A 64,842-nucleotide genomic window follows, 5' to 3' on the forward strand; every position below is an offset into this window, starting at 1 on the left:
CTCCGGGAAAGAGCCCCCGCCGCCGGTACCCTCCGAGCAACGCCGAGAGCCGAGGGTTCAGCAACCGGCCGCCCCCCCCCCCAAAGCAGTAAACGCGACCGCAACTGGTGCCCCGTGTGAGGCCGGTCCTCTCCACGCAGCGGTCCAGTAAACCGCCCGCTCGCCCGGACGCCTCTCCAACTCCCCTTCTCCTCGCCTGCAAGGTAAGGGCCGCCTCTCCCTCGCCGCCCCGCGGAGCCGCCTCTCCCTCGCCGTTCCACGTCCGGAGCCGCCTCTCCCTCGCCGCTCCGCGCCCGGGCCGCTCCTCCTTTCCCGTATTAACCCGGCTATTGCCCCCAACTACCTTTCGTCCTCTCTTCCTATGTCCCCCCCATTCCTCCTAACACTCTTCCTCCAGTAGCTCTCCCTCTTCCCCTCCATTACTTTGCTGTAGTCCTTTGTGTCTTTGTTTCTTTGTTTGGCGCCGTGTGCCTCTTTGCAACCGCCCCCCCAGACTGCTCCAAAATGGCGAACTTCCTCCTCCTTCTTCTACTGAGGGGAGGAAGTGCTCTAGTGATGACGTCAGCCCTAAGCCGGGCAGAAACCGCATGCGCTTTACCCCGCCCTTTCACAGGGCGGAGCTAGTCCGCCATCTTATGCCTTAGGCCCCGCCCTTTCACAGGGCGGAGCTAGTCCGCCATCTTATGCCTTCGGCCCTGCCCTTTCACAGGGCGGAGCTAGTCCGCCATCTTATGCCTTCAGCCCCGCCCTTTCACAGGGCGGAGCTAGTCCGCCATCTTATGCCTTCGGCCCCGCCCTTTCACAGGGCGGAGCTAGTCCGCCATCTTATGCCTTCGGCCCTGCCCTTTCACAGGGCGGAGCTAGTCCACCATCTTATGCCTTCGGCCCCGCCCTTTCACAGGGCGGAGCTAGTCCGCCATCTTGTGTCTTAGCCACGCCCATCACGCCGCCATCTTGCGACGCTTGGGGCCTCCCACTTCCGCCTCCCCCTTCGACAAGCTCCCCCTCGGAGCCGCTACCGGCAGTTGCCGCTGCTCCTCCCACCCTGCCGACTAACAACCCCTGGCTGCCTTCTACACCTCAAGGCAACCCTTGGGGCAACGCTCCCCCTACCCCCACTCCCGTGCCAGGCCCTCTGCTTTGGGTGCACCCTGCTAAGAGCCGGCTTAGGAAAATTTGCCCCGCAGTGTGGCTCTGGATCAGCCTAGCTTCAGATCTAGTCACCCTGGCTGTTCATGTATTTGGAGAGCCGCCGTAAAAAATTGTTTAGCCCCTGGACACAGGCCAAACCCGCCTGCTCATACGTGATAACCTGGACATGCAAATCCTCTTGGAAGGATTTCAGGGGGAATTCAGCTGCCACTATCCTAGCCATCGACTGTTACAGGGGCTCGCCAAGCTTCCCTTCCGCAGCCCCTTCCATCCTTTCCCCTCCTCTGCACCCATCCCGGGTGCCACCACCGTCTTCACTGACGCCTCCAAAACCCGTTTCGCCTTCCTCTCTTATTCTCAGGACCACCCAAAACCCCGCCTATTCAGCTATGTCAACCTTCATTCAGTCCAAGTGGGGGAAATTCTGGCGGTGTCATACGCGCTAAACACCCACTGCAACCACCCAGTAAACATTTTCACTGACAGCCTCTACACGTATCAGGTCTGCCGAGTCCTCGCGTTTTCCACCTTTTTCCCGGGAGACTCGGCCATTGATAAAGCACTTTCTGACCTCAGGAGCATCCTGGAGCATCGACAGGATCCTTGGTTCATTAGCCACATTCGTACTCACTCAGGCCTTCCGGGGCCCCTGGCTAATGGCAATAGTATAGTAGACCAAGCAGTCTCAGCTCAGAATACCCAAGCTATGCTAACCCACACGGCAGCCCCTCTGGGGGACGCTGTTAACCAGGCCAAGTTATTGCATTCCAGGTTTCACTTTTCGGCTACGTCGTTACATCATCTATGTGGCCTCCCCCTAGATACCTGTAAACATCTTGTCCGCAATTGTGCAACTTGTGCGCCCTTTGCGCCGCTTGGCCCCCTGCAACCTCAGGGAGTCAACCCACGAGGCCTAAAACCCAATTCTAGATGGCAAATGGATGTAACTCACGTTCCGTCCTTTGGGCGCCTCAAGTATGTACATGTAATAATTGACACCTTCTCGGCCATGTGTTATGCAGTCCCCCTCGCCGGGGAAACGGCCAAACACTGTATCAAGGCCCTGAGACAAGGAATTCTCTTCATGGGAGTCCCCTGGGACCTAAAAACGGACAATGGGCCTGCCTATCGCAGTGCCTCCTGTGCGGCCTTTCTTCAGTTATATAACATCACCCATCATTTCGGCATCCCCTATAATCCACAGGGGCAAGCCATTGTGGAAGCAGTCCATCGCCGCTTAAAAACACAAATTGAATAAGAAAGGGCAATGCTCCCCCAGGCAACTCCAGGGGACCTTATCATAGCAGCCCTTATTCACCTTAACCTATTAACATTCAATAAGGAAGGGCTTTCGCCCCTACATAAACATTGGGGGCCCTCATATAGGCCCACCCAGGCCCCGATGGTTTACTGGAAGGACCCAGAGAATAATGCCTGGAAGGGTCCCTCCCCACTCCTCGCCCAGGGGCGTGGGTTTGCTTGTGTTTTCCCAGATGATGCAGCGCAACCAATCTGGATCCCAGGAAGGGCAATCCGGCCCGCCACCAGCAACCACGCGTCTAACGAGACGAGAACGCCGTCGTCTCTGCAACCTGGTGCACCAGATGACAACAGTACACCTCGGCCTGGACCCCAGTCCGAGTGAACCCCCTTTTTCCACAGCCCTCCAGCCGCACCTCAGCTCCAACCAGCCGCACCTCAGCTGCAAACAACGCATCGCCAACCCCACCACCCCAACCTTTCCTACCTCCCTCTCGTTACTCCTCTCCCCTCCTCGGCCTTATCCAAGCGGCCTTCGCCTCAGTGAATTCCTCCAACCCCAATCTTACCTCCTCTTGTTGGCTTTGCCTCTCCACTTCCTCCCCCCTGTATGAGCCAGTTGCCTCCAACCTTTCCTTTTCAGAAAATACAGAAAACAGCCCCTTGGAATGCAATTGGAATACCTCTGCCATCCCCCTAACCTTTCATTCGGTCTCCTTTACAGGAAAGTGCATCCGCCCTCGCTCAAGTAACTCTCCCAACCTCACAGCTTGTGCCAACTACTCCTCTCCCAGCAGCTCTGCCAAGTTTCTTATTCCCCACAACTCCTCCCAATGGCTCTGCTCCTCTACAGGACTTACCCCCTGCCTTAATGTGCAAACCCTCAATACAACTAATGAAACTTGCCTCCTAATTGTCCTTATCCCTAGGGTCCTATACCACAGCGAGGAAGACTTCTTCCTCCGCCTGGAAAGAACTGCAGCTCCTGCCCCTCTGCAAAAGCGAGAGCCCATCACCGCCCTCACGATTGCCTCCCTCCTAGGTCTTGCAGGCGCTGGCACCGGAATCGCTGCATTAGCCAGTCAAGGTTCCGCCCTAACTCACCTCCGGGCGGCTGTTGACGAGGACATTCGTCACCTACAAAACGCTATTTCCCATCTTAAAAATTCTGTTAACTCCCTTTCTGAGGTAGTGCTCCAAAACCGCCGAGGTCTCGACCTTCTTCTCCTCAAAGAAGGAGGCCTTTGCACCGCCCTAGGAGAAGAGTGCTGTGTATATGCCAATTCCACAGGTCTCGCCGAAGACAGCCTAAAGAAAGTCCGAGAAGGACTAGAACAGCGCAAAAGGGACCGTGAAGCTGCCAACTATTGGTCCCACATCTTTACCTCCCTCCTCCCTTACCTCCTCCCCCTCATAGGCCCCCTACTAATAATTATTCTAGCTCTCACCCTAGGACCCTGGGTTATCCGCAGACTTCGCCAACTTGCTAAAAGCCAGGCCAATACCAATGCTGTCCTCTCATCATTTGTGCAAGTCCAGTATCAACAACTTGCCTCCACTGAAGAAGCTAACCCTCCGCAGCGTCGCCACCCTCGTCCATCCCGCAAGCAGCGAGGCCCCTGTCAAGTGCCCGGGCGCCACACCAACGTCAAGCTCCAACCTCGCTGAGCCACCGTCAACCCCTTTTCCCCTCCCCAGCCTCCCCCTTCCCTCATCCCTTAGCGGATCTCTCCGGTAAGCTTCTTCCTGTAATTAGAAAAGAAGGGGGAAATGCGGGATACTGATTACGTGCTTCAACTTGGCGGGCCTGGGCCAGGGGACCGGATCCGCCCCTGGGGAGGGTGGTGGGCACGGGTGACAGCGCCCTCCACAGCCCCCCAGGCCTGGGAAAGTGAGGCCGGAGGCAGGCCCCATTTCCTCACCCAAAATACCACTGTTAGGGGAGGCTTGCCGGAGGGAACCGCCTTTTCCCCACCCCCTTATCTTGCCCGGACACTCCCCGTTGCCAGTGCAACTCCCGCCACCACCAGTGCGCATACATTGTTGCCAGACACCGTTGCCAGAGCAACTCCCGCCCCTTTTCAAACAACCTCCGTGCCCTCTTAGAACCAATCCTAACCTCCGCACCCTCTCAGAACCAATCCTAGCCTTTGTCCCCTCAGCATTGGCTTGTAACAACCCCCGCCCTCTATGCCAGCCTATATAACCTGTGCTCACCCCTGAATAAAGGTCCTTTTGTCCTTTTGTTCTACCCCTACTGGAGGAAGAGTGTCTTGTCTTTCCCTTCTCGCCGCCCTCCACACCTTGCACGCCACCGCCGGGGACCTGGCCAAGTCCCCCGCCTCGCCCTCGCCTCCGGGAAAGAGCCCCCGCCGCCGGTACCCTCCGAGCAACGCCGAGAGCCGAGGGTTCAGCAACCGGCCGCCCCCCCCCCCGAAGCAGTAAACGCGACCGCATGCTGCCAGTTGTTAGGGGCTGGACTCTGGCTCTTACGTTCTCTCTGGTTTCGCAGGACCAGATGACGAATGGGTTTAAATGAGCAGGCAGCAAGATGTAGGGAAGGCCGTGGTGTGGGATGGGCAGAGTCCGATCATGCCCAGGCCAAACAAGCCACCTGCTGCTTTGGAAATCGGGGTTCAAGGTGAGAGATGGAAATCAAGAGCTGTCCTGCTCTTCCCCAGAGACCACCACTCTCTAAAATGCCCGTGTCCAAGTCCAGCGTCCACACGGGAACAATTGACTCCTCCCCGAGCCCCGAGCCCCAGAATACAAGAGCTGAGACTCCCCCCAGTCACCTGGGAGCCTTCGCCTGGGACAGGTGAGCTCGTGGTCCGTGGGAGCACACCTGAGTCGGAGCCAGGCCTGTCCGTTGGAAACGCACAGAGATCTTAGACTGTCTCCTGAGAGGCGTGCGTGTACCACAGCCCCCAGACCCCTCTCGATCTTCTCCGCTCAACGGCCCAGCAGACCAGTCCCGCTCCTTCTCAAGAACTCTGGCTACAACGTGTTGGAGGAAAGTTTTGTCAAACAAGGAACCACAAGAAACATTGTATAACTGAGGCTGCTGTGTGGCAGCACTCGGTTCCCAGAGCCCTCAGCTCCCCACAAGGAGGATTATCCAGTGTCACGTAACGTCCTAGGGAACACTGCTGGCAGAAGCCTCGGCTTTTCTCCTTTATGGCCCTCAATTACGGCCCTGTCTGCAGAGGCCACAGTTCTAGGGAACTGGCAGCAGCACCGGGTCCCTTCAGTAGAGCCTGTTGCCTCTTCACAGGGAGGGATTTGGGCAGGAGCAGGGCCACTGTAAGACCAACTCCTTCCACACAGGGAGCTCGGGGTGCAAGCTACCCCCAGCAGGCCACGGACTAGGGAACCCCTCCACATGGGTTATCTGGGGTTTCGGTTTGTCAGGCTGCTTGGACAAATACCACCTACTGTGATGTCCCACACAACAGGAGTGCATTGTCTCGCGGATTCGGAGGCCCTGGTTTGTTTCCTCCCAGGGATGGTTGCCTTCTGGCACTGGGCAGCCGCAGTCCTCGGGGTTCCTCAGCTTGTAGCTCTGCCTCACACCACGTGGCCTTGTCCTCTTCTTTCCTGCTCCTTCTGGAGACTTTCTCCAGCTCTAGCTCCAGTTAAGGCCTCCAGGAATCTGTAAGAAGGCACACCATGTTCTAACTAAAATTAGAATCCTCCCAAGTTCTGTCTGCAGGGAGTTCACACCCACAGGGACACACAGTGAGATTCAGAACCCGTCTGAATCGGGGCCAGACATCAGCTGCCTTCCTCCTGGACCTTAAAGTTCTCTCCTGCTAAGAGGAAAGGGGACGTGAGAGCAACCAAGAAAGAAAGAGCTGTGCCATTAGTTTTCTCACCCTTTTAGCAATTTAAAATTAAGGTTCTCGGCACAGCCTGTCATTGCCACAATTACAGCCCTCAGAAGAGCTACTGATTTTTAAAGTAAATTAAAAATCTAATTTTTAGATTTGAGCTAAGGCTCTCCTTCAAACAACTGCTCTGCCCCAGTAGGGAGAACCTAAAAACGGCACTCTTTCTAGCAGTTTAATTCACACCTGAACTGTTGTTATAAATTCGTGCCTCAAGTTTCTCCCACTCTCCCTTGAGCTTTCCTTAGTCTCACTCCGCTCTCCACCAAGAGCATGTGGAGGGATAGTCTGTGCTTCTGTTATCATTCTGGTAAGATGGACCCATGCGCTTCCCGAAGTCTTTTGCAAGCAAAAAGTTGTTTGGAGAGACGCAGTGCATGATACAGCAGACTGGATTCCAAACCTCACTGACAATCACATCACTTGAGAAGATTTTAAAGGTGAAGATTCCTGGCCTCTATCCTGTAAAATCCTAATAAGTAGGTAGAAGAAGGGGGTCAATGAATCAAGTACCCCAAAGAATGCTGAACACCAGCTGGGTTTGGGATCCACCATGTCACAGTCCGAGGGGGCTTTGCCAGTCAAAAGCCCAAAGAAGCTGAGCATTTTCTGAAACAAACTTTTTTTGGGGCTTACTCATGGGGAGGCAGGAATCAAATGGCTTTTTTCTCACCAGGCAGGTAACACTTTTGCAGGCAAGTTGGCCGTGTGATTGAAAGAGGACAGCAAGCCAGTTATAAGGGTTTAAGACAAAGACATTCCTAATGGTGGGAGAGCATCCTGTGACATGGGGGTGGTGCAGGGAGGAAAGAATCATAGGATGGGGCTTTGTAAACAACCACAAGAGTGACAGCACTTTGGGGCCAGAAGGAGGTAGACTAGATGAACATTCTAGCTCTGTGGTGGGATGGAGAGTTTCTCACCTCCTGCTCACTTCCCGTTTGAAGTTACCGTGTACCCTTTTTCTCTTTACTGGCTGACAAAGATGAAAAGTTAAACAGCTGCCAAAGTCACGCAGACTGCTGTGCAATGAGGTCCACAGGCTGCTCTGTTCAGGCCACAGGTGGCCACACACCACCCTAAAGGATCACATTTCTACAATAATAATGTGCCTTTTTGTTTTGCTTTGTTTTTATAATTTTTTATTTTGAGTAATTGCAGATTAACTTGCAGTTGGAAGAAATAACACCAGAGATCTCATGTATACTCTACCAGTTTCACTCAATCATAACATCTTACAAATCTATAGAACGATATCACAACCAGAATATCGGCACGGACACAACCCCCCGAGCTTGCTGAAATGTCCCCGGTTTGAGTTGAGTTCGTGTGTGTGTGTGTGTGTGTGTGTGTATTTTATGCAGTTCCTCTGTGTGCAGGTTTGTGTCTCCACCACCACAACCAAGGCACAGCTCAGCTCTGTCGCCACGAGCTCTCTCCGTGTGGGCTTTGGCAGCCATGCCTCACCCACCTTGCCCGGCACCCACTCACCAGTTCTCCATCTCCGCACATCTGTCATTTTGAGAGTCGTATAAATGGAATTGATCAATGCGTGCAGCAAACCAAGTCAGGGCCCCCGAACCCTAGGCCTGCAAACAGGACAGGGGCTGCGGGGTTAAGCCAGGGGTCTCGGGAGGGGACGGCAATCCTGGATTATGGGGTGTCCTTGAGCAGGGAGTGAGGTCAGTGATGTGACAAGGGCAGGCTTGAGGGACGCCAGGCAGCCGCCGCCAGCCAAGGAGCTGGAAAAGGCTGGAAAACGGATTGTCCTCGGAGCCCAGAGGATCCAGCCCTGCAGACACCTGGTTATGCACTCCTGACCTCCAGAACGTTGGACACCAATTCTGTGTCATTTTAAGCCATCAAGTTGGGGTGATTTCTTACAACAGTGACAGGAAGCTAACAGTGTGTGAGCTGTGGGGTCGACTTTTCGACTCAGCGGCTTGCCCTCAAAACACATCCAGCCATGTGCGTTGGCGGCTCGTTTCCCGTTATTGCCGTGCGGCCCCGTCGGGAAGACGAGTCAGCGTGTAACCGCTCTCCCCCGAAGGACCCTGTGCGCGTCCCCCTGAGGCGAGTACAAGCAGAGCAGCTGTGAACATCCGTGCACGGGGGCCTGAGTGGACGTAAACGTGCATTCCCGAGGCGCGTGCCCGGGAGCGCACTGTGGGGCCAGACGGTGATGAGACGTTTGCTTCGAACATCCCGGATCTCTGCGCCGTTTTACGCTCGCACCAGCAGCTGCTGCACCTGATCCCGGGTCCCTGGGTTTGGCAGAGTCACCGTTTGTTATCTCAGCCTGGGTGTGTGGCGAGAGTGCAGCTGGGTTCTGGCCTGCATTTCCCTAATGGCCTTGAAGTTGAGCACCTTCTCACGTGCTTATTTGCCTGCACATCCTCTTCCCTGAAACGTCTGGTCAGGCCGTGTGCCTCTTTTCTAGGTGGAGCCTCCCCTAACACCGGCATCCCAGGGACCTTTCTCTATTGGACCAAAAACTGAGGCCAGGAGAGTGGAATCATATTTACAAAAAGCCTCTGAGGGACTATTAAAGGGTAAGAAACTCAAGGTCAGCAGAGACTGAAGAGCTGGATCTTAGCACTTCTTTCCATTATAAATTTGGAAATAGGCATTTCCAGACTCGCTCTCAAGTCTGTTTGTTTATAGGGCAGCAAGGTCAAGGCTGAGTTTTGCTGTCAAAGGTTCACATCTACGCCCACAACCCAACAGACTGCCCACAGCCTTATTTCTGCACTAAAATTGCAGAAAATTAGAATACTAAGATCTTTTCCAACTTGGCTCAGGGAGTACAAATTTAATGATCTAATAAAAGTGGCCCCTAAGAGGAGTGGACTATTGACAGTTATCATAAATCACAGATTTTCATTCTCTTTCCAGGACTATGTAACCTAAAATAAATCATTCAACCATTTACATTTTCTGGCCCTTCTTTTCTTTATGAAATGGGGAAATGATGCCACCTGCTCTGTCTTCTAATACTTACACAGATAGCAAATGAATGAGTATATGTAAAAAGGGCTTTATAAACTAGAGAATACAATAGAAATTCAAAGATACTACTAGGCTTATCTTGGGATTTATGTTATTGGAAATAAAAATAGTAATACTGTAAAGTATCTTTATTTTAACATGAGAAAAAAATTAATTCATATAACTGCCATAATTATTTTTACAAGACCCTTGAGGTTATTTGGGACAGAAAATATTGTTATCACTTTGTTGGAGACAAAATGAGGGCCAAATAAATAATCTGCCAAATGTCCCATGGACAGCAGTGGGGAGTGGAGAAGGAAGAAGGCCTTTTGCCCGGATATGATATTAAAGAAGCGGCTGGAAATCCCGGCCCAGGTCACCACCCTATTTGCATTAGAGGAGAAGGGGCTTGATGGCCTGGCAGTGAGAATCCCAGGAAACAACCTCCCAACAGGGCTTCCGGGAAGTGGGAGCACAGAGCTGAAGACTAGCTCCCTGGGGACCTCGGGAACACGGTCCGGTCGGCACCTGAGAAATGGGAAGCACCACGAGACCAAGCATTCCGGCACCCCCACCCCGATCCCAGGACCCCCGCTGCTCCCCAGCCTCTGGGAGCCACAGGGAGACGGTGCGGCTCCGAGGATGCCGCTTGCAGGGTGTGGCTCCCAGGATGTGGCCGAGCGCATGGCGGTCCAAGAGCCCCTTTGGCGCATTCGTGTCCCCCCAACCAGTGCAAAGGGCCCCGAGAGGCGGGAGACAAAGTGCACCTGCCTGATGCCTGCATTTTATGGGAAATGCAGAAAAGCATCCTTTCGGTAAGATGGTTTCGTCCATCGTCTCTTTAAAAAGATGGGCGGACTCCTATGGCAATTGTACTAACCCCCTCACAGGCCCAGGAATCCCCGTGACTCCAGCACACCCGAGGAGTGAGGCCAGTGCCCCCGCCCTGCTCACACGGCCGACCAGAAGGGCTTTCCAGAGTCGGCGCCCTGCGGCTTGTCCCCAGCCACGGTGAGCTGCCCTTGTTGTTTGTCTCCTTCTTAAACACTGAAACAGCTCAGAGAAGGACTGAGCCCGGAAAAACCTAGAGCCATCTCATGACAATGCCCCTGTTAAAAGCATCTGCTGTTGTGTGTTTATTAGGGTGCATTCTACCAGGAAGATGCCCCAGCCCGTGTCCGTGGATTATCAATACAGGGAGCCCTGCTTTATCCTACTCTATCCGTTTAATTGGAACATTATTGAGAAGTACAGCTTCCCAAGGCTACAGGAAGGAAATTCTAGATGAAGCACCCAAAATAACATATGCCCTTTTCCTGGGACGATCGTAAGCAATTTGTATGTCATTTGTTTTCCAAGGACAGAAGGTTTTTTTTTTCCCCCCGCATTAAACTGAAATCTAAAGTAAGGTACATTGATTTACAGGAAATTGTACCTTTACACACAAATTCATCATTTACAAATACTATTTCAGGGTCCAGTTGCAGGAAGGCTAATTATTTTTTGAGCCAAGAATGTCAACTGTGTCAGTATCTATTTATAAACAGTTTCTCCCAATTTAGGGATTCAAAGTTCACAAAAACAGTTGTTTTAAGTAATTTCAAATGAGCATCATAAAATTCAGCCTTAGGGCTCATTTCCTGGGAGCGGAGCGTTCACTGGCACCGCGTCGAGAGGCCGTCGAGCAGGTGGGGTGGGCAGGGGGCACGGGGGGCCAATTAGGCCTGCCCCATTTTCTTGGGAAACGGCATCGGTTCCTTTTTTTCTTTCTCTAACCAGAAAGAGATGACCGTGTCCTCATCTCCTTTGAAGTGAGGACTCTGAAAGTTCCCCAGAATTTTCCATCTGCTGCTCCAAGCTTACAGGGGGTTCTTGTACTACCTGGCATGTTTAATTGCAGGTGTTAAAACATTCACATCACGGACAAAACGAGCTTTATGACGGGACCGAGAAGCATCCAAATGTGCTTTTCCAGGGCTGGGGCACAAGTTCTTGGTCTAAGGATGACACATGCCCAAGGGGATTTAAGGCCGAGGGCAGCTGCTTGCCCAGGGCTCCACTCTCCTTTTATTTTTATTTTTTATTTTTATTGAGATTGTTCAGATACCATACAATTATCCAAAGATCCAAAGTGTACAATCACTTGCCCCTGGGTACCCTCATACAGCTGTGCATCCATCACACTTAATTTTTGTTCAATTTTTAGAAACTTTTCATTACTCCAGACAAGAAATAAAGTGAAAGATGAAAAAAGAAAAAAAGAAAAGGAAACTCTAATCCTCCCCTATCCCTAACCAACCCCATCAATTGTTGACTCATAGTGTTGGTATAGAACATTTGTTATTGTTTATGAAAGAATGTTGAAATACTACTAACTGTAGTATATAGTTTGTAGTAGGTATATAGTTCTCCCCTATATGCCCCTCTATTATTAACTTCTAATTGTATTGTCATACATTTGTTCTGGTTCATGGAAGCGATTTCTAGTATTTGTACAGTTGATCATGGACATTGCCCACCATAGGATTCAGTTTTATACATTCCCATCTTTTGACCTCCAACTTTCCTTCTGGTGACATATATGACTCTGAGCTTCCCCTTTCCACCTCATTCACACACCATTCGGCGCTGTTAGTTATTCTCACATCTTGCTACCAACACCCCTGTTCATTTCCAAACATTTAAGTTCATCCTAATTGAACATTCTGCTCGTACTAAGCAACCACTCCCCATTCTTAAGCTTCGTCCTATATCTTGGTACCTTATATTTCATGTCTATGAGTTTACATATTATAATTAATTCCTATCAGTGAGACCCTGCAATAATTGTCCGTAAGTGTCTGGCTTATTTCACTCAGTATATTACCATCGAGGTTTTGTCATCAACCCATTTTTTTTTTTAATATGGTTTTGTTCACTCACCATACATTCCATCCCAAGTAAATAATCAATGGTTCTCTGCATGGTCATACATTTATGTGTTCACCACCTTCACCACTATCTATATAACGGCATCTACATTTCTTCCACAAGGCAGGAGGGAGAGTTAAAGAAGATAGAGAGGCAAAAGAAAGAGGAAAAAAAATGACAGCTAGGAAGCAGCAAAAGGCAAAATAACCTTAAATCAAAGTAAAGAGTCAGACAACACCACCAATGTCGAGTGTCTAACATGCCTCCCCTATCCCCCTCTCTTATCTGCATTCACCTTGGTGTATTGCCTTTGTTACATTAAAGGAAGCATAATACAATGATTCTATTAGTTACAGTCTCTAGTTTATGCCGATTACATCCCTCCCCCAATGCCTCCCCATTTTTAACACCTTGCAAGGTTGACATTTGCTTGTTCTCCCTTGTAAAAGAACATATTTGTACATTTTATCACAATTGTTGAATACTCTAAATTACACCAAGTTACACAGTCCCAGTCGTTACCTTTCCTCCTTTCTTGTGGTGTCTCACGTGCTCCCCACCTTCCTCTCTCAACCGTATTCATAGTTACCTTTGTTCAGTGTACTTACATTGTTGTGCTACCGTCTCCCAAAATTGTGTTCCAAACCACACACTCCTGTCTTCTATCACCCTGTAGTGCTCCCTTTAGTATTTCCTGTAGGGCAGGTGTCTTGTTCACAAAGTCTCTCATTGTCTGTTTGTCAGAAAATATTTTGAGCTCTCCCTCATATTTGAAGGACAGCTTTGCTGGATACAGGATTCTTGGTTGGTGGTTTTTCTCTTTCAGTATCTTAAATATATCACACCACTTCCTTCTGGCCTCCATGGTTTCTGCTGAGAGATCCGCACATAGTCTTATGAAGTTTCCTTTGTATGTAATGGATCGCTTTTCTCTTGCTGCTTTCAGGATTCTCTCTTTGTCTTTGACATTTGATAATCTGATTATTAAGTGTCTTGGCATAGGCCTATTCATATCTCTTCTGTTTGGAGTACGATTCGCTTCTTGGATCTGTAATTTTATGTCTTTCATAAGAGATGGGAAATTTTCATTAATTATTTCCTCTATTATTGCTTCTGCCCTCTTTCCCTTCTCTTCTCCTTCTGGGACACCAATGATACATACATTATTGTACTTTGTTTCATCCTTGAGTTCCTGGAGACATTGCTCATAGTTTTTCATTGTTTTCTCCATCTGCTCCTTTGCATGTAGGCTTTCAGGTGTTTTGTTCTCCAGTTCCTGAGTGTTTTCTTCTGCCTCTTGAGATCTGCTGTTGTATGTTTCCATTGTGTCTTTCATCTCTTGTGTTGTGCCTTTCATTTCCATAGATTCTACTAGTTGTTTTTTTGAAGTTTTGATTTCTGCCATATATATGCCCAGTGTTTCCTTTACAGCCTCTATCTCTTTTGCAATATCTTCTCTAAACTTTTTGAATTGATTTAGCATTAGTTGTTTAAATTCCTGTATCTCAGTTGAAGTGTACGTTTGTTCCTTTGACGGGGCCATAACTTTGTTTTTCTTAGTGTAGGTTGTAATTTTCTGTTGTCTAGGCATGGTTTCCTTGGTTATCCAAAGCAGGTTTTCCCAGACCAGAACAGGCTCAGGTCCCAGAGGGAAGAAATATTCAGTATCTGGTTTCCCTGCAGGTGTGTCTTAGAAAATTGCTCCACCCTTTGATGCCTCGGATCACTGTGCTTTTCTGCCCAGCAGGTGATGCCTGTTAGCCTATAATTCTTGACTGGTGTGAGGAGGTATGGCCGTGTTCCCCCAGGCTCTGGGGTCTGGTTCTGAATGGAAAGGGCCCCACCCCTTTCCTCCTAGAGAAGACAGACCCCTCAGGTGGAGGTCATTAGCATTTCAATGGTCTCGCTCTCTGCTTGTGCTGTCTCCACCCTTCCCCGAGTCACAGCCCTGGAAACTGAAAATGACTGGGGCTTTCTCCACTGAGCCGAAAAAGAAACAGATAGTCCCCTTCAGACCCAGTCCAAGGTGACCCTCCGGCTCTCCCAGGTCAGTCATCATCCAAAGCCTCTGTCTGTTTTTTGGGGATGCGTACCTGTAGTGAGCAGTCCACACTCGCTACTTAAAACCCCAGTTGGAGCTCAGCTGAGCTATATTCGCTTGCTGGGAGAGAGCTTCTCTCTGGCACCACGAGGCTCCGCAGCTCGGGCTATGGGGTGAGGGGGTCTCCTGACCTGGTTCCGCAGGCTTTACTTACAGATTTTATGCTGTGTTCTCAGGCATTCCTTCCAATTCAGGTTGGTGTATGATGAGTGGATGGTCTCGTTTGTTCCCCTGCAGTTATTCTGGATTATTTACTAGTTGTTTCTGGTTTTTTGTAGTTGTTCCAGGGGGACTGCTTAGCTTCCACTCCTCTCTATGCCGCCATCTTGCCCCCTGTCCGCTCTCCTTTCAGCGCCCACCGCGGTGAGCTGCATTCGAGCCAGGACATTTTCCATCCCGAATCTTTCCAACCCTGGGCCCTATGGTTGAGAAAGTTTCCTTCTTTTTGGAGAAGGGCTCAGAGAAGAAAGCTGTGTTGAGAACCCAGCAACATGGGAGCCCCCGCCCGTCGGGACAGGCCGTGCCTCACGGGGAACGGGGTCTCTCCGTGGGAAGGCGGCGAGGCAGGAAGCAGACAGGCTAGTTTACTTTCTGCTGTGTCTTTCTTTTTGACTTCAAAGAAAAATATTCCATAGCCAACACATGTGCAGTTCAAACAAGCCTGATGCCTTCCCGGAGATCGCGGGTTGTTCAAGAGCGACTGAGAAGCAGCGATTCTGAATTCCACGAGGACGGTGTGGTAGGGGAGGGTTTCCCGACGGAAGACCCCGACTTGGTTCCTCTGCCTTTGCCTCGGCCTTCGAATCGTGCACTGAAGAGGACAGGACGAGGCGTCAGTCACCTCGATTCCAGAAACTCATTTTCCGTTCACATTGCCTTGAAAATAAGGGTTGATCTGGGTTTGTCTCCAAATTGGTAATTTCTGATGCTTTTCTCCCTGTGCCACATCTCAGCGTTGGAGAACGAAGGGGCTTTCACAGACAGAGGCTCAGCATTGGTACATTTGAACACAAAGAACTCTCTTCCCCCGTGTCCTGCAAGCTCACAGAAGGACCGAGCAGGGCAGGCACCTGCCGCTGTCCACAGACCCAGCCTGGGGCCAGCCAGTGCCTCCGCTGCCCGGGGCTGCTGTGCGCCAAGGACAAATCCGGAGGTTCAGCCCACGGCTCACTTCGCTTTACTTGCCCCCCCCCCCCCGCCCCATCCTGTGCATTCTTAGGACCACGTGAAAAAGTGCTAATAAAGACCCTGTCTGCAAGAGGCACCCAGATACCCACTTTGGCTTAACTGTCTGTGTAATTCAAATACTCCATTTTGGTGGAGAAGGCAGGAGAAGGGCTTTTTGTTTTTGTTTTTTCTTTACTAGGTGTTGCTTTTTTAACTGAATTTGCGTAGATTCCATAGATTCCACTTAATCTTGATTTGCTCTTCTTCTCCCTTTCTGATAATGCAGCCTCCTGTTCACAGACAAAATTTTCTTTTGCTTCTCACCACCCCCTATGAAGGCTTGTTCCTGATTTTGCAATTTTTGTAGTTTCCAAATTTCTTGCACCCTCAAGGTCCTCAGTACATGGCTGAAAGGCTGAAATTCATCTGTAGAGACATTTTCAGATGCCTCCTTTGAACGTGTCAGACCCCAAGGCACATTATGCCCCCTGAGCTCTTTTTTTCACAGTTTCAATTTTCGCTGTTTGTTGCATTTTCTTTTTTCCTTTGCAGTGGGACATCAGAGGTCTGGGGTTTGTGTTGCCTCATTTCAAGCCCCGTGTGCTTTGCTCCCCCCGAGGCCCGGATGTCCCGGGTTGGCTCCAGCTCCGGGCCTGCCCCGTGCAAACCCTTCCTCGTGTCATTGTAAGACGCCTCCTGGGAGGTAAACGCATTCCTGTTTCTTCCGTTTCACAGGTGGGGGCTGTGCAGGCTGAGGAAGAAGAGTGTGGAGCACCAGGCTGGGGGGGGGGTGATTCCAGCTCCGTCCCCAGTTCTCGGAGCTCACCCTGTTGAGCCATTCCAGAGTCTCCATCCAGCACCAGGGAAAAGGAAAAGCTGCTAATCATGGGCTGACTGTGTTTCCTGAAGGCAACTGCCCCTTTCCTCCCCCTTGCTCGCCTGAGGTGCTGATTGCAAAGCCCTGGAACCAGCAACCTCTGCTTTGGTCACTCGGAACCGACCGGTGTCGGATGAGGTTGTTCCTTACCCGGTCCTGGGCAGTGGCTGTTTCACCATCCCTGGTCCCCAAGAGAGAAAACGGCCGCTTCTGTAAGCAAGTTCATCATTAACCTCCCCATCGAGCACGACCGTCCACTGCAGGTACTGACAGAAAACGTTAACTGTGACATTAGCGACAGCTCAGCAACAGCTGCAAGAAGCTGCTGGAACTTCCATCAGAATCCAGGGCACTCCCCTGTGACAGTGAGCGCAAGATGAAAATTAAGGGATAATAAGATGGATTTCCCTGTTTCTCACGTCCGCTAAGAGAAAGAAGAGCAAAAAGAGAAAGAGAAGGAGAAGGAAGCTGGGGACTGAAGTCTGTTTTCTAGCACACCCCTCACGTTCTTCCTCCCACCTGAAGCTGCTCGTGTGCACGGCTGTCTGAGGCTGCTGCAAGTCCCCCCGTTTGTGGCTTCCAGGCTGAAGAGGACACTTCTGGAGGAATGTAACTTAGTGTGACTTTAGTCACTTGAGTCTGAAAATCTGCAGTCCCAACAGGAGCTTTCCTCCAAATCCCTGTCCTTTCACCCGTCTGCTTCCAAAGGACCAGCTGGAACCTGGCTTTGTCGGCACAGGCCCTGGATTGGGTTTGCATCTTCAGTCTCTGGCAAGCAGACCCCAGCCCTGGTGCCCATTTGCCATTGTTCACCCCGGACCCAAGGAGACATCCGTGCCATTGCGGCCCCTCCCACGGGAACCGCCAGATGGAGGCAGAGTCCCACAGCCCCCAGGCAGGATGGAGCCGGACCGAGGGGCTTCTCCGGAGGAGCAGCCACCTCTGAGGGCCACGAAAACAGAGTCTTCTCTTCATGATGTTGCAGTCACACAATGAGCTTCAGTTATGAGGTGGTGTGATGAGAATGGAGGTTTAGGAAGGCGGGGTGTGTGTGTGCCTGTGTGTGCCTGTGTGCACCTGTGTTTGTGTGTGCACTTTCGAGTGTCTGTGTGTGCCTGTGCCTGGGTATTTGTGTGAGTCTGTGTGTGTGCCTGTGTATGTGTGTGCATGCAATCCTGTGTGCACCTGTGTTCATGTGTGCCTGCTGTGTGTACCTATGTGTGCACCTGTGTTTGTGTGTGTGCATGTGTGCCTGTGCATATGCACTTGTGTGTGCGTGTGTGTTCCTGTGCCTGTGTGTTTGTGTGAATGTCTGTGTGCCTGTGTATATGTGCACGTGTGTGTGTGCAAGCCTTGTGTGCCTGAGCATGAGCCTGAGTGTGCCTCTGTGTGTGTGTGTGTGAATGCTCATGTTCAAGACCCTTCAAGCACCGAGATGACAACACTTGCCTGCTTGTGACTGACCCATGGCTTATTTACTGACTCACATTTCATCTTAAAAGACAAAATGTGCACATGGGTCACACTAATGTTTTCTGATGTTTATTGCACAAAGATGACTACACCACTCACCCCAGAGATGACATGAATAACACGTGTGCATGCATACATAAATCAACAGCTTGAAATGAGAGAGATATATATATAATATCAGCAACAGCTTGAAACCAGTTAAAAATGAGGCATAAAATTGATTAAACTTCACACACAAAAATATTGCTTCCAAAATACCATTTAAAATACTTACCAATGGTAAAGGAAAACATTGACATTTGTGAGCACCTTCCCCCTTTCCTCGCCGTTTTCTGTCATTTTCTTCCCTCCTTGTGCGGGGCCTTCTCCTCCCAGTGGGGGACCCCGGACGCCACAAGGCAGCGAGCACAGGCCCCCTGCAGCCCCACACCGAGAGGGTCGTGGCAAACCCGCACCCTCGGGTGCCTCGGTCCGGGGACTCGGCCCCTTTGTTAGTGTGCAAGGCACCGTGGCCCACCCAGCCGCTAGAGGACTTTAGGGCCCGAGTGCATCACGTTTCTTCACCTCACAACACCTCTGATTTGGGGGTCACCCTACAGCTGAGGCCGTGTTGTTTTCGATTGGCAGCATCTTTTCTTTCCTAGAGTATATAAAACAGTGGTGTTTCTTACAACCGAGGGTGTTTGTTTAATAAAATACGGTTTGTATTAAAAAGTGTTTTGCAGGCTTGAGGTACCATTCGGAAGTCAGACGCTGCCTTGTTGGTTCAGGATGAACGGTGGGAAATGTCTCCTGGGCCCGACCCGGACAATTGAAGACCCTCGGTGCATCACCCAGCCCCCGGCTGCAGGAAGCAGGAGGAGGAAACGCCCTTCTCCCCGCTCCTGCCTTGGTCGGGTGCCCCAGCCTGAGAGCTCCCCCAGAAGCCCCTCCCCAGCCTCGACCCCTTGCTCTGCGGCCCCCTGCCCTCGCCACCTGAGGCTCTGCCGGGAGCCCTGCCTCGTGCCCACCGCGACCTCCGAGCCCCTCGGATCTGCCCCCTTGGGCTCTGGAGGGTGTCGGCAGTGCGGGCGCATGTCCCTGCGCTACGCCGACCCTCCCACCCCCGAGGCCCGAGCTTCTGCTCACGCTAGCTCCTGCAGCCTGGAAACCCTGCCTTTCATTATAGCCAAACATCTGTCTTTATAGGTCCCTACATCCAGGATGAAAACTTCCCTCTGCTTCTCAGCTCTGACTTTATAATTACCATTGAATAGTCCATTTCTGACGCATCTGTGCTCTGTGTATGTTTTCCATCGTTATATATTTGTTAGTCTTACCTTTCCAAGTAGATGTTAAACCTTTAGACATCTTCTTTAGGGCTCACATTTTCCCTCCTACAAACCCAAAAGTCTAGCAAAATTCTGAGGACACGGCAAGCTCAAAGAATTATACTTTTTATGTTAAAAGTAATCCAGGCCATTCCCCAAATAGGCAGTAATCAGGGGAAGGAAAGTCTGCTCCAGGAAGCAGGGCCTGCAAGGCAAATTAAGGGGGCCAAGAAGACAGGAGACCCGGTTTACTAATGCTGCCGTTGTGCAAAATACCAGAAATGGGTTGCCTTTTATAAAGGGGGTTTATTTGATTACAAATTTACAGTCTGAAGGCCATGAAAATGTCCAAATTAAGGCATCTGCATGAGTATACCTTCACCAAAGGAAGGCCAATGGCATCTGGAAAACCTCTGTTAGCTGGGAAGGCACGTGGCTGGCATCTGCTGATCGTGTTCTAGCTCCTCTCTCAGCTCCTGTGCTTTCTTCAAATGTTGCTCTTGGGGTGTTTTGTCCTCTCTTATCTTCTTGGGGCAAACTCTGCGCTAGCATCTCCAAAGTGTCAGCAAAAGTCTGCTATCAATGGCCATCTCTAAAATGTCTCTCATAGCTGCTCTGAGGTCCTTCTGTTTGTGCGATCTTTTATAGGACTCCAGGGATCAAATCAAGACCCACCCTGAATAATCCACTCAAATGGTTCACCCACAGTTGATTGGGTCACATCTCCATGGAAACAATCAAAGGATTCCAACCTAATCAACACTAATACGTCTGCTCCCACAAGGCTGCATTAAAGAACATGGCATTTTAGGGGACATAACACATCCAAACTGATACAGACACATTTCCAAAATCTCCAGGGCCTTGTCCGTGCTACGGAAACTGCGAAGCAGCTGGAATCCAGCCCTGGCATCGGTGGACCTGGTGTGTGTCACCTGGCGTGTGATCCTGTGGAATCCCCACCGGGATGCGGAGACCAGACTTGCGAGTTCACCTCTGTGGCTGCAGACGGGGCCCCCACCCAGGCCACACCGAGAGGGCCCCGCGCTGGGCTGGACGCTCTGCTGCCACCGTCTCAAAATTCTTAATCTTTGAACAAAGGGCCTGTGTTTTCATTTTGCACTGTGCTCCAAAAATTATACAGCCAGTCCTCGTGGGAAATTTACTCCATTAAATTAAAGGCTGTTTGGTTCTTCCTACACTCGCCTTCTGGCCCCTGATATGGAGACTTACAGTTTCCCCGAAAGAGCTGTGACCACCCGAGAATCAAATCTGGGCATTTCAAGCATGTGTTTCCAGAGTTTCTGTTGTCTCCAGCTCATCAGGATTTTGAAGGTTAAAACAGGATAAAGCATTTCAAAACCTTTATCTTGTAAAATAAAAGACCTTAAGAAAAGTCCACGTACTTCATTATAATTTGGAGAAGAAATCCCCTGAATACACCAAACCTTTTCAAAGATCCATATTATAAAGGGCATAGATGAAGACTTTTTAAAAGTATATCACCAAAGATGGAGACACTATGACAATCTTCCCTGGTTATATTTTTCATCTTCAGCTCACAGCTCCACTTTTTTTGTTTTTATTAAATTCAGTTTTATTGAAATACATTCACACACCATACAATCATCCATGGTATACAATCCACTGTCCACAATATGATAACGTAGTTATGCATTCATCACCACAATCTATCTCTGAACATTTTCCTTACATCAGAAAGAACCAGAACAAGAATAAAATATAAAAGTGAAAAAAGAACACCCAAATCATCCCCCCATCCCACCCCATTGTCCTTTAGTTTTTATCCCCATTTTTCTACTCATCCATACACTAGATAAAGGGGGTGTGATCCACAAGGTCTTCACAATCACACTGTCACCCCTTGTAATCTACATTATTATATAATTGTCTTCAGGAGTCCAGACTGCTGGGTTGGAGTTTGGTAGTTCCAGGTATTTACTTCTAGCTATTCCAATACATTAAAGCCTAAGAGGTGTTATCTATATAGTGCATAAGAATGTCCACCAGAGTGACCTCTCGACTCCATTTGAAATCTCTCAGCCACTGAAACTATTTCGTCCCATTTTGCATCCCCCTTTTGGTCAAGAAGATACTCTCAGTCCCATGATGCTGGGTCCACATTCATCCCCAGGAGTCATATTCTGCGTTGCCAGAGAGATTTACACCCCTGGGAGTCGGGTCCCACGTAGGGGGGAGGGCAGCGAGTTCACCTGTCGAGATGGCTCAGTTAGAGAGAGAGAGGGCCACATCTGAGCAACAAAGAGGTACTCAGGGGGAGACTCTTAGGCACCATTACATACAACTTTAGACTCTCCTTTGTGGTAATGAGCTTCATAAGGGCAAGTCCCATGCTCGAGGGCTCAGCACATTAAACCGCCAGTCCCAATGTTTGTGACAACATCAACACCAGTCCAGGTGAGGATGTCCAACACATCTGCACCTTCCCCCAGATCCTCGGGGCTGGGGAGGGGGAGGCTATAAATATATTTTTTATTATCTGCCCAAATTACTCTGGGATGTGTCACTATTTCACTCCAGCCTATACTAACCTACCATATCTCACTTCCTATTCAAAGTTCCATGCAATTGTGGTGTTTGAACAAATCGACTGTAGAGTTGTACCATTTAGAAAATTTAGATCCTGTACCAAATAGATATCTATTCCCTTGGTCTCATATGGAAGTTGAAGTTTTAAAACACAATCAGTTTCAACCTTTACCCTTTGGCCTGGCTTGCCCTGGTCTTAACCAGACCTGCTTCACTCATATCACTAATTGGAAGTCTGGGCTCCCTTTCAGCTTTTTTTTTTTTTTTTTTTTTGACAGTGGCTGTATGCACTAATACTGACATTCATATCTGCCAAGCTCTAGCTCTGAGTTTCAGGTGTCTCAGAGATATGCATTGTTCCAGAGACCAATCAGGTTATACGCTAGGGGATCTGCATCTCAAAGTTTAGAGATAGGCCTTACAATTCAGGGATAGAGTTAACTGCTGTAAGAGCTTACAGTCTAGGGACTATTACAATTATTGTGTCCACGTTAGGCTATGTTCTAAGATTCAATTCTGAGTTAACACATTGTAGTTAGTCCATATCGGTGAGGCATCACCCCTCTCACCATGTTTTCTCCAAAACTTTTACTCCTATATATATATTTTCCTACAATTTTATAGAGTTATATTCTCATACCATACATTTATCCACAGTGTACAATCAGTTGTTCATGGTATCATCATAAAGTTGTACATTTATCACCACAATCAGCACTTGAACATACTGATTACTACAAGAAAAATTGTTTTTTTTTTTTAGCAATAAGAAAAAAATGATAAAAAGAAAAATAACATGTCATCCAATACAATATACTAGTAAGGACAGCAAATAACACCGCTACCAAGAATCCCATATTCCTCCCCTATATCCCCCTCTCATATACATTTAGCATTGGCATATTGCCTTTGTTACATTTAATGGAGGTATATTACAATGTTACTGTTGACCATAGACTCCAGTTCGCTTTGATTATGTTTTTTCCTGAATACCATCCCCTTTTCAAATTTCTACATGGTTGACATTCATTTGCTTTCCCACATGCAAAACCATTTTTATATTTGTATATTTAGTAACAGTCATTGGCCACTCCAGTTTTTGCCACGTTATACAGCCCCAGTCTTTATCATCTATCTTTACCTCTGGTGTCGTACATTCTCCTATCCCACCTCTTTCAGCTTTACTCAGACATCTTTGTTCAGTGTACTTACAATACCGTGCTACCATCACACAGTATTATGCTATCTATTTTTGGATCTATGCAATCAATCCTAAACATTCTGTAGTCCTTCAGCATCAAATGGCTGATCTCTGCCCTCTTTCTATCTCCTGGTCGCCTGTGTTGTCAGCTTTAACTCCCAGAGTTTGTTCATTAATGTCTGTTCATATTAGTGAGACCATACAGAATCTGTCCTTTTGTTTCTGGCTAACTTCACTCAACATAATGTCCTCAAGGTTCATCCACATTATTACATGATCCATGTCTTTATTCTGTCTTACAACAGCTCCACTTTTTATTTTGTTTTATTGAAAACATATATGGCCCAAACATTTGAATTAGTTTCTCTGCTCAAAGCAGAGTAACAAGGGAATTAACCCCCTTTGAAATTTGTCATCTAGAGTCAAATTTGATCCAGCAGTAGATTCTTAACATGATTCAGTAAAATACATATTCCCAAGCTTAGTATTTCTGTGTGATTTGAGTGAGGATATTGAGGACCAAATGAACAGGTGTATACAGTGTGCTGGATTTGTGGAAACTTCATAAGCATGTAGAGATTTTGCCTGAGAAGATGATTAAATTCTGTCACTTTCCAAGCATATTTCAAAATCTGATGTTCCTGATGCCCTCTCAGGTGTGATGTCCTGTCTGAAAGCTCTGGGACACAAGAAGGTACGATAAGACTCCAGGTGAAGGTCTCCGTTGCTATCTGAGGTAACAAAGATTCAAAAACGGACAAGAAAAATGTAACAGGGTTTAGAAGGAAAATAATAGTGAGATAAAAGTTACTTGCCAAGGGGAGTCAAGAATTACTAAACCTGTTTTAGTGATTCTGTTTTTTCATGGTCCCACAGAAAAGCACGCACAGGGTCAACAGCCCAAGGACATGCTTCATCACTGTTAACATTGAGCCCAAATCACTGTAAACCTTACTGAATTAGGCTGGATCGCTCCATGTGGAGATCTCCAAGTACACATCTTATCTACAAAAACCTAGGCACAGTCTGCCTAGTAACGAGCCTTAAATTAAGTGTTTTCAATGAACTGCATAAACAACACAAAAGGTAAAGGGGTCTGGTGTGGGGAAAAGACTTTAGAATCAGGTTCTTGCTTCCAGTTCTCGAGCAGTTTCGCCTGACTCTTTGGGTGGATCCTCTCTTATTCCTCTCCGGGTCGGCTCACGATTACACTGCTTGGAGCCCTGCTTCCCTCCTAGCCCACATTTCCTACGAAGTCCCTCTGATACTACGTCTCTCTCCAAAACTGCAGAGGTCAGATTTCCCAAGGCCTAGGGTGCACGTCTAAGTCCTACAGCGCATCTTCTCCAGGGCAAAGGCGAGGAGGACACGGCCTCCTTCTGAAACATCTGGCATTTAGCACTCTCTGGAGCGGACGGAATCCCCAGGGAGACACAAGCTGCGGGTGTGCTGTGAGCCCACAGTGAAGAGGAGCTCTTGAAGGTGTCACTCTAGTTAAGGGGTGCCCTGCTGAACAAGGGTGGCCTGCACCCTTCCGACCAGAGGCCTTGGAAAGAGAAGAAAACAGAGGCCAGAAATTGGAGAAGTCCACAGAAACGCAAGGAGTTGATGAAAGCAGAGCCCATGGCCATGCAGCGGGGGGCAGAGATGCAAGCCGAGCAACCCTAAGGACGGCCGGCAGCCAGCCCCGGAACGCTGCGGAACCCGGGAGAACACAAGCCATGCCATGTCTCAGTTTTGGGCTTTCCCTTGCTTCAAAACCATGAGCCAATACATGCCCATTGTGCGGTATCTGTCACAGCGGCCTTGCCAACTAAGACACGGTATCTCCAGCTTCCTCTCCTTTCAGAGTTAGAATTTAATCTACCATCATAGTTCACGACATTCTTTCTCTACTTTCCCTTCTATCTAGTAACCTCTCCAACTGCAATAGCACATCGTCGCAGCCCACGAGGGCTTTGCGGGTCCAGAGGCCAAAGACGACCCCGGGCATGGTCCGATACCTGAGCTCTTACTCAGGGCTCACCGACAGGAGGGAAGTCGCGGAGAGATCACGACGGCTCGCTCAGGCCGGGCGGGCACCGCATTCGCAGGGAAGTCCACCGCGCGTTCAAGCTAGTTGGTCAAGCGGGTTATAAGGGTTTAAGACAAAGACACTCCTAAGGGCACAAGTGCAGGAGAAGGTCATGACGGGGGAGGGAGTCGGTGATCGATGATAACCACAAGAGCGTCGAGAAGGAAGTAAACTATTAACAGCTGAAGGCCGCGTGTGGGGACCCCGGAGGAGGCTTATTCAAGTCTGGGTGTGAGACTCAACGTTTCCATCTCACTCCTTCGTGAGACCACGAGTGTCTCACCTCCTGCTTATTCTCTGTTTCACGTTTCAAAGTTACATTTTAAGATTAATTTCCCTTTTCTCTTTACTGGCTTGCAAAGATGAGAGGTGACCTCATCTGCCCAGGTCACGCAGACTGCTCCGCTCGGGCCGGGGGCTGCCACACTCATCGTCAACCCCGCAGAGGCAGCCGCCCCCACCCTTCCACTTCCTGTGGACGTTCTGGAGGAAGTGGGTCACGGAGGAAAGGAGAGGGAAGGGCGGTGCAAACAGGAATCCTGAAGTTATCCAGAAACAGATCCTTCAAAAAATGTGCTTTATCTTTATATTGTGGTCACTGTGATACATAAAAAAATCCATCAGTTAAAAAAAGTGTGGGACATGTTAGGAGCCATATTGTTGTAAAGCTATATCACCACCCTTTTTAGGCAAGAAGAAAAAATGTTTGGGGACCAACGATTTTGATAAAATTTGTCATCATGAATGAGTGTATTGATGCAACACTTCATTTCGTACCCAGGGGGCCTGTGGCAACGTCCGGGGACATTTGCATTGCCATGCCTAGGGGCACCCTGACATCTAGAGGGGCAGCCAGGGGTGCTGCCCACATCCAACAGGGCCCAGCGGCCCCCACACAGAATGGCCTGCCCCAAAGTCCAGTGGAATTGGGAAAGTGCACCATATCCTATTCATTGGACAACAACGGAGAGGAGGTCTCACGCAGCAGGAGTTCCTCTCCTAACCCCCAGGTGGGCTGCTCCAACTCCAGGGGTGTCACTGGCTCAGGGGTGGTCCCAGGGTGAGAGGGGGGCCACCGCAGGCTGTCTTCAGGCACCGGGTCGCCTCACCCACCCCGACTCCCCGGGGCACGGCCTCCGCCAGCCCCTGCACCAGCCCTGCCCCTGCCCTGAGGAAGCTTGAAAACAGCCTGGCTCAAAGGGTGTGAGGGCCACTGGGGAGCAGGCCCTAGAATACTTCCCGTGCCTCTGAGAATATGACAGAGTCCTCTGCAGCTTTAATTTTGCAAGAAAATCAGTGTTTGAAGCACTTGTGGATGTGCCACTGATGTGTAAGAAATCACCAAAAGAACAGTCTTAACCTTCCCAGTTTTGACTTCCAGCCTCCACTCCCAGTGTTTTGGTTCTTTTCTACCAATTTACTAGGCTCATACTTCTGCTTTTATTTTTCCTTCAATATCATGTGGGCAAAGCACTTTCCTACTGTGAATATTTGCATTTTTGAGCGTGATCTGAAAGGCACCGTGTTCCTCAGACAATCGCAATCCCAGAGCCTTGCAGGTATCCATGGGAGAATTTCATACAGCGATAAACCACCACGCTGAGCAGGAAACCGTACTAGTGACACTCTAGAACATAAAAGAAATCAGCCAGAGAAGTACAATGCGAAGGAAACATTTGACTAAAACAGTTAAAAAAAAAAACAAAATTGAAAACCAAAAAACACCATATTTATTTAGTTTAGAAATAGGTGGAGCCATTTGCATTTTCTCGTGTGTAAATGTGCTTGTTTGCTTGCACAGGCATGAATGTGTGTGTGTGTACACATACACATATGCTCTTCTTGAAACTTTTAACTATCATTGTTGTATTCTTATCATCAACAACAATTTTTAAATGTGTCACAGTTATGAAAATGGGCACCAGATGTGCAGTGAGGGGCTGGAGCTGAGAAATCCGCTCCGGTTGGGGGCTGGCCGCCCGCTGGGAGAGGAGAGGTCCCTTTTCACCCCAAGTGTGTGCTTTCATTCTAAAGTAGTCCCTTTAAAGAATACATTTTTCTCTCACCTAGAACCCAAAGAAGGTAGTAGAAGTAATCAGTTCTTTAATTTTGCTAAATGTCCCACCATCAACAGCATCAAGAAATAAGGTGACTCTGTTCCAAAGAAAAAGAGAAAACGCATCCGATGAAAAAGAAACAGCCATGAGAAGGGGGTGGCGTCCCCGGGACAAAGCCCTAAGGGCAAGGCCACAGTGCGTGGGGTAGGCTTTCTGGAATGGATTCTGGGAGACCTGTGTCTACTTCAGCTCTATGAGGAGGATGGAAGGAAGGAGGCAGTTTCCCCACCTGTGAAACGGAATAAGAAAATAGCTGCAAAAATGCTTTAAAAATACCAAGGAGCCATGCGGGTGGTTGACATTGCACCTGAGCACTGCTGAAGGAAGCTTCACCCAGCCGTGGCACACTCACATTTAGGGACAAGACGTACCAGCACTGAAGCAGGCACACAGCCGCCCCTAAAACCAAGGCACAAGCCCAGGAGCCAGCTCTCCGCCCCTCAGGACCGGCGGGTACCTGGTCCCAGAGCCAAGGGCCACGGGCACTGCCGAGCCCCCCGGAAATGACCGCCATTGCCATTTGCTCCTCTGTGGCCAAATCAAACAGTGACGATGGCAACTCATAGCACTTCTAACGCACAGACGAGAGCTGATATCTACTGACCATATGACAAGTCTCAGGAACCAGGCTAAGTTCTTCCCGTTGACCTTCCCATTTAATGCTCACAGAAGAAACTGAGGCACAGCAACGAACATGACCTGTGGAAGGACACAGAGAACACACTTTGGAGGCAGAATGAGAGCTTCAAAAGGTTATGGAAATACCCACGTTATGCCCTCAGATGTCAGTGTTACATGTGGCAAACGGGATAAGAAAGTGAAGGACAAGGAAAGGACACAGTCTTCGCAGAGACTACATTTGAGGTCTGAAAAATACCAGAGCCAGCGAGGGAAAGCTTGCCAGTGTTTGCAGTGCTCGCTGCCAGCTCCTTCTCACCCTGCGTGCTCTGGCCGAGCCAGACGCAGAATCTCTGGCACTAAGGCACGCCTGCCCTTGGTGGCTCCTGAGAGCGGGCACTTGCTGCTGACACACCTGTCAAGTTCAGGTGTGAGCTGGGCTGAAGGACGAGTCTGCACCACGGGCCCTGCCTGCCTGGAGAGGGAGCAGGGAGCTCTGCCCGGGAGCACCCAGGTGCTCAGCCGCTGGAGGTCGGCGTGTCCCTTGTGGAAACGGGAAGGAAGGGCCTTCTCCAGGTGGGACCACAAGGTAACCAAGTCATCGTGAAGTGAGTGTGAGCAGAGGCGGCTCTGCACGGGCATGGTGCTCCTTAGATGCGGCAGCAAAGGCCTTGACGACCCCAGGTGGGCCAGACTGAAAAACAGGTGACAAGCAGATCAGAAGGGCCCAAGGAGAGAGATGAGCTGAAAGCTGGTCCAAGAACTTTCTGGAAGAGCACAGGTCCAGGTGTCACATTATGTGAGCAGACAGTGAGGTGCAGCATGTGGCACCCACACAAAGCCGCGGACAGAGCCAAGGCAGAGCCACCCATGGCCCATGAGCAGATGTGGGCAGGTGTGGGGTAGCAATGGGGCTGGGCTGGACAGAAAGCAGTAGGTGGCAAGGCATGGGGGTGGGCAAGGGAGAAAGCACTGGCAAGGCCAGAGGGATGAACATCACGTGTCTGAACAGGGGGGTCAAAACACCACAGCAGACTGGGATGGAACACGGAACTTCCTGCCATGAGCATTGATCGGCAGCTCTTCCCGATGGCTGTAGAGCACATCCTCCAACGCCAGCCAGATTTAACAGCCAGGCCCTTTACCTGCTGCTCCGTGTCTGCATGACCCTCTCATGGTGAGCAGGACTGGGGCTGCCCCAGCCTCACTGGCAGTCCTTTGCCCACCCTGTAGGCGCTGTGGACACGCCCTCAACTCCCCAAAGCTGAATGAAGCTTCTCACCGCCCCTCCCTGCGGTGGAGCCCCCAGGCCGCCCCAGCCATCCTGGCAGGTGAGCCAGCCGCCCCGCGGCACCCGGAGCCACGTCTTCGCTGTCCTCAAGAGTCAGAGGCCTGGCGGGGCGGGGCAAGATGGCAGAGTGGTGAGGCGCAGAATTTCATCTCTCTTCTAGAGCAGCTGGTAATTACCCAAGAACTTTATGAAACAGTGTTTTCGGGGTCTCCAGTAACCAGTCACACATCGGAAACAAGTTTGGACCTGGAGGAAAAGCTGAGATTGCAGCAAACATTGTAAGTTCCCCTGACCAGGGGTCTGGCGCCCCTCCCCACCCAGAGCCCACAGACTGTCTTGCTGCCGGCTCCCTGAAAGAAGGAAAAAAAAAACAGAACAACAATCTGCCGAGGACAAGAAGAGGGGCTCAACCCAGACACAACTGCAGAATTAACTAACAAATTAATTAACTAATTTTTGGAGCTGGGGGTGCTAAAGAAGGGCTGGGCTCTGAGAAGGGGGGGGGTGGCACATAAAAGCAGGCACCCATTCCCAGCCTCCAAAAAGCCCTTTTTTTTTCCCCCTACATTTTGTCCCTTGTCCCTTCTCACTGACTCCTTATCTTTTTGCATTTCAATAGCCCCTGGCAGGGGCTGAATTGAAGCTATTGGAGACAATAGTGCATAGTACATCTCTAAATGCTCTAGTCTGACACTGACAAAACTTCCACGCTGGGGAAAGACTTTTAAAAGGGACTCCTTTTTTTTTCTTTGGTTTTTTTTTTTTTTTGCTTGTTTTTCTTTTCTGTTTTTTTAATCTAAAAGTAACATATGTAGTTATTTTCTATTAGAAAGCCCAAGCTGAAGGGCTAGGCTAGGCTTGGAGGCAGACAGAGTACCCAGAACTTCTTCAAATTCCACATTCACTTCTGAAGGTCTCCACCCCCGTCTTTATTTGGGAACTCAGGCTGACCAAGGAATTTAGCTGAAGTTGCCCCAAAGAGGAGAGGGGAGAAGGGAATAGTGCCCCTGAGAGACAACTGGAGTTCTGAGGACTGGGAGAGTGGAGGGAGGTCCAGCTCAACTGGCAGTCCTCCTTCTGGGAACTCAGACCCCAGGGGCTGGAATTCAGACTCTGGCTTCAGTCAGCCACGCCCCTGACAGGATCAGAGTCACCAGGAGAACTAAAGGCTCCACACCTCCTTACACTGGTGGGGGAGCTGCGGGCTGGCCAGCGCCACCTGCTGGACAGGAGAGGAAAAGCACCAATTCTAAAGGCCTCATAGGAGGGTCTCGTTCTCAGGAAAACGCCATACCCTTCCAATGAGACCTGGGCCTCACTAGACTGGGAAAATCTGACTAGGGTTGACCATATCTGAGGATACCCACTCACAAAACAACTACATAGAGTCAGGGCAAGAAACAGAAAAAACAAGAGGTGAAAAATTCTGATCAACTAAATGAAACCTAAGTTAGAGGTCTAGAATAAGTTGAACTGAACAACAGAGGTCAGAGAACAAAGCCAGCCAACAAGAAACCCCTAGGTAAAAGGGAGAAAATGAGCTCCAGAATAAACTAATCAAGAAAATCACATGTCTAGACAACTTAAGATAACAAGCCATACTAGGAAACATGAAAATATGGACCAGCCAAAAGAACAAACTAATAGCTCAACCAAGATACAGGAGTTGAGGCAACTAATGCTAAATCAATTCAATGAACTGAAGGAAGATATATCAAAAGAGCTGAAGAATATAAAGAAGACATTGTATGACCATAAAGAAGAATTATAAACTTCAAAAAAACAAATGGCAGAACTCATGGGAGTGAAGGCCACAATGGAGGAGATGAAAAACACAATGGAGGGACACAACAGTAGATCTGACCAGGCAGAAGAAAGGATCAGTGAACTGGAAGACAAAACATTTAAATTCATACACACAAAAGAACAGATGGTGAAAAAAATGGAAAAATATGAGCAAGGTCTTAGGGAGCTGAGTGATAACATGAAATGCACGAATATATGTGTTATCGGTATCCCAGAAGGAGAAGAGAGGAGGAAAGGAGCAGAAAGAATAATAGAAGAAATAGAAGACTATGTACAGATTTCTCCACAGAAACCGTGGAAGTGAGAAGACAGTGGTATGATATATTTAAGATACTGAAAGAGAAAAACTGCCAACCAAGAATTCTATATCCAGCAAAACTGTCCTTCAAAAATGAAGGCGAGATTAAAATATTTTCAGACAAAAAAACACTGAGAGAGTTTTTGAATAAGAGACCAGCACTACAAGAAATACCAAAGGGAATGCTACAGGCTGATAGGAAACAACAGGAGAGAGAGAGTTGGAGAAGAGTGCAGAAATGAAGATTATAAGGAAAGGTAAAAAGAGAGAGAGGAAAAAATAAAATATGATGTATAAAATCCAAAAGAAAAAATGGTAGAAGAAAGTACTGCCCTTACAGTAATAACACTAAATGTAAATGGATTAAACTCCCCAATAAAAAGACACAGACTTGTAGAATGGATTAAAAAACAGGACCCATCTATATGCTGTCTACAAGAAACTCACTTTAGACACAAGGGCAAAAACAGACAGACAGTGAAAGGTTGGAAAAAGATATTTCACACAAACTACCCAAAAAAAGCAGGCAGCTATATTAATATCAGACAAATTAGACTTCAAAAGTAAAACAATTAAAAGAGACAAATAAGGACACTATATATTAATAAAAGGGTCAATTCATCAAGAAAACATAACAATCATAAATATTTATGCACCAAGCCAGAATGCCCCAAAATTCATGAGGCAAACACTGAGATCACTGAAAGGAGAAGTAGACACCTCTAAAATAATAGTTGGAGATTTCAATAAACTGCTTTCATCAATGAATAGAATATTTAAACAGGGGATCAATAAAGAAATGGAGATGCTGAATTGTACGATAAATGAACTAGACTTGACAGAAATTTATAGAACACTACATCCAACAACAGCAGGATACATTTTTTTCTCAAGTGCTCATGGAACATTCTCTAGGATAGACCACATGTTGGGTCACAAAGCAAGTCTCAACAAATTTAAAATATTGATATTATACAAAACACTTTCTCAGACCATAATGGAATGAAGTTGGAAATAAATAAAAGGCAGAAGGTCATAAAGTTCACAAATATGTGGAGGCTAAACACACCCTCTTAGAAAACCAGTGGGTAAAGGAAGAAATTACAAGAGAAATTAGCAAATACCTCGAGGCAAATGCAATGAAAACACAACATATCAAAACTTATGGGATGCAGCAAAGGCAGACCTGAGAGGGAAATTTGTTGCCCTAAATGCCTATAATAAAAGAGGAGAGAGAGAGAGAGAGGAGCTAAGATGGCAGCACAGAGAGGAGTGGAAGACTGTTAGTCCCCCCTGGAACAATTCATAAAAGACCAAAAACTAGTAAATAACCTGGAATAACTGTGGGGAGACAAACATGACTGTCCACTCATTATCCACCAACCTGAAATGGGAGGAATGCCAGAGATCACAGCATAAAATCTTTAAGTAAAACTGTGGACCTGTGCTGAGAGCCAATAGCTGAGAGCCCCTTCCTCATGGAAGCCTTGTGGTGCTAGAGAGCAGCACTCTCTCAGCCCAGCTCCAACTGGGGTTTTAATGGTAACTGCTCAATACAGATAGCAAATCCTCAACAAGCAGACAGGCTTTTGGTGACAAATGACCTTGGTAGAGTCAGGGGACATATCTGTCTCAGGACGGGGAGCCCAGAGGATCGGGTGCTATCTCTGGCTGACAGATGGAACCTGGGAGCTTTTCTGTCCCTGTGCCGGATTGAGTGTATTGTGTCCCCCAAATGCCATTATCTTTGTAGTCTTGTGTGGGGCAGAAGTTTTGGTGTTGGTTAGATTTGCTTGGAGTGTGCCCCACCCAGCTGTGGGAGATAATTTTGATGAGATGTTCCCATGGAGGCGTGGCCCCACCCATTCGGGTGGGCCTTGATTGGAGGAGCTATATAAATGAGCTGACTCAAAGAGAGAAAAGAGAGTGCAGCTGGGAGTGATGTTTTGAAGAGAAGCAAGCTTGCTAGAAAGGAATGTCCTGGGAGAAAGCCGTTTTGAGGCTGGAGCTTTGGAGCAGACGCCAGCTGCCTTCCTAGCTAACAGAGGTTTTCCGGACACCACTGGCCGTCTTCCAGTGAAGGTACCCGATTGCTGGTGTGTTACCTTGGATGCTTTGTGGCCTTAAGACTGTAACTGTGTAGTGAAATAAACCCCCGTTTTATAAAAGCCTGTCCATCTCTGGTGTTTTGCATTCTGCAGCATTAGCAAACTAGGACAGTCCCTTTCTCTGTGGAGAAAACCTCAGCCATTTTCAGTCTGCAGCACTTTGCAGTAAAGACAGCCTCAGCCATTTTAAAATCAAAACACTTTGATCAGCAGAGTCAGAGAAACAAAGAACTTATTGATATTCAGATGACCTCTCTGGAGGGGGCATAGCTTCCCAAGAGGAAAGGGAGGGGCCCAGCTCTACTGCCTGCCTTTCCAGAACCAGACCCCAAAGCCTGGGGGAGGAGAGCCACAGGCCACACCACTGCCAGGCAGAAAAGCACAGGTGTATCAATCCTCCAAGAAAAACCATCAGGGATACTGGACACTGAATATTTCCTCCTTCTGTGACCTGAGCCTGTTCTTGTCTGGGAAAACCTGATTGGGGTGGCCTGGGAGGTCAGATGCCTAGACAACAGAAAACTACAACCTACACTAAGAAAAACGAAGCTACGGCCCAGTCAAAGGAACAAACACATACTTCAACTGAGATACAGGAACTTGAACAACTAATGCTAAATCAATTCAAAAAGTTTAGAGAATATTTCACAAAAGAGATAGAGTCTGTAAAGAAAACACTGGGCATACATAAGGCAGAAATCGAAAGTTCAAAAAAACAACTAGTAGAATCTATGGAAATGAAAGGCACAACACAAGAGATGAAAGACACAATGGAAACATACAACAGCAGATCTCAAGAAGCAGAAGAAAACACTCAAGAACTGGAGAACAAAACACCTGAAAGCCTACCTGCAAAGAAGCAGATAGAGAAAAAAATGAAAAAATATGAGCAATGTCTCCGGGAATTTAAGGATGAAACAAAGTACAATAATGTACGTATCATTGGTGTCCCAGAAGGAGAAGAGAAGGGAAAAGGGGCAGAGGCAATAATAGAGGAAATAATTAATGAAAATTTCCCATCTCTTATGAAAGACATAAAATTACAGATCCAAGAAGCACAGCATACCCCAAACATAATAGATCTGAATAGGCCTACACCAAGACACTTAATAATCAGATTATCAAATGTCAAAGACAGAGAGAATCCTAAAAGCAGCAAGAGAAAAGTAATCCATCACATACAAAGGAAGCTTAATAAAACTATGTGCGGATCTCTCAGCAGGAACCATGGAGGCAAGAAGGAAGTGGTTGATATATTTAAGATACTGAAAGACAAAAACTGCCAACCCAAAATCCTATATCCAGCAAAGCTGTCCTTCAATTATGAAGGAGAGCTCAAAATATTTTCCAACAAACAGACAACGAGAGACTTTGTGAACAAGACACCCACCCTATAGGAAATACTAAAGAGAGCACTACAGAGTGATAGGAGAAGACAGGAGTGTGTGGTTTGGAACACAATTTTGGGAGATGGTAGCACAGCAATGTGAGTACACTTAACAAAGATTATGAATACGGTTGAGAGAGGAAGGTTGGGAGCATGTGAGACACCAGAAGAAAGGAGGAAAGATAAAGACTGGGACTGTGTAACTCAGTGAAATCTAGAGTGTTCAACAATTGTGATAAAATGTACAAATATGTTCTTTTACGAGGGAGAACAAGCAAATGTCAACCTTGCAAGTTGTTAAAAATGGGGAGGCACTGGGGGAGGGATGCAATCAATGTAAACTAGAGACTGTAACTAACAGAATCATTGTATTATGCTTCCCTTAATGTAACAAAGGCGATATACCAAGGTGAATGCAGATAAGAGGGGGGGAGGGATAGGGGAGGCATGTTAGACACTTGACATTGGTGGTATTGTCTGACTCTTTACTTTGATTTAAGGTTACTTTTCCTTTTGCTACTTCCTAGCTGTCATTTTTTTTCCTCTTTCTTTTGCCTCTCTACCTTCTTTGACTCTCCCTCCTGCCTTGTGGAAGAAATACAGATGCCCTTATATAGATAGTGGTGAAGGTGGTGAACACAAATATGTGACTATACAGAGAACCATCGATTGTTTTCTTAGGATGGAATGTATGGTGTGTGAACAAAACTATCTTAAAAAAAAATGGGTTGAAGACAAAACCTCAAGGGCAATATACCGAGCGAAATAAGCCAGACACATAAGGACAAATATTGCAGGGTCTCACTGATAAGAACTAATTATAATACGTAAATTCATAGACATGAAATATAAGGTACCAAAATATAGGGCGAGGCTTAAGAATGGGAAGCAGTTGCTTAGTATGAGCAGAATGTTCAACTAGGATGAACTTAAATGCTTGGAAATGAACAGAGGTGTCGGTAGCAAGATGTGAGAATAACTAACAGTGCTGAATGGTGCATGAATGAGGTGGAAAGGGGAAGCTCAGAGTCATATATGTCACCAGAAGGAAAGTTGGAGGTCAAAAGATGAGAATGTATAAAACTGAATCCTATGGTGGGCAATGTCCATGATCAACTGTACAAATATTAAAAAACTCTTCCATGAACCAGAACAAATGTATGACAATCCAACTAGAAGTTAATAATAGAGGGGCATATAGGGAAGAAATACATACCTACTGCAAACTATATACTACAGTTAGTAGTATTTCAACATTCTTTCATAAACAATAACAAATGTTCTATACCAACACTATGAGTCAACAATTGAGGGGGGTTGGTTAGGGATATGGGAGGATTCGAGTTTTCTTTTCTTTTTTTTTTTCTTTTTTTTTTTTCATCTTTCACTTTATTTCTTGTCTGAAGTAATGAAAAGTTTCTAAAAATTGAAGAAAAATTAAGTGCAGTGATGGATGCACAGCTGTATGAGGGTACCAGGGGCAACTGATTGTACACTTTGGATCTTTGGATAGTTGCATGGTATCTGCACAATCCCAATAAAAATTAAAAAGAAAAAAAAAGAAAAAAAAGAGAAGAGAGAGCAAAAATTGAAGAATTAACTGTTCACCTGGAGGAATTAGAGAAAGAACAGCAAACTAACCCCAAAGCAAACAGAAGAGAAGAAATAAAGATTTGAGAAGAAATAAATGCAAGTGAGAACAGGAAAACAATAGAGACAATCAACAAAACCAGAAGTTGGTTCTTTGAGAAAATCAATAAAATTGATGGACCACTGCCTAGGCTAAGAAAAAAAAAAAGAGAGAGAGGGGATGCAAATAAATGCAACCTGAAATGGGAAAGGAAACATAACCACTGACCCTGCAGAAATTAAGGAAATAATGAGAAGATAATATGAGAAACTATATGCTAATAAACTAGACAACTTGGACGAAATGGACAACTTCCTAGAAAAGCAAAACAACCAATATTGACTCAAGAAGAATACATGACCTCAACAAATCAATCACAAGTAAAGAAATTGAATCAGTCATCCAAAAACTCCCAAAAAGGAAAAGCTCAGCACCAGATGCCTTCACATGTGAATTCTACCGAGCATTCAAGAAAGATTTAGTACCAATCATGCTCAAACTCTTCAAAAAAATTGAAGAAGAGGGAAAACTACCTAATTCATTCTATGAAGCCAACATCACCCTAATACCAAAATCAGACAAAGATACTACAAAAAAAGAAAATTATAGACCAATCTCTTTAATGAGTATAGATGCAAAATTCCTCAACAACATACTTGCAAATCTAATCCAGCAGTACATTAAAAGAATTATACACCATGATCAGGTGGGACTTATTCCAGGTATGCAAGGCTGGTTCCAGCACAAGAACATCTATTAATGTAATACACCATATTAATGAATCAAAGCAGAAGAACCACATGATCATCTTGATTGATGCAGAAAAGGGTTTTGACAAAATTCAACATTCTTTCCTGATGAAATCATTTCAAAGGATAGGAATAGAAGGGAACTTTTTCAATATGATAAAGGCGATATATGAAAAACCCACAGTTAACATCATACTCAATGGAGAGAGACTGAAAGCTTTCTCTCTAAGATCAGGCACAAGACAGGGATGCTCACTAACACCATTGTTATTCAACATTGGGCTGGAGGTGCTAGCTAGAGCAATTAGGCAAGAAAAAGAAATAAAAGGCATCCAAATTGGAAAGGAAGAAGTAAAACTTTCACTATTTGCAGATGACATGATTCTATATGTAGAAAATCCAGAAAAATCTACAGCAAAGCTACTAGAACTAGTCAATGAATACAGCAAAGTGGCAGGCTACAAGATCAACATGGAAAATCTGTAGTGTTCCTCTATACAAGTAATGTGCAACAAGAGCAGGAAATCAAGAAAAAAAATTCCATTTACAATAGCAACCAAAAGAATCAAGTATTTAGGAATAAACTTAACTAATGATACAAAAGACCTTTACACAGAAAACTATAAGAAACTGCTAAAAGAAACTGAACAAGACCTAAAAAATGGAAGAACATACCATGTTCATGGATTGGAAGACTAAATATAGTTAAAATGGCAATTTTACCTAAACTGATTAATACCTTCAATGCAATACCAATTAAAATCCTAACAACTTACTTTACAGAAATAGAAAAACCAATAACCAAATTTATTTGGAAGGGCAAGGTGTCCCGAATAGCCAAAAACATCTTGAGAAAGAGGAATGAAGTCTGAGGTCTCACACTACCTGACTTTGAAACATATTACAAAGCTACAGTGCTCAAAGCATGGTATTTGCATAAGGACAGATATACCAGCCAATGGAATCAAATTGAGTGTTCAGAAGTAGACCCTCACATCTACAGACAACTGATCTTTGATAAGGCAGTCAAGCCAAAGCAACTGGGACAGAGCAGCCTCTTCAATAAATGGTGTTTGGAGAACTGGATATCCATTTCCAAAAGAATGAAAGAGGATGCCTATCTCACACATTATACAAAAATTAACTCAAAACGGATCAAAGACCTAAACATTAGCATCAAGACCTTAAGACTCTTAGAAGAAAATGTAGGGCAACATCTTAAAGATTTTCTGATAGGAGGTGGTTTCCTTAGACCTCACACCCAACGTGCAAGCAACCAAAAAACAAATAGACAAATGGGACCTCCTCAAAATTAAACACTTTTGTACATCAAAGGACTTTGTCAGAAAAGTAAAAAGGCAACCTACACAATGGGAGATGATATTTGGAAACCACATATCAGATAAGGGATTAATATCCCGAATATATAAAGGGATCCTACAACTCAATAACAGAAAGACAAAACTCCAATTAAAAAATGGGCAAAAGACATGGACAGACACTTTTCTGAAGAGGAAATACAAATGGCTCAAAAACGTATGAAAACATGCTCAACTTCACTGGCTATTAGGAAAATGCAAATCAAAACTACAATGAGACATCATCTTACACCTACCAGAATGGCCATTATCCAAAAAACAGAAAATTACAAGTGCTGGAGAGGATGTGGAGAAAGAGTCTCACTTATTCATTGCTGGTGGGAATGTAGAATGGTGCAACCACTCTGGAAGACAGTGTGGAGTTTCCTCAGGAAGGTAAATATAGATTTGCCATATGATCCAGCTATTCCATTGCTAGGTATACACTCAAAGGAATTGAAATTTAAGACACAAACAGGCATTTGTAAACCGATGTTTATTGCAGCATCATTCATGATTGCCAAGAGATGGAAACAGCCCAAATGTCCATCAATGGATGAGTGGATAAACAAACTGATATATACACATGATGGAATATTATGCAGCTGTAAGACAGAACAAAGACATGGATCATATAATAATGTGGATGAACCTTGAGGACATTATGTTGAGTGAAGTTTGCCAGAAACAAAAGGACAGATACTGTATGGTCTCACTAATATGGACAAACATTAATGAACAAACTCTGAGAGTTAAAAGCTGATAACACAGCTGTATTAGTTAGGGTTCTCCTTGGAAACAGAATCAATGAGAGATGTCTCTTATTATCAAATTGTAAAAGTGACTCACACAACTGCGGGAGTGCACGAGTCCAAATTCTGCAGCCAGCCAACATCATTATACCTCTTAATACTGCAAAACTCCGTGAAAGTGTCGAAAACGCTGTCACCCAGAGCCTCGCTTCGTACTAGAGCACAATTAGGAGAATCAAATGGTGCTATTTTGCGTATTTCCTTTGCCAACTCCTGCCATGGACTCTTAGTACCCTCTTGATTATTGGAAATAGAGTCATTGGTGCCTCTGAATCTAATCAGAGTAGAAAACAAATTGTAAAAGCCCATTTTAAGATTCCGTTTCTCAAGAACCACTCTCGGTACCAAGTTGTATTAGTTAGGGTTCTCCTTGGAAACAGAATCAATGAGAGATGTCTCTTATTATCAAATTGTAAAAGTGACTCACGCAACTGCGGGAGCGCACGAGTCCAAATTCTGCAGAGCCGTCAACAAGCTGTCAACTCCAAGGAAGACGTCCAACGAACTCCTCGGGAAACGAACCGGCAACTTTGACGAACTCCTGAGGAAACGAACTGGCAACTTTGACGAACTCCTCAGGAAATGAACGGACAACTTTGACGAACTCCTCAGGAAATGAACTGGCAACTTTGACGAGCTCCCCAGGAAAAGCTTCACTGAGCAGCTGAAGAAGAATTGAAGGTTCTCTAACCGTCTGGCTTATAAGCCTCCAACTGATTACCCGGACCAAATCCAGCCAATTGCATTCTCTCACTGTGGCAGCACGCCCCTTGATGAGTCATCAGTCAGCTGCAGTCAATTGACTGATGATCTGACAAACCAGCCCGTTGGTTTATTAACCAGCCTCAAATAGCCTCACAGCAATCGTCAGGCCAGTGCCCGCTTGACCAGACAGCTAGGCCACCTAGCCAAGTTGACACATGAACCCAACCATCACAACAGCCTACTAGGAGATAGAAAGAGGGTAGAGATCAGGCATTTGATGCTGAAGGACTACAGAATGTTTAGCAGGATTGATTGTATAGACCCAGAAGTAGGTAGCATAATACTGTGTGATGGTAACACAGTACTGTAAGTTCAACGAACAAAGACGTCTGTGAGTAAAGCTGAAAGAGGTGGGATAGGAGAATGTATGACACCAGAGGTAAAGATAGATGATGAAGACTGGGACTGTATAACTTGGCAAAAACTGGAGTGGCCAATGACTGTTACTGAATGTACAAATATAAAAATGTTTTTGCATGTGGGAGAGCACATGAATGTCAACCATGCAGAGGATTGAAAAAGGGATGGTATTTGGGAAAAAAACATAATCAAAGCATACTGGAGTCTATGGTCAACAGTAACATTGTAATATGCTTCCAGTAAATGTAACAAAGGAAATATACCAATGCTAAGTGTGTATGAGAAGGGGACATAGAGGAGGGATATGGGATTCTTGGTAGTGGTGTTGTTTTCTGTCCTTACTATTGTATTATATTGTATTGTATGGCATGTTATCTTTCTATCATCTCTTTTATTATTTGCTAAAAAAAAATTTTTTTTTGCAGTAATCAATATGTTCAAGTGCTGATTGTGGTGATAAATGTAAAACTTTATGATGATACCATGAATGACTGTACACTGTGGATAAATGTACGGTATGTGAATATAATTCTGTAAAAGTGGAGGAAAAAAATAGATAGGAGTAAAAGTGTTGGACAAAACATGAAGAGAGGGATGTGCCTAACTACTGTTGATAAGCAGGCAGAATGGTGTGGCTTTTCTGAAGGTCAGTGTGGTGTTTCCACAAAAAGCTAAGTACGTGGGGGCCGTGAGGTCCTGCAACCTCATTACGGGGTATGTCATTGGATGATCTGAGAGCAGAGACATGAATGGACATTCGCACACTGGTATTCATGGAGGCAGTATTCATGATTTGCAATGGGTGGAGGTGGCCTAAGGGTACACAGACTGAGGAACAGAATTGTGAACTGTGGTGTGTGCATACAATGGAATACTGAGCAACTATGAGAAGGAGTGAAGCTGTGAGACACACAACGAGGTGAATGGATCCTGTGGACAGCATTTGAGTGAAGTACACCAGAAATAAAGGCAAACACTATAATGCCTCACCAAAATGGACTAACTACGATGTGTAAACTCAGAATTGAATCTCAGAACACAGTCTAAGAGGGGAATGATTATTATAATGGTCCCTAGATTGTAAGCTCTTACAGCAAATCTATTCCTGAATTGTAATGGCTATCTCCAAATTTTGAGATGCTGCTCCTCTGATGTATAACCTGATGGGTCTCTGGGAAAATGGGTATCTCTGTGACACCTGAAACTCAGAGCTAGAGCTCAGCAGGTATGAATGTCATTATTAGTGCATACAGCAACTGTTAAAATAAAAAACAAACAAACAAAAAAAAACTGAAAAAGAGCCCAGACTTCAATCAGTGATATGAATGAAGCAGATCTGGTTAAGCCTAGGGCAAACTGGGCCAAAGGGTAAAGGTCAAAACTGGCTGTGTTTTAAAACTTCAAGTTCCATGTGAGACCAAGGGAAGAGATGTCTATTTGGTGCAGGATCTATATTTTCTAAGCAGTATAACTCTACAGTAGGTTTGTTCAAACACCACAATTACATGGAACTTTGAAAAGGAAGTGAGATAGGGTAGGTTCGTATAGGTTAGAGTGAAATAGTGACACATCCCAATATAATTTGGGCAGAGAATAAAAATATGTTTACAGGGCCTCCCTGAAGAGCTGGGGGAAAGTGTGGAAGTGTTGAAGTTTCTCACCTGGACTGATGCCAATGTTGTCACAAACATTAGGACTGGTGGTTTGGTGTGCCGAGCTCTCTATCATGGGACTTGTCCTTATGAAGTTCATTGCTGCAGAGGAGAGGCTAAACTTGCATATAATTTTGCCCAAGAGTCTCCCCCTGAGTGCCTCTTTGTTGCTCAGATGTGGCCTTCTCTCCCTCTAACTGAGCCACCTTGGCAGGTGAACTCACTGCTCTCCCCTCTACATGGGACTTGGGTGTAAATCTCCCTGGCAACACAGGATATGACTCCCTGGGATGAATGTGGACCTGGCATCATGGTACTGAGAATATCTTCTTGACCAAAAGGGGGATACAAAATGAAATGAAATAGTTCCAGTGGCTGAGAGATTTCAAATGGAGTCGAGAGGTCACTCTGGTGGACATTCTTATGCACTATATAGATATCACCTCTTAGGTTTTAATGTATTGGAATAGCTAGAAGTAAACACCTGAAACTACCAAACTCCAACCCAGTAGTTTGGACTCCTGAAGATGACTGTATAATAATGTAGTTTACAAGGTTGATGGAGTGATTGTGAAAACCTTGTGGATCACACTCCCTTTGTCCAGTGTATGGATGGATGAGTAGAAAAATGGGGACAAAAACTAAATGAAAAATAGGGTGGGATGGGAGGGGATGATTTGGGTGTTCATTTTTACTTTTATTTTTTATTGTTATTCTGATTCTTTCTGATGTAAGAAAAATGTTCAGAAATAGATTGTGGTGATGATGCACAACTATAGGATCATACTGTGAACAGCTGATTGTACACCATGGATGACTGCATGGTATGTGAATACATTTCAACAAAACTGAATTTAATTAAAAAAAAAAAAGAGTCAGAGGCCTGACCGCAGAGGGGAGAAGCCCCCAGCCAGTGCGACACTGTCAGCGAACACGGGACTTGGCCCTCTGCTGCCTCCGCTCACCCCTAGAGGTGCTGAAGTTCGGGTTCCCCCACTTTGTCCACTGTCACAAGCAAAGGGATGCTGGCCCCAGGAAAACTGCAGCCCTGAAGGGTCAGTGATTGGTTTGGCCCCAAGCCCGTCGATAACCAGCTCAGACTCACCCTCCACAGCATGAGTGAGTGGGACATGTGGATGTTTCCAGGCCTCGCAGCTCCAGGAAAGCCTTTTGCCCACCAATTCTCCTCATAAAGCAGCATTCCCATTTTAATGGAAACAGCACATCCTGTCCAAATATTGATGACCCTGGGGCATCAGCCCTGGTTCAGTAGGAGTGGAAGGAGGTGACATAGATGGGAACGAGGTGGAGGGAAAATGCAGTCAGCCCTGCATCCTCACTGGGCTGAGTTGGTGGGAGCCCTAGCAGCTCCCGCGGGAACCTTCTCCAGGTGCAGAGGGCATGACTGTGTCCCCATGCCCAGGCCAACAGTTACTGCAGGGACCCTGGACCTCACCACGGGTGACCCTGCAGCCTGAGACGGTCACTGCAGGACCCTGGATCTTACCTGACCACCTGGGATGGTCACTGCAGGACCCTGGACCTTGCATGGGTGACCCCCCACCTGGGATGGTCACTGCAGAGGACAAAGCGAGGCCAAGGGCTGGAAGTCCCTGCCTGCTGAGCGCATGGAGAAGAGCTCGAACCGGTAGTGCAATTCCTGCGTGGCACCTCTGCTTGGCACTAATCCCTCCTCCAAGGGCCAGTCCTTGGGAGCAAGTGAAGCTCAGCTGGTGTCCTGGTCCACTCTCTGCGAGAGGAGGAGAAGGGGGACAAGGCGAGTAGTGGCACAGGGGCTGACGGGGCAGAAGGGAAGGACGAAGAGAGGCTGAGAATCCACAATCAGCAGCACAACCCTGGGGAAAGTCCAGCTCACAGACCCTAGGCTCACCTCTACCCCTGGGTGACCCAGGACCTGGGTCCCATCCATCTTCTTCCTCGGCCTGGCCCTGGAGCCTTTCTGTGCTTCTCAAAGGATACGCTGGGAAAAGAGATAAACAAACCACTGGCTGATGCTGAGCTCCTGGTCTGACGGCCACTTGCTCTGCTGACAGGGTCACTGGTCAGCAAGGTCAGACCTTGACTATCCGTGTAAGTTATTTGTGGATCCTCTTGGTCTGTCTTTCCCCCACCTCTCTCTTCATATGAAATAGACAAAGGTTAGTGTCATTCCTTTCCACAGAAAGCGGCTGTAACAAAGCAGAAGGAGGATTTTAAATGACAGGTTCACCATAAGTTCTCTCCAGAGTGTCTTGTTTTTATGGCCAAACCGTCAGCAGGTGAAGCGCACGAGGGCTGAGTTCATGAAACCTGCCGGCATCAGGCTCTCGTGTCATCTGGGCATAGTGGTGGTTTCCATAATTCACTGTGCTTTTTGCAAATGTGCTGGCCTCGTGAGCTGTCTTCATTGCACCACAGAAACTGCTTTGGCCCAGTGCTGTACTGTTGCAGGGCTTTCTTTTCTGTCTTCATATTCATGAATTTGTCCTCCTGGAAAATATCAAGGTCAATTTCTGCCATTTATTGCAAAATACAGAGGTTTAACTGAAGGTGATATTGATTATGCATGCACCCAAATATAGATCTGGGTCTTAAATATTTATTTTAAAAAGGCAAATCCTTAGATGAAACACAGACAAAGGTACATGGTAAACAAATAAAACAAATAAAAGAAAAGTGACATGAAATCTGAGATATGTCTCCCTAACCCTCAGCATCATGGTGTGTGAGACGTTAGAATGCAGTGTCCACCATGAGGTTCTCTAAAATGAGGACATGAAAGGCAACTCATCCTAGCTAACAAGCTAAGTTTCAAACAGATAGGGGTTTTATTTAGATCCCGTGTTACTCATCTGGGATGCACTTTTTTATTTTAAAGAAAATATATAGTGAATTTAATTCCAAAACTCATTTTAAATAAAACAAAAAAATCAGAAAAAATGTAAGGTTATGGACAATATCCTAAGCCCCTTTTTATACAGTCAGGTAATAGTACAATAGCTCTGGAGTTTAAGAATTTCCTGGTCACAGCAGGAAGCAAAAGATCAAACACAGGAGGCAAATATGGGGAGATAAACATCAGTGGATGGGATGCACCAATTACCTTGTTTAATTTCACAGATAACCAGAGGGAGGTAATCCCACAGTTAGAAATCAGAGTCAATAAAGCCTACAAGAAGGAGACCAAGCGAGGAGTCGCGGTGGACGAGCACAGGTGCAACAGGCAGAGTGATGTCATCAACACGGTGACAAAAGACATCCTGGAAAAGTCTCCCCTCAGCTTCAACCAATAAAAGGACAACTCTCACAGGCTTGGAACTTTGGAGGAAAACAGACTGAGAAGGACCTCATGAATGCTGAATTGAAGAAAAAAGGAAAAAAATCCAAGCTCAAGGAAGAGATTTCCCTCCCAGATCCACCCGTCCAGACCCCTGCTGCACTCTCGGTCACGCATGGCACGGGAGTTGCACGGAGGCAGCATGGCCAGCCCCTCCTACCATGGATGAAGACCCTGGGGCCACTGACAGCAGCAAGACAGAGCTCCACGCACATCCAGGGACCTGAGTCTGAGAGATCCAAGGTGGAACACAGGTAGCAAGGAGCACTGCATACAAATGGGCCCTGGGGTGCAGGGGACAGAAAAGAGAGTTAAGGGGGCAGAATTGATGGCAAGAGGTCACACACAGTCCATTCTCTGTTGGCTGAGCCTCGTAAATGCAAAACGGACTTTTCTGGACCAACCTTTCTAGATTTACCCCATCTGGGTCCTCAGGGCAGGATACCTAATGGGGAAGAAAACAGAGGCAGGAAAGCCTCACAGAAAAAAAAATGGGAGGGGGGACTGAAGTTCAGTTAGACAGGGTGGGTCCCAGAACTGAAAAGTGTTAAGGAAAAGGGGCACTGAGTGAGGGAGAAAATTTAAACAAATCATAGGAGCTGGGGAGAAGGTTCTGCACAAAAACAAACAGACCATATCAACACTGCTGGAGGAGGAACAGAGGAAAGGACGCTGTCTCCTGGATGGGAAGCAACTGCTTAAAAAGTATAATCTTAAAATTGTACCACTTGTCCAGGGTGAGAATTGGGTGAATAAGACTTGAGAAAATCTGAAGAGTTAAACATGGGCTACTCTAAATGTCCAGAATAAGTTGGACCAAGCATCAAATAGAAGCCTTAACACAAAGTAAATCTACAATAAAATCCTAAATAAGAGAGAAACTGACCTTCAGAGTTAGCTGATCAAAATAATCATACGCCCAGACAGACATCAGCAAAAAAAAGTTACAAGCCATACTAAGAAACAGAAAGATATGGCTGAGTCATGGGAATAAATTATAATTTCAGAGGAGAGAGAATTTGGAAAAACTAATCAAAGTAGTTCAAACAAATCTCAACTGATTCAAGAAGCTGAAGGAGAACATGGATGTTCTAGTTTGCTGAAGCTGCCTGAATGCAAAACACAAGAAACGGATTGGCTTTTATAAAAGAGTGTTTATTTGGTTACACAGTTACAGTCTTAAGGCCATAAAGTGTCCAAGGTAACACATCAGCAATCGGGTACCTTCACTGGAGGATGGCCAGTGGTGTCTGGAAAACCTCTGTTAGCTGGGAAGGCACGTGGCTGGCGTCTGCTCCAAAGTTCTGGTTTCAAAACGCCCTTCTCTCAGGACATCCCTCTCTAGGCTGCAGTTCCTCAAAAATGTCATGCTTAGTTGCACTTGGGGTATTTGTCCTCTCTTAGCTTCTCCAAAGCAAGAGTCTGCTTTCAACAGCCATCTTCAAACTGTCTCTCATCTGCAGCTGCTGTGCTTTCTTCAGTGTTCCTCTTGGCTGTAGCTCCTCTTCAAAATGTCACTCACAGCTGTACTGAGTTCCCACCGTCTGTCAGCTCATTCATATGGCTCCGGTGACTCAACTTAGACCCACCCCGAATGGGTGGAACACCTCCTCCATGGAAATTATCCAGAGTCATCACCCACAGCTGGATGGTGGGAATCTCCAAAGAAACACTCAAAGAATTACAATCTAATCAACACTGATAATGTCTGCCCACACAAGATTACATCAACGATAATAGCATTTGGGGGACTCAATATATTCAAACTGGCACAATGGATAAACAGATAAAGGATACTAAGAAGCCAATGAGTGGGATGCGGCAAAATGGCAGAGCGGTGAGGTGTGGAATCAAGTTACTCCTCTAGGGCAGCTGGTAAATAGGCAGAAAACCACTGCTTCATGGACATCTGTGACTGGTCACACATCGTACACCAATGTGTAACGGGTGGAATGGCTGAGATTGCAGCAAAAATTGTAAGTTTCCCTGGCCGGGGGCTAGTGCCCCTCCCCGCCAGGCATGGCAGACTGTCTTGAAGCTGGCACCCAAAGGGAAAAAGAAACAATCTGTGCTGGGAGCAAGGAGGGAGCTCAACCCAACCCCAAATGCAGAATTAATTAACAAATTCAGACTGCTGAATAAAAGCTCCAAGCACAGATAAACCAAGAGCAGACACAAAAGGAACAGACAGGATCTGGTCCAGCAGAGAGGAGGTGGGGCTAACAAGAGCAAAAAAAACTGAGACTTTTGGAGTCAGAAGTGTTCAGAAAATGAAAAAAGGGCAGGGCTGCAAGAAAAAGGGCACACACAGAGAGCACCAACTCAAGCTCCTGCTTGCAAAACCAGGGAGCTGGGGTCTGGCTCTGAAAAAGGTTTTTTTTTTTTTTTCTTCTTCAGTTCTTTTCTTTCTCTCCAACTTTATTTTTTTACTTTTCAGTAGCCCATCAGAGTTGCCAGAACTCTCAGGCTTCTGCACTGTCCCAAGCAAGAGTGGAATTAAGGTTGTCTGAGAGTAATTAGTCAGGTGAAAGGGACAATCCCCTAAAGGGAGTACCAGCAAATAGTCTACACTGGGACTGACAACACTTGGGGGCTAGGGAAAGGCCTTGAAAAAGGATTCCTTTCTTTTTCTTCCTTTTTTATCTTCCTTTTTTAAATAACTATTTTAGCAGCTCATTACAGAAAGCCTCAGATATTTGCAGTTGGCCACTAGACCCAGGCAAAAGCAGAGATCAGATAGTACTGAGAGACAAAGCAATGAATCTAGTAGGAAAGACAATTCCCCAAAGGGCATAACTTCTGCAAGCAAAGGGGGGCAGGGCACAACTCAAGTGGTGGCCCTCCCTCAGAGAACTCAGACCCTAGGGGCTAGAAAACAAAAACCAGCTTGGGTCAGCCATGTCCCTGGCAGGGACAGAGTCTGTGGAGAATTAAAGGCACCTGTGGCACCTCTTTATACCAGTGGGGAGCTGTGGGCTGAAAAGTGCCTCCTGTGGGACAGGAGAGGAAAAGCACAGAGTCTAGAGGCTTCAAGGGACAGTCTGACATCCTGCAGGGTCTCACTCTTAAGGAAATGTGATATGGAGTACATCCTCTTCCAAAGACCTGGGCCTGTCTGGTCTGGGAAAATCTGATTGGGGTCAATCATATCTTGGGAGACCCTCTTACAAAAAGGTTACGTAGATGCATAGAAAGAACCAGAAAAATAGCTGAAAAACTCTGACCAACTAAACAGAAACTATGTTAGAGGTCTACAATAAATGGAACTGAATGATAAAAGAATGTATGCAGAACAAAGCCAACCAAACACAAAACCCTAGATAAAAGTGAAAATTAGTTCCAGAAGAACTAATCAAGAAAATCAGAGGCTTAGACAGCTAAAAATAATGAACCATGCTAGGAAACATGAAAAGACGGACAAGCCAAAGGAACAAACTAACACTTCAAATGAGACACAGGAATTAAAACTAACTGAAGATGTTGAAACAAATCTAAATCAAATCAACCAGCTGAGAGAAAATGTGGCAAAATAGATGAAGGATACAAAGAAGACAGTGAATGACCACAAAGAATTCATAAGCTTGAAAAAACAAATGGCAGAACTTATGGGATTGAAAGGCACAATAGACGAAATGAAAAACACAATGGAGATATACAACAGTAGATATGAAGAGGCAGAAGAAAGGATCAGTGAACTGGAAGACAGGACATCTGAAATAACAAAAGAACAGATAGGGAAAAGAAAGGAAAAATACAAGCAGGGTCTTAGGGAACTGAATGACAACATGAAGCACATGAATATACATGTTATGGGTGTCCCAGAAGGAGAAGAGAAAGGAAAGGGGGCAGAAACAATAAGGGAGGAAATAATCACTGAAAATTCCCCAAATTTTATGAAAGACATAAAATTACAGATTCAAGAAGTGCAGCTGTGCCAGTTTGGATGTATTATGTCCCCCAAAATGCCAAGTTCTTTGATGCAATCTTGTGGGACCAGACATATTAGTGTTGATTAGGTTGGAATCCTTTGTTTCCATGGGGATGTGAATCAGTCAACTGTGAGTGAAACATTTGATTTGCTAATTTCCATGGAGATATGGACCCTGCCCATAGAGGGTGGCTCTTAATTAAATCACTGTAGTCCTATGTTAGAAGAAGACAGAAGGAGCTCACTGCTGCAGCCTAGAGAGGAATGTCTGGGAGAAAGACCTTTTGAAACTAGAACTCCGGAGCAGACACCAGCCACGTGCCTTCCCAGCTAACAGAGGTTTCCCAGACACCACTGGCCTCTTCAGTGATGGTACCAAATTGTTGATGCCTCACCTTGGACACTTCATAGCCTAAAGACTGTAACTGTGTAACCAAATAAACCCCCTTTATAAAAGCCAATCCATTTCTAGTATTTCGCATCAGCAAACTGGAACAGCAGCATATCCCAAACAGAATAGATCCCTATAGACCTACTCCAAGACATTTACTGATCAGATTTTCCAATTTCAAAGACAAAGAGAGAATTCTGAAAACAGCAAGAAAAAAGCAATCTATCACATACAAGGGAAGCTCAATAAGACTAAAAATGGTAGAAGAAAATACTGCCCTTACAGTATGTTTTAGTTTGCTAATGCTGCCGGAATGCAAAACACCAGAGATGGATTGGCTTTTATAAAAGGGGGATTATTTGGTTATTCAGTTACAGTCTTAAGGCCATCAAGTGTCCAAGGTAAGACATTAACAATCGGGTACCTTCACTGGAGGATGGCCAATGGTGTCCGGAAAAACCTCTGTTAGCTGGGAAGGCACATGGCTGGTGTCGGCTCCAAAATTCTGGTATCAAAATGCCTTTCTCCCAGGACGTTCCTCTCTAGGCTGCAGTTCCTTAAAAATGTCAATTTTAGTTGAACTTGGGTTATTTGTCCTCTCTTAGCTTCTCCAAAGCAAGAATCTGCTTTCAACAGCTGTCTTCAAACTGTCTCTCGTTGCAGCTCCTGTGGTTTCTTCAAAGTGTCCATCTTGGCTGTAGCTCCTCTTCAAAATGTTACTCACAGCTGCACTGAGCTCCTTCTGTTTGTCAGTCCATTTATATGGTTCCACTGACCAAGGCCCACCCTAAATGGGTGGGGCTAAGCCTTCATGGAAATATATTATCAGAGTTATCACCTACAGTTGGGTGGGGCACATTCCCATGCAAACAACCTAATCCAAATGTTCCAACTTAATCCCCACTAATATGTCTGCCCCACAAGATTTCATCAAAGAACATGGCTTTTCCTGGAGGACATAATACATTTAAAACCAGCACACAGTAATAACACTAAATGCTAATGGATTAAACTCCCCAATAAACAAAAACCTGGACTGGCAGCATGGATTTAAAAACAGGACCTATCTATACGCTGTCTACAAGAAACTCACTTTCAACACAAGGACAAAAACAGGCTGAAAGTGAAAGGTTGGAAAAAAAACATTTCATGCAAACAATAACCAGAAAAAAGCAAGAGTTGCTATATTCATATCAGACAAATTGGACTTCAAATGTAAAACAATTAAGAGACAAAGAAGGACACTAAATATTAATAAAAGGGACAATTCATCAAGACATAACAATCATAAGTATTGATGCACCAAGCCAGAGTGCCCCAAAATACATGAGGCAAACACTGAAGGGAGAAGTAGATACCTCTCCAGTAATAGTTGGAGACTTCAATACACAATATGAAAAACAAACACTTCAATCAGAATGACCAGTGCTTCTGTGGAATGAGCACAGCACACCTGGGCACACAGTGCAGGGAAGCTCCAAATCACTCATCAGGAGCACCCACTTCCTCTCTGAGGTGCCCTCAGGCCCCCTGCACTAGACAGTCCTGCTGTCCTGGGTACTGCGAGTTCCCCTGCTGTCCTCCTGCCCTGAGTGGGAGGCGCATGGGAGCACACTCAAACCCAGGAGGCCCCTCACCAGAGCCTCTTGAGAGCTTGCTTCTTCCCTGCTTCTGGTCTCCAAACTTCCAAAGTCGGTGATTCACAAAAATACTTCCTCTACATGTTTTGTTATACATGAAAAATCACACTTTCTTTGGAGTGTATCTTATCCCAAATAATTTTACTCCACGTTCTTCCAGGTTTGGCATTTGACTTGACTTTGGGATGCAGTCAAATCTCTCCAACTTTTTGTTTCTCAGCCTCTCCGCCTGTAAATTGAGATGCTGACACTTGTCCTGAAATTAAAAATTGTTAAGTGATAAATTACACAACAGGCACAAATGCCAAGTGAGAGGCAGGGAGAAAGCATTACAGGTTATATAAGTGACATGGGGCAATTTCTAACAATGCCACCAGTGAGGGTGACCCTCCAGTCTGGGCTTCTCACTTTAAGGGGCACAAATCACCCAGGAAACAGGTTAAAATGCAGTTTCTGACTCAGAAGGTCAGAGGTGGGGGAAGACTGCATTTCTAACAAGTTCCCAAATAACGCTGTCACTCCTGCTCCATGGACTTCATGTTGAGTAGCAAGATTTTAAGTGATTTCAGGTCATACTGTGAATGGGGACGTAGTTTTCACATTTTCTAATTGTGTATTTATTTATCAATGCCACTAAAGCATCAATTAAAATGGCGGTCTTCAAACTTTTTGGTCCCAAAGCCCATTTTACAAACTTAAAAATTATTGAGAAACAAAAAGCTTAAATATGCTTCTTTTCACCATATCTGAAATTAAAATGACAAAAATTTTAAACAAGAATGCATAAACACATATTCCTTCCACTATCCATCGAAACGATGTCATTCCAGATCAGGGAGCCTCTGGAAAGCTCCGTGGTAACTCCTGAGAGAATGAGAAGGAAAAAGCAAATAGTGCCTTCCTATTATGAAAATAGTTCTCGCCCCCAGACTCCCTGAAGGAACCGCTGGTTTAAGCCACTGCACCTTCAGAGTGCACAGCTGCACCGCAAACGCAGCTAAACTGGACAGTGGTCTATGCCGTGGAATCCACTTGCAGATTCTTTGTCAGGAACCCACGATCCACGGTGTCACACGCCAGATGCTCAGGCCCTGAGCACTAAGCAAGCAGGGTCACGGCTGACGTTCTCAGCCCCGGGCCTTTTAAACAATGCCCCACCCGGGACCAGTCAAACCCCATCTCGGGAATTTAGTATTTTTGCAGAGCTCCGCGGGCGCGTCTAACCGGCAGCGGACTGAGGCCGCCGGCGAGGGAAGAAAGTGCGGACGCCCAGGGCTGAGACCTCCCCGCGGGCCCTGCCGCCGGCTCCGCCTCTCCCGGATCCCTCCTGCGAGTTGGGGTGGCGGCGGCTCCGTCCCGACGGGGCGCTGAGAGGATGAAGCGGGGACGTCCCTGCAGCGCCCGGCAGGAGCCTGGAGCGGGCGGGTCTTCCCTGACCCACGACGTCCGCCTTATTTCCGGAGACCGAGCGCAGCAGGACCTCCGCAGAACAAAGCGTCGATCAGGCCACGTTGCGGAGGCTGCACAGCGGGAACGTGCGACCCGGAACCGGAAGGCCGTTGGATGCGGAACCGGAAGGCCGTCGGATCCGGAACCAGAAGGCCGTCGGGCTGTCACCACCTTCCCAGTGCAGTGGGCTTAGCGCAGCTCAGGCTGTGGTTCCACCGGTGATATGGTTGGTTAGTTGTTCGTTTGCTTTGTTTTTCTGCCTTTTTGAATCCTTGATTGAGAAAAGGACCCAAGCTAGTAAACTTGGCTTGACGGAAAGGATTTGGGGCTCCTGTTGGCGGGTCCTGAAAGGGTTTATTGGTCCGCTCTCCTGTAAGCCGGCCTCTCGGCGTAAACAAGCTGGCTGCCGCGAGCAAGTCAACACTGCTTTGGCATCGGATAGAAAATGTGAATCAGAGGGCCCTATTCATAAATAAAATATTTGGACGGGAGATGTGTCTGTAGAGTCAAACAAAGAAGCTGTGTTGGCACCACGTAATACCCTGGAGATACGGGGATTAACTCGGTCAATTGGGTCGGGGTGGAAAAATTCAAGAACTCTCCCAGACTGGCTGTCTACGCTGACTGAAGCATTCAGACAATTAACCAGCCGTGCTTTGTGCTGCGTGGACAAGGTGATGTGCAGAATGTCACAAAATGGCAGAGAAGAGAAACTGGTGATGAGACCAGTGCCAGCCGTGTGCACATGGCCCATCCCCACCCTCCTGCTCCACCACTTGCCTCTTGTCTCCTGCTTTTTCCTCCATGAAAACCGATTCTTCAAGATGTTTTACTTAAAATTTATGTGGCCCGGGTTGGCGCTCTGCCGTCATTCATTGAACCACTGAACAGAAGGAAACGTGCCCTGTTTTGTGTTGCAGATCACACAGAGATAGTCCTGAGAAAGGAAGAAAGCATTATGAAAAATTAATGTTTTCAAATATTGATTGGGGTGATAAAAGCACAACTGTAAGATGACACTGTGAACAACTGATTGAACACATTGGATAATTTTATGGTATGTGACTATATCAATAAAATTGCAAGGAAAAAATCAAAATAATACATGGACAAAAAAAAATTCATGTTAGTGTTCTGTGTCCTTCCAAAGGAGGTCATTTAGAATTGTAGAAAACTGGCAGAGTAAGACAACAAGGAGAATAAATAGAAATGCAAGTTCCATCTATGCCAAAACTAGGTGATATGCAACTCTGGGCTATAATTTATAAGGAAGAATTGACAAAAGCATTGAGGATCAAAACACCATCTGAGAATGCTCACAGCAGCTGGTTTCAGAGGAACAGCAGAGAGAAGACCTTCGGGCCTGTCCCTCAGAGGGTCACAATCAACAGCCCCTGTTGGAGACCAGGACATGGCTCCTCCCAGCAGCTTCTGGCAGCTTCCAGCAGCATGGAGAGTAAGACTACATGAGGGATCGCTGAGGCTGGAAGCAGCCAGTCAGCAGGACCAGGTTGGGGAGAGAACGCTGAGTTCAGTGGGAAGATGAAACACACATGCACACCCCTCAATATTAAGGAGAATTCCTGCCAGCCTGCAATGCACTGACCCCACCTTCCACATAAAACTCTTACAAGTAGCAGCTCCAAGGAGAATACCAAGATACCCAGGCCGGGCAGAACTGAAACAAAAATTCAAAGTAGAATTGAGGCACTTAGGACAGAAAAAAAAAAAAAAAATGCATTCAACAAATGAAAATTTTGACTAAATACACCACCATAAATTTTTAAGTCTTCAAGAAGCAACTGCTTCTCTAAATCAAAAGCATGAAGTAGAAATGCAAAAGCTCAGAGGAGCTCTGGCAGGACAAGAGAAGATGATAAAACATGAGTTGGCATGACTCAGAAAGAAAGTGAGATTGAAAATTAAGATTATCCCCAAAACAAAGGCCAAACCAGAAGCAAACAAAAGAGAATTACAGTAAGGATTACAGAAGATAGACCTTAGAAAAGCTAGAGCTTATGAGGATTGCAGGATATGCATGCTTGTGTGTACATGCCAGAGGAGAGCCAAAAAGGCATAACTGGGTCCCTGAATAAGGGAGAAATATCTTGAAAGTGGAAAATATTTACTGATATATATATGTGTGTAAACCTTGAAGAATTAGAAGAAGATTTGACCCTACAGATTGAAGTGATTTTTATTGCCCCAGGAAAAAAATGACATAGAAGAATCAATGTTGAGAAAACCTAGTAAAGCTACTGGGCTTCAAAGATAAAATATCAACTCAGCTATAGTGGAGAAAAAAAGCTCATGAGCTACTCAGACTTCTTCCTAGGAATATTCTCTGCCAAAGGACAGTCAGAAATGCCTACAGTATCCTCAATGGAAGAACATGACCAAGGAATTGTGTTCTTTTTTAAATATATACATATTTTAAATTATTATTTGTATTTTTTGTTGTTTTTCAAAAACTTCCCCTACCCCCTCCCCTCAATTCCTCCCCCCCCCCCCCCCAGTGGTTGCTAATCTGCTCTCTATCTCTGAGAAATTGCTATTTCTGGTCATCTCCTTTAGGTGATATCATACAGTTTTTGTCCTTATGTGTCTTTTTTATTTCATTGAGCACAATGTTTTTAAGGTTCTTCCAGGATGCAGCATGTCTCATAACTTCATTTTTTCTTATGGACTAATAATATTCCATTATCTGTTCCATATTTTTTTAATCCACTTGTTACTGATGGACACTTGGGTTGTTTCCAGCTTTTGGCCATCACAAAGAACACTGCCTTAAACACTTTGAGCAAGCATCTATCTGTGACCCTGTTTTCCCTCTATCTGGGCTGGTGCCTGGATGAGAGCGTGAAGTCAAATGGAAATTCTATATTTAACTTTTTGAGGAACTGCCATATTATTTTCCACAGTGGCCGCACCATTTTACATTCCCAGCAACAATGCCCGAGAGTTCCGATCACTCTGCCTGCTCCCCAACACAAGCTATCTTTCATTTTTTAATAAAAGCTATCACTGTGGCAATGAAGCGACATCTCATTGTGGTTTTGATTTGCATTTCAATAATGGCTAATGATGTTGAGCATCTTTTCATGTGTTTATTTCCCACTTGTACATCTTTGAAGAAAGGTTTATTCAAATCTTTTGCCCACTTTCTAACTGGTTGTTTGCCTTTTTATTGTTGCACTGTAAAATTCTTTGTATATTCTCAGTATAAAACCTTTATCTGACACATGGTCTGAAACTATTTTCTCCCACTCTGTAGTTTGTCCTCACTTTCTTGGTAATTTCCATCAAAGCACAATTTTTAAAAATTTTGATGAAATTTAATTGAAAATTAAATTAAACTAAATGTATTTTAAATTAAAATTGTTGCCTGTGCTTTTGGTGTCATATCTTAGAACCCACTGCTGAATCCCAGGTCGTGATGATTTGCCCTATGTTGTCTTCTAAGAGTTCTATATTTTCAGTCCAAGAATTTCATTCTTCGATAAATGGCCCCAACTCGAGTTTACCCAGTTTGGGCTCTGAAAGTTCCACATCCCAGGAAACTCCTCTGTTCTAGGAAAATCTTCTTTTCACGTGTCCACATGACTTATTACAGTGCCATGTGCTAGCCCACAATGAAAACCTCAATTCTCCAACATGTAGAAACAATACAGATAACATTCTCTGATTACATGAAATAAATCTAGAAGTTACATAAAATAAAAGAATAGAAAAATCTCTAGTGCCTGTCCATTTAAAAATCTTCCTCTTAAATGACTCTTGTGGCAAAGGGAAAATCAAAATATGAATTGCAAAATACTTAGAAACAGGAACATAAAAACAACACTTGAGAACGCATTGGTTACATGTAAAGTAGTGCTCAGGAGAAAAGACATGTAATCTTAAAATGTATAACCAAAAATGGGAATATTGAGAACAATCATTCAATATCCCTCAAGAAAATGCATGCAAAAATATTTAATAAAATATTAGCAAATAGAATGCTGTAATATATAAAGAGAATAATATGTCAAAATGAAGTAGGATTAGTCCCAGGATAGAGAGATTAATTTAATATTTAAAAATCAACATAATTCACATATTAACAGAATAAGAAAAAAAAAACCATATGATCATTTAAAAAAAATGCAGAAAAAGCATTTTAAAAAATTCAACATCCATTCAAGATTGAGCAAACAAATGAACAAAACACCTCTCAGCAAACCAGGACCTTAGAAGTAACGTCTTTAGACCCACAGTCGGATAAAGATCATCTACCTTCCGTCAATGTCATTTCTATTGGGAAAACTTTTAAACATTTTCCCCCCAAGATTGAGAACAGGGCAAGGATGCCCGTTTCACTTCCACTCGGCCTTGTACTGGGGTCCTAACTTTTGCCACACAACAAAGACATAAATACCAGGAAAGAAGTGAAACTCACTGTATTTTCAAATAGCATGAGAGTGAGTGTAGAAAGTGCCCAAAATCTATAAAACTACTAAAACCGATATGGTTAAGAATTATTTTACACGAAAATAAAGTAAAATTCCATTTCCAACAATACTTTAAAAACACAAAAACTTAAGAATAAACCGAACAAAAACCATGCAACCCCTCTATACTGAAAACCACCAAAAATATTACCGAGATGAATTAAATGCGACCTAAGTAAGTGCAGAGATTTGCCGCACTTCCGCGTGGACAGGCTCGGGCCCCGGCGCCGCGCCCTTGCCCCGCGTTTGGGGAGGTCCCCACCGCCGTCGCCTCCCGGGGGACAGTCCACCCAGGGAGAGCGCTGTTGGGGTGTCGCGCAGAGGCTCCGCCCCCATCTCCACCCGGCCTGCGGGCGCTGGGGGTGCAGGGTCCGTGGTTCCGGGGTTCGGGCCGTCGGTGTGTGGATCGCCTTCGGCTCTCCCGCCGTGCGCCCCGCGGGACCCTGGCCCGACGCTAAGCGGGTAGCGACGGCCCGGGAGCCAATGAACAGTGCGCGGGGGCGCTCGGGCCAGGGTCGCGGGTCACCGCCGCTCCTTTCCCGGAGCCGGGTGTGGTCGGGAGCCCGAGGCAGGAGGGACGCTGAAGCGTCTGGGTCCCAGGCTGGACGGGGGTCCCGAGTACCCCGTCCGCTGGGCGCTTTCTGGTTCCCAGGACCCGGGGCTCCACGGGGACGTCGGGGCTCAGGGCACCCGAGGGCGCGCGACCGCCCTCTCCGCCTTCCCAAGGCCCAGGCGCTCAGCGGGGCTGCCCCGGGACCAGGATGCGTTGGCTGCTCGGCCACACTCCCGGGGGGCGCGAATCCCCGTGGCCCCCTCCCGGGGTGGGACCCGGACGGAGGCGTCCGGCAGCCCGCGACCGCATCCCCGACGCCGGAGGAGGCCCCAGGGACTTCCGTGAGAGCCGCGGGGCCCGGGACGCGGGGATATGCGGGGACAGGCCGCGGTCAAGCCCAGGGCTCTGCGGGCAGCGCTGGCCCCGCTCCCCATCCCGCGGGATGGGACGGGCAGAGCCGCTGGAGCAGAGGCCGCGCACGGAAAAGGCGCTGAGTCCAGGGCCGTCTTGCCCCTACCTGTGGGGCGGGTGGCCGCTGTGGGGCAGCGTGGGAGGAGGTGGGTGCACCCGCAGAGGTCGCGGGGACGGGGGCGCGTGTCCCCAGCACCGTGGCCTGCCAGGCAGCGGGAAGGCAGTGAACTCCTGCAGTGCACGCCCTGGCTCCCGGGGGACAGGGGGACCAGCCCACGGGCGCAGCACCTCGCAACCAGCCCGTGGGTCCCGACACCTCCCGACAACACCCCCCCCCCCACCTCCCTGGCCCCCGGTCCCCGTGTCTCCCGGAAAGATGGTGAATTGACGGGCCGTGCCGTATCCAGAAGCGCCACAAAGGTTTGTTCTCCGCCCAAACTGGAGGTGCCCTGGGCGTCTGGCTTCGGGTCCCAGCGGGTGGCCAGGGCGCTTTCTCCTCCGCCCCCCACCCCCAACCCCGCCCCCAGGCCATTTTCAATTCAGGCAAGGCTGGGCAGACAGGCTCCTCAGCTCGGCAAGGACAGGCCGGCGATCTAAAGGCCCCGCCACCCCCCAAACCAGGACTGCGAGGGGTCCGGAGCCGACCGTCCCCGTCGAGCCTGTGGCTTCCCTTCTCTTTACCTTTCCCCAGTTCTCTTCTGGAAAGCCCATCTCTGGTGACCTCCCGGACCCCTTGCTCAGCTGTCTTGCAGGGCTCAGGATTTGTGGGGTTCACAGGCGGTACCCAGCTCCTTGGTCAGCTACCGTGGCCACCCTCCCAGGAGGGGCCCCAGGCAGGCTGTGTCTCCAGGGGAAGGCCTGGCTGCGGAGGAGAACGGGGCCAGTTTCTAGTAAAATCATGTCTTAGCGCGAACTGGGGACCTGGAGAGGGGCTCCTTGGAACATGCACGCTGCACCCCCCGGCTGCCACAGCGACCCCCGCTTCCCCCCGAGCTCCACGGCATGGATGGAATGCGGGGGAGGCCACCGGCTGAGACATGTCGTCTGAGTCCCCGAAGGACCCAGTCACACACGGCTGTGGCCTTCACCCCAACTGACGGGGTGTCAAGCACAGGGTGGGGGGGATGTCAGGAGCCAGGCGCAGAGTCCCCCACCCAGCCTGAGTGGTCAGAGGGGCAGTGGCGCCCTCCCCAAGAAGCCACTGGTGGAGACCCCCCCCGGCTCCTGTCAGCACCTGCTCTGTGTCCTGTGTCACCCGCTCTGTAAAATCTCGCACTTCTGGGTTCACCTCCAGGCCCCCATCTTTGGTTCCGACAGTCTCCTGGACAAGGAACGGCGTCTCGCTAACCTCAAGGCCAGTCCAGGGCAAGAGCAGATACAGGCCCCCCACAGACCTGCTCGCGCTCGGTTCCAGGCCTCCACAATAGAGCAACTATGGCCATTAGAGGGTCACATGAGTTCTTTGGTTTCCCAGCGCATATAAAAGTTATCTTTACACTATACTGTGGTCTGTTAAGTGTGCAACAGCATTATGTCTAACAACGGTGTATGCACCTTAAATAACACGTGACACAGCCGCGAATGAGCACATGCTGTTGGGAGAAGGTGCTGCTGGACTGGCTCCAAGCTGGGCTGTCCCATTTCTAAAACACGCAAATCCTGCAACACTCGGTGGGTGCACCACGCATGAGGAAGGTGCCCTGAGGGCCCACCCCCAGCCTGTTTCTCAGCCGGAGCCAGCCCGCCAACAACCTGGCATTCATGGGGTATTTTCCAAGTCCCACTGATCTCCCCAGAGGACAAGACAGCAGCCTGGGACCCCCAGCTGCAGGCGGGGAGGGGAGGGCAACCCCCAATTTAGCCCACAAAGCCGGGGTCTTGTGTTGACCAAGACGCTCCTGTACAAAAGGAACGCAAGAAAGACAAAAAGAGTGGCCAAGAATATCAGCCCGCACCGTGCTTCCGGTGCCCCCTGCTTGCTGCGCCAAGCTCGGCTACCCGGGCGTGGGAACACAGCTCGGCCACTGCAGCGTCCCAGTGGCGGGCCCGCTCAAGGGCAGGGCACCGCGGGAGAGCAGCGGCCGTGCGTGCTGCCCAGAGTGGGGGTCATGCAGCCCGGGACGCGGACTGCCCCACTCAGCCCCGCCCCGACGGCTGCTGGACGCGGGCTCCAGGGTGTGGTCAGGCCGCCACCAGTGGCCCTGCTGCATAGTAGATACATTGTAACGTCTCCCAGCGGGTCCACGACGTCCCCAGCAATGTCAATCCGGAAAATCCACACCAAAAATTAAAAATAAAGAACAACTATAATCATTGCAGCATTATTTGTAACAACAAAATCAAAATATCCAATAATTAAAGGCTGGATCTATAAATTAGACTAAATACATACTGTGGAATACCATGTGGTCATTAAAATTGGGGGCGGCTGTCTACACAGCCGAAATGTCCTGCCACAGGTAATGAGCACAAACAGGAAGGAGCAGAGCAGCCACTAGGCGGCTGTCATCACTTTTAAACATTCCGGGCACAGGCTACCTCCCGAGGCTGCAAAGCAACTGAGGACAGGGGTCACCTCTGGAGAGAGCCTGGTTACTGGGGTCTTGGGGTGAGGGGGAGACCTGATCTTCAGGGTGTACCCTCTTGTACCTTTTGAATTTTTTACAGGGTACATGTTGTTACCACATCCTAAAGAATGATTAACTTTAAAGCCAAACTACAGATGCGGATATTTCAGCCCCTACGACATGCATTAACTGCCAAGTTTGTGGAAAGACAAAGGGGAATAGGGAAGTTTTAGAGAAAAGGAAAGAAAGTGGCAGAGGAACAAGATATACAATAAATGGATCTTTAGGGCTTGCTTTTCTTCTGGTCACCATTTTTCACAATCTATGGGATGAAGCATCATTTAAAAGTAAGAACATTTAGGAGGAGAACGTAGACAATAATAGTAGCCAATGCCTAATCCGTGCTTTCCGTTTGCCAGACACTATTTTAAGAGCCAGCGCAGGTTTACCCATTTCAGCCTCTCAGCCCCAGCTGCAGTGAGCACTGGCATTGTCTGTATTTTTCCAACGAGGAATCCGATGTCTTCGCTTGGTTCACTTGGAACATTTCCCTCGAATGAGAGGACAAGCAAATGCCCGGCCTGTTTCTGAAGCTGGGCCACGGCAGAACCTCCCAGATGTCATCACCTCCTAGGCCTGGGATGGTTCCAGAAGGACAGGACAGTCCAGGTACAGGAGATGTTCCCTCCATACCTCTGTCCTAAGTGCCTGAAATTCCACAAGGAAGCACTGCTGTCTGCTGTCAACTCCACTTTCTAAACAAAAATAATATGAAAAATATATAAATGCATATGTATACGCACAGCTCCCTCTGAGCTTGAGCTTCCTCACCTGCACAAAGGGGCTGCCACTTCTCATCCCATAAAGCCATGGTGAGAACTAAATACGCAGGCTTGCACACACATCACAGGATACTGAATCCAGTTCATGTTTAATAATCCAGCAACCCTGTCTTCCATCCCTCTTCCCTGCTTCCTTCCATCCCTCCTTCCATCCCCTCCTCGTCCTTCCGTCCACCCCTGCCTGCACAGGTGGCATGGAGTTGGGGCAGCTTCCTGCAAGCTCAGGGCGGGGGAGCCCCTCTCCTGTAGCACAGCTCTGGAGCCTGCTTTGGGGGTAACTCATTTACTCCTCTCGCTTCAGCTCCTGCAGCTCGTTCTGCTCTGTCCACTGCCCGCCTCCAGGGGCCACTCGTCTTCCGAGCTTAGGATTTCAGCGGACGCTGTGTTTCCTGCTGTCAGGGCAGGGGACGCCCTGGGCCGGGAGGCTGCCCCTCCAAATTCTCTTGGACAGCACCATATTCATATCCTGGGTTGTCCCCAGAGCTGAGCGAAGTGGAAACTCCTCCATCTTCGGCACTGGATTTGGGAGTGGTCTTTCCGCCTTACTCCCTAACCTGGAGGATTTCACTGAAGGGTAAGATGAGAGCTAGAAAAGCTGAATGCTGTACGAGATGCATCTGGAATCTCTTCTGATGATTGCGAATATTTAAAACATTGACTGACTCAGAAGTTAAAGGGCTGTAGAAATACCTGGATTCTCTGATGCCTTTTGTTTCTAATGGAGGAGAATAAGTGGACGCCTTTAATAATCTGAAAGTCCCAGAACAGAGATGAGCCCATTTGCCTCCTGGGAAGGTGCATTTGCCAGCAGAGACCCAAAGTGCAATATGTACTGAATTTCTCACGTTCCTACAGCAGGAGTCCCAGCGCGGTAGTCTGCCTTCCGCCCCCAGGGTCTCTGTGTCCTCCTATACCCGGGTAGAGCCCGGAACTCCGGTGTTCCCTAGAACCCGGGGACCCCCCACTTTGCGGAAAGGCTGGCGCAGGGCTCAAGTGTGTCCCCTCGAGGGCGCCTCCGCCGGGTGGGGCCGGCTGGAACCTGGACGTGCAGAGCGCCCCGCTGGCCCTGCCCTGGCCCCGGGCGGGAGCCTCCTGCATTTGGCCACAGCCAGGCGAGGGTCTGACCCTGCGGTGAGCGCCAGGCCCTGCCCCAACTCAGCAGCTCGCCCGGCTCCACACCCTCCTCAGCGCAGGGTCATTCGGGCCCCCAGCCCGGACCAGCGTGAGTCCAAATCTCAGTGTCTCCAGCTCCGTCCCTCAGACCCGGCGCGGCCTCCAGCACCCACCCTTGGTGAGGAAGCCCCTCCGCAGCCCACTCAGCCTGGCGGCCGTCCAGCGGCTCCCTCCCCCATCTCGGAAGTTCATGCGGCGCCTCGCTGCTCCCTGCCTCCCGGCCTTGCTAAAGGCCAGGACAAGTGTCCTTAGCTCCGAAGCGAGGGAAGGGGGTGAAGATCTCCCCACCGGCGTCTGGATGGGCCTCTCCACTGATCCCACCGGGCTCCGCCGTGAGCTCCGGGACCTCCAGGTCTTACAGGTCCTGGAGCAGGTGGCGTGTTCTGGGAGTTCTGCTTGGAAGGACCTTGGAAAGGGGACAGGGTTGCATCCCCTCCAGGTGGTGGCGACCCCCACTCTCCACTGGAGACCCCAATTCCTCCTCGCCTCGGACTCTCCCAGATTCCAATGCCCCTTGTCCACCCCAAACCTGGTCCCACATCCAGGTCACTCCCTGCAGGTGTGATCCGGTGCCTGCTCGCTGGTCTGGCCAGACTGAGGCCCACAGGCACCTCCCTGGGGTCCCCCGAATGTAACCCCAGGCTCTCCATGCAGGTGATGGAGCTCTCCCGTCCCAGCCCCTCGTCACCCAGAGAGGCCGGACGCAGCCGACGCCGAGCCACCCACGCCCCTCCCAGCACAGCTCCGTCCTGGGGCCATCCCAGTCTCGTGTGCACCTTGTCCGGGCCAGGACCTCAGGGTTCCCTTTGATTAGAAGACCCCACGAGTCGGGAAGGTAGAGCCTCGGACTTGGGTCTGAGCATCGTGGGCAGTCACGTGTGGTGCTCAGGGGTCCGGGGATCAGCTGAGACAGACGTGGGGCTGTTTGCAGGCGTGGGGGCAAGAGGCCAAACTGGAGGCTGTGCTGGTGGCACTGAGTACCTGTCGCTGAGCTGTCCGCAGTGGTCTGTGGTCCCCGGAGGCCTCCAGAGGGGCTCCTCGTCTTCCACCACAGTCCTGCGGTCACACTGCTGATGGCAGCACTGCTTTAGTAAGAAAAGCCACAGCTCCCGACTCCCGGAATTTAACAGGTGACCCAGAGGAGGGTAAAACAATTTTAAAATAAGGTTTTGTATTCATTTACGACATTAGGAATGGAAGAAAAAAGGAAACAAAACATAAAAGCAAATTCTCAGTCGCCCAGGCACTGAAAACGCCGGCATCGGTGCTGCGAGGGTCACCAGCTCTCCAGGCCCGAGGGCCACCACCCGGGTGGGGTCAGCTGCGGAGAGCTCGTCACACACCTCCGCCTCCACCTGTAGGAGTGAAGGTCACTACTAAAACCAGGAGGTGAGATCAGCGTGGAGTCTTACAGATCCCTTCCTTTAATGAAGTGATGCTGGGGCCACCGGCGCGCGTCCTGCGCGTCCCCCTTGCTGGACGTTCCCGGGGGAAGCCCGCACCTGCCCCGTGGGTAGGACGGTCGCGCAGCGGGCAGCCCTGCGACCGTCCCCGCGCACGGAACCGGCAGGAGCCCCTGGGTCCCCCGCGCAGCTCGTTCCCGACCCCCGCCTCCAGCCGCAGGCCCAGGGGCTCCACCACGGCGTCTGCACACGGGCGGCCCCTCCACCGGCCCCTCGTGTGGCCCCGAGTCCGTGTCCCAAACCAGAGCCGCCTAGAGCGCGGCGCCCCGGGCGTCCCCGGTGCCCAGCGTGGGGGGAGGCCGGGCCTGCGGCGCTCCCACTCGGCTCCGCTGAGCCTGTGTCTCCCTCAGCCGGTGCCGGCGGCTTGTTCCCGACCGTGAAGTCTGTAGGTCTTCCCCTGCTTACTGCGAAAATCAAAGAGCAACCCCACCCCGGGCCAGCTGGGGAAGAGCAAGTTCACGTCTCTAAGAACCCGAAGGGAAGGGCCAGAGGAGAGAAAGAGGAGGAGAATTAAACCTTAGAGTGGGAAAGGCTTGACTTCCTGTTCACTTTTCAAAACACTTGCCAAAACCATTGCCCCCTAAAAACCTGCGTGGACGTTTGCCACTCGGAGAGTTAAGCCGGGCTCCAGGGGCGGCAAGGCTGGGCCGCCGGGGCTCGGCTGAAGGGAGGT

At 47.7% G+C, this 64,842-nt stretch overlaps 1 protein-coding gene across 1 annotated transcript; it reads left to right on the forward strand.

Moving 5' to 3' along the window:
* Positions 1-28,349: 28,349 nt before the first annotated feature.
* On the forward strand, positions 28,350-58,512 carry LOC119507451 (basic proline-rich protein-like). Its single transcript, XM_037800618.1, has 6 exons — positions 28,350-28,393; positions 28,943-29,040; positions 52,414-52,550; positions 52,685-52,896; positions 57,529-57,714; positions 57,813-58,512. The coding sequence occupies exons 1-6, from the start codon at positions 28,350-28,352 to the stop codon at positions 58,510-58,512; spliced, it is 1,377 nt and encodes a 458-aa protein (XP_037656546.1).
* Positions 58,513-64,842: the final 6,330 nt, after the last annotated feature.

The sequence above is a fragment of the Choloepus didactylus genome, chromosome 12 (assembly GCF_015220235.1).
Source record: "Choloepus didactylus isolate mChoDid1 chromosome 12, mChoDid1.pri, whole genome shotgun sequence".
Taxonomy (NCBI): Eukaryota; Metazoa; Chordata; class Mammalia; order Pilosa; family Megalonychidae; genus Choloepus; species Choloepus didactylus.

What these genes read in the sequence shown, in the direction of transcription:
- LOC119507451 (XM_037800618.1), top strand. Translation starts at nt 28,350, where the DNA reads ATGGTGCTCCTTAGATGCGGCAGCAAAGGCCTTGACGACCCCAG. An exon ending in GCCTCTCCCGGATCCCTCCT is followed by an intron (nt 52,551 to 52,684) that starts GCGAGTTGGGGT and finishes TTATTTCCGGAG; the next exon opens with ACCGAGCGCAGCAGGACCTC. An exon ending in GTGGTTCCACCGGTGATATG is followed by an intron (nt 52,897 to 57,528) that starts GTTGGTTAGTTG and finishes CTGGGGGTGCAG; the next exon opens with GGTCCGTGGTTCCGGGGTTC.